At 35.8% G+C, this 72,089-nt stretch overlaps 2 protein-coding genes and 1 pseudogene across 3 annotated transcripts; 1 reads left to right on the top strand and 2 right to left on the bottom strand.

Moving 5' to 3' along the window:
- The first annotated feature begins 40,587 nt into the window (after positions 1-40,587).
- Positions 40,588-42,324, top strand: LOC141719198 (cytochrome P450 CYP736A12-like; annotated as a pseudogene).
- A 147-nt stretch (positions 42,325-42,471) lies between these two features.
- On the bottom strand, positions 42,472-44,996 carry LOC141719199 (triacylglycerol lipase OBL1-like). 2 transcript variants are annotated; one of them, XR_012574043.1, is made up of 5 exons: positions 44,472-44,996; positions 44,115-44,302; positions 43,969-44,002; positions 43,174-43,885; positions 42,472-42,909 (listed from the first exon to the last, which is right to left on the bottom strand). XR_012574043.1 is itself a non-coding variant. In XM_074521581.1 (4 exons), exons 1-4 carry the CDS (start codon positions 44,776-44,778, stop codon positions 43,653-43,655), a joined length of 762 nt encoding a protein of 253 aa, XP_074377682.1. In that variant the 5' UTR covers positions 44,779-44,996; the 3' UTR covers positions 42,922-43,652. The 2 variants fall into 2 exon arrangements, 1 of the variants encoding a protein (XP_074377682.1); XM_074521581.1 differs by lacking the exon at positions 42,472-42,909 and having other exon boundaries at positions 42,922-43,885.
- Positions 42,670-43,323, bottom strand: LOC141718898 (triacylglycerol lipase OBL1-like). The gene is made up of 2 exons (XM_074521272.1): positions 43,132-43,323; positions 42,670-42,909 (listed from the first exon to the last, which is right to left on the bottom strand). Exons 1-2 carry the CDS (start codon positions 43,321-43,323, stop codon positions 42,670-42,672), a joined length of 432 nt encoding a protein of 143 aa, XP_074377373.1.
- Positions 44,997-72,089: the final 27,093 nt, after the last annotated feature.

The raw sequence follows: 72,089 nt of genomic DNA, 5'->3' as shown, positions 1-72,089 counted from the left end.
AAATGTACACACGTAGCCACATAATCACATATCGTATATTAATACCAAATAACATCATATACACCATAATGCCACACTAGGCTTGGATGATCTCGACTTACCACTTAAGTCACTTGGTCGCTAACTAAACAAAGTCTTCAAATTTGGGCTTCCTAACTCAATGTGCCTTTCCTAAATTATCCAAAACCTATTGACCCTCACTTGTGCCTTTTTTTCTACTGACCTTATACTATCTTACAACTATGGTGGTTGACCTAATTCTCACTTCTAAGTGTTCTAAAACTATGTGATAAGTGAAAGTGCTCACTGGTGCAAATTTCAGAATGGTAACTAAGGTTTCTTGAGTGCATTAGACACTCTTAAACTACAAGTTTTTCTTCAAAATTTTTACACAAGACTCTCCTGACCTAAGGGCATCTCACAAGCTTGATGTGGCTCAAAGGCCTGGCTTGGGCCTTCTTGGGCCTAAGCTAAAAGTCCAAGGTTCCCCTGTTTTTCTGGGCAGAAAATGCCCTGACTTGAATTAACTTGTGACACATGGTTCTAGCTCATATCCTATGAACTATGGTTGGAAAAACTTCTCTGACATACCCTCTAACTAAGGCCCAATTGGTCCTAATGAGGGCCTACCCATGACATGGCCAAATCTCCCTATTTCTAAGTTGCAACAAAACTGTCCCCTGCTGGACAGATTTTGTTATTCTACTTGTGCACCTAACCAAATGACATACAAACCTCCAACCAACTCCTAAAACCTATTATATACTCCCCATACTAACTTCTGGTAGCTTGGGCCTCAAAGTGCACATCAATGACATGGTCAAAACTCACTCTAAACCTCAGGGTATTAAACTGATTTTTCTGCAGAAACTATAACTCTCATTTTTCCAAGGTTTTGACTTGACAACTCAACTAACAAAAACTCAATACTTAAACCAAGACTTATACATGGTAATCTACTGAAATAACTCCTTTATTCTCAAAATAACATTGGGTGAGATCATCCATGCCTAAAAACAACAACATGCAACTAAATATATAACATGCAACTCATGGAAAGCACATAACAAGATTTCGGCTAGGCATAAAGTTGTAAATGCTTGCAAAATCGACTTGCACCTAATACTTATCCTTAATAATTATGAAATATAACTCCTTTTAAGTATTAATAAGAAATTCATCATGGAAACAATCTATTTAAGCACATCTATTTCGAATTTTATAGATAACAACATGATTTCGAAAAGAATAGCATGCAAAACATGGTTGATCATCATTTTAATGTCTTAAAACTAGCATGCATGGCTAAACATAAATTTATAATGAGATTTCAGTAGCATGCAAAGGATTTTAAAGCATGATATCTCCATAAAACACTTAGTTAGCACATATACATAATATATCTCATAGAGAGCTCTTGAATTCACAAGAATCAAGAGTTTCTCTTTGGAGATCACACAAAACTACACATGCAACCATGAAACTTCATCTTCCAAATCACAAAACTCTTGGGAAGTATATAAAATAAATGTAGGTGAAATAATTACACTAGGGAAGATGAGAAATGGAATGAAAACTGGAAGGGAGTGGGGGAAATGGGGTTCGGCCGAGAGCAAAAGGGAGGGAGGGGAAGAGAGAAATTTTTGTGGTGTGTTGGAGTGTGAAATGATGAATGCCTTCTCTCCACTTTGATTTGTTTGTTTTATGCTATTTGGTTGACAAGTAATGAGTGGAAGTGAGAACTTACAAAAATGTCCCTTGGCTAAAGTTAGGCCATTTTGCATGCAAGGCTAAGGTAGTAATTTGGTAATAATCAAATGAGTTAGTGGGGTTGGAAAAGTCTTATTTGCCCTTTGAGAGAATAGAAAGAGAGTTTGCATGCAAGGTTATTCATGTAATTTGATAATTATAACAAATAAAATTTGTAAAGATTTATTTTTATAAAATAAAATACAAGTTCAAAAATTATAAAATTTATACCATAAAATAACTTGTATTTTTAGAGACTTTATAAAATCATTTTCAAAATTTGTGATCAAAATGCCTTTTAAAAGAAGATTTTTCCAAAGCTTAGAATATTCCTTATAAATCAAAAATAAAGAAATTAAATAAACTCTTGCTTTGAAAAATCATATACTACCCAAAGCAAATTTATAATGCAGAAATTTTCACTCACACAAACGTACAATCATTGAATATATTTTCATTTGACTTAATATTATACCAAATTCACAAATAATATTACATAAAATGCCGATCGTAACAAGAATAATTCTCAAGAATTTTGTATCAAGGATAACAAGGCACTAAATTTGAATGATCAGAAATAACTTAGGGATTATTAGGGCGATCAAGAGAAATAGGGTATCATTAACAGAGTTATCCAAGATAATTTAAAGGTTTAATATGATTCATGGCATTATAAGAATCTTAAACAGAAAGGCAGATTATCAACGGGTGAAATCGATAGGATTATCAATAACAGGTTATCAAGAACAAAGGGTATTTCAAATCAATATCAGGGTTTCATAAAGCAAGGGTTTTATACTTTGACAGTTCAATACTCGACATGGTATGAACAACATTTCCTTTATAATCATTTACACAAGTAATCAGAGTTACTTGCCTGAAATTGCTTTCCTGAGGGATGAACTACTGCCACCTAGTATACTTTTTCCCTTTCCTAGCTCGAATGCCCTCACGCTCCGAATCTACAATAAAAACCAAAATCTTAATTAGATTCCCAACTCTCGTTCCCGGAACGATCACTCTATACGATAACTCGATTATATTCTTGACTCGAACTATACGAGTATAGCTTATACACATAAGCACATAACACATAACACAATCATTTCTAGTAGTTTTTATATCCTTATATACCTAGCAATCAAAGCGTACTCGCTTGACCTAGGCTATTTCTCAAATCACACTAACACGACTCTTTTACGAGTACTAGACCCTATTTACAACCAAACATTTACGTGCATACTTTCACATATAACAATCGACTTCATTCCCTTTTCTTTTATTCCTTAAATTCGAACCAAAACAACAATCCAATCAAGCAAAATCAAAGATTTTCATATATAACACTCAATCATTCTTTCAATTACCAAAATCAAGTTTTGACCTTTATTTCTTATGGCCTATTCGGCCTTATTGCAAATACCCACCATACAATCAATCAAATACTCACTGTAATTCACATAAACACGTATCTCATTCAATAACCTTTAAAGAACCACTCTCCTTTCTTTTAATCATAAAAATCCGAACCATAATCATGCATATACAATCAAACTTCTCAAAAATCACACCATACAATTTTAGTTCTAGCATGATCCAACATTTAAACTAGCACCATTTTCTTTATTAACAAATTTTGAACATAAACACCACTCAATCATGGTCATGCAATCAAGTTCTCATTAGTCACTAAGATTTTTAGCAAACATCAACTCAATTCTCTTTTTAAGCCTAAGACCCATTCGGGTTTATCAAGAAAACACACATGCAAAGATCAATCTTGACATGCAAAGTCTTATATCATATTTTCAACTTGTTTTTAAGCCTTAAATTAGTCATTTAACTTATTTTCATCAAGATTTCTGAAGCACAAAGCCAAACATCACCTAATGACTCAACCTTAATCAAATTATTCAAACAACATGCATGCATTCACTTAATCACAAATCAATCTCTTCTAAACCCATTTTCCATTCGGCAAAAATTCAAAATTCACAATCCAAGAACCAAACAAGGACATGCACATCTTGATCCTTTTTAAAACTAACATGCAATCACGTTTAAGCCACATAAACTTAGTATTCAACAAGATTAACCCGCAAAAACCGATTCCCTCTTCTTTATTAACAAAAGCCGAAGCAAAAGTCCACAAAACCCGAAGCAAAGATTCACATGCAACCTCAATTTTTGATTTTTCTAAGCACAATCATATGCACACATTCATTTATAATCAAAGGAATCATTTAATCAAACACCCACTCGATTTTTATCAAAGAAGCCAAAAACCCTTTTCCAAATTTTCAAGAAATCTTAACATGCATGCATCATTTCAAGTTTATAAATTTCAACCTTTTTATTAACAACTATCCACTATTAATTTCATGGTCAAAAACCAACTTGATCACTTTAAGAACATAAACCCATTCGGTTATATAGAAAAGCACCACATGCATCTACTAAAATTAAAGTGTATTTTGTGTAGAGTTCAGTTTTCACATCACAACTCACCACCGGTTCACCGGAGTTCATCATCGGTGGCGGTGGCTTCACGGTGGTGCCCTCATTCGAGGGTGTCCAACCACGAAAACCCCCGATTTCGACAATTACGCAAGATAAACTAACATGCACTTCTTTCTAGCATTCATTATGCAGGGAATCAAGCTTAGCAAGATGACATCAATCAACAATCTAGAAGAACCATGGGGTTCTCGGGTGTACAAGCACACCGAACACACACAACACACACACACCGGCATGCAAGCCTAATCACACACATGCACACACTTCTAACCATATATAAGTGCTTAGCAAAAAGAATTAGGGATGATTGGTGTGTTTGATCAAAGGAAAGAGAGGTATACCGAGAGAGATTGAAGAAAGCCAAGAGAGAGAGTGAGAGAGAGTATTCGAGAGAGTGAGAGAGAGTGTTCGAGAGAGAGAGAGAAGAAAAAGAAGAGAGAAAAGAGTGAGTGTTCGGCAAGAAGAAGAAAATGAGGAAGGAAGGGAGTATTTATACTCCACCAAGATTAAGGGCAAAATAGTAATCTAATAACTCCCTTTTTAGTTTGCATTTTCTTTCTCTTTTTACTTAATTGCAACGAAATTCAAAATAAAAATATTTTTCTCTCGGAAAGTCGAAATTTATTGAAAATGACAATCTTAACACGTAGGTCTCGAAATTAGCTTTTTATCCATTACTCATAATAAGAATTTGAGCGAGCGGTTGATTTTATATGAATTTCGCAAACTCGCTTTAATAAATACCTTTTTCACATAAAATTGATTTAAAAATGCAAAGATCAACAATCAAATTCACTTATCATTTTTAAAAAGTCTCTAGGACCTCTACGAAGATAACAGAACAAATCCCATGTTTTTATCCGTCTCAGATGATTTTATAAAAATGCACGAAGGTTAATTAAACCTTTACTTAAATCACATAATTCCTTTAAAATTCACAAAAATTGATACAGATCATACAGTCATGCACACAGGCAAGCAATCACACATATACGATCATATAACGACTTAGGTCTGATCATAAATTTATTCTTCTTTAATCTTTATCCTCTTTTACGCGTACCGGGTCACGTTCATCCCGACGGCCCGACGCTCAGCGTTTCGATTACGCTTCTAATTATCACTATTGACCGACACGTCACTTAGGACAAAACACTTTACTGACACATTCATTTCATTCAATCACACATAATTCCCCTTTTAATATATTCTTTAACTCTTTAATGGGACGGGTTCCGTTCTACCTGACGGCCCGACAACACAGCTTGACTTCTAAGCTGACTCTTTAAATTGGAACGTTTTTATTCACGCTCTTTAACTCTAGTATACAAATAATCACTGCTTAATCACATAATCTCATCACATAACACATACTTTACTTTCTTAATTATGACGCAAAATTCTCGGTCGTTACAATCTACCCTCCTTAAAAGAATTCTGTCCCCAGAATCTAATCTAAGCAAATAGATGGGGATACTTTTCTTTCATTTCGCTTTCTAATTCCCAAGTCGATTCCTCGACTAGTGGATTTCTCCACAACACTCTAACTAGAGGTACAACTTTATTTCTAAGCGTCCTTTCTTTTCGATCCAAAATTCGCACTGGCTGTTCTATATAGGATAAATCTGGTTGGATTTCTACTGGTTCCAACTCCATCACATGGCTCGCGTCGGTATTATACCTTTTCAGGAGAGATACATGAAATACATTGTGCAGATGTTACATTTGCGGCGGCAGCGCCAATTCATACGCCACATTCCCAACTTGTCGCAATACTTCAAATGGTCCAATGTACCTTGGACTTAGCTTTCCTTTCTTTCCAAATCGAGTTAAACCTTTCCAAGGAGATATCTTCAACAAGACCTTGTCTCTAGTTTCGAATTGCACATCTTTCCGCTCTTGATTCGCGTACTTTGCCTGTCGGTCTTGAGCTACAATTAATCTCTTTCGTATCATTTCAACTTTTTCCTTCGTTTGCTGCACTAGCTCGGGGCCAATTAACTTGCGCTCACCAACTTCGTCCCAATAAGTAGGGGATCTACACTTTCTTCCATACAACGCTTCATAAGGCGGCATGCCAATACTTTCGTGATAACTGTTGTTGTAGGAAAACTCAACTAAGGGCAAATGATCGTCCCAATTTCCTTTGAAATCTATTGCGCAGGTTCGCAACATATCCTTAATTGTCTGAATTGTCCTTTCACTTTGTCCGTCTGTCTGCGGATGATATGTTGTACTCATTTTCAATTTCATTCCCAAATGATCATGGAATTGTCGCCAAAATCTCGAATTAAACCTTGGATCTCTATCAGACACGATAGATACAGGAACTCCATGACGCATCACGATTTCATCCAGATACAATTTGACCAGCTTCTCTAATGAAAACCTTTCGTTTATTGGCAAGAAATGTGCTGACTTTGTCAATCGATCAATTACCACCCAAATTACATCATGATTAGACTTGGTTTTTGGTAATCCTACCACGAAATCCATTGCGATATGTTCCCATTTCCATTCAGGTATGTCCAGTGGCTGAAGCAATCCACTTGGCCTTTGATGTTCCGCTTTAACTCTTTGGCACGTGTAACATTTGCTTATCCATTCCGCAATTTCCTTTTTCATGTTTGGCCATCAAAAATTTTCTTTCAAATCCTGGTACATCTTTGTACTTCCAGGGTGAATTGAAAATCTCGAGTTATGCGCTTCTTGCACAATCTCGTGCTTTAGTTCCACAACATCAGGTATCCAAATACGTGAGTTAACACGGTATATCCCTTTTCCAGCCTTTTGTGCTTTAATTTTTTCTCCCGTCAACTTATTCTTTTCGCGATTCATCACTTGCTCTTGACAGCATCTAATCTTTTCCAAAATTTCAGGTTGAAACCGTTTTGCATAAATGGCTTCACCTCCACATTCTGGAGTCTGCACCACTATTTCCATCTTTTCAAAGTCCTTGATTAATTCTTCTGATGACGTTAACATATTCAACTTTTCCTTTCGACTTAAAGCGTCAGCTACCACATTTGCCTTTCCAGGATGATAGTTTATCGCACAATCATAATCTTTGATTAATTCCAACCACCTTCTTTGTCGCATATTCAGTTCTTTCTGAGTAAAGATATATTTTAAGCTCTAATGGTCCGTATAAATCTCGCACTTTTCCCCGTACAAATAATGCCTCCAAATCTTAAGGGCAAATACAATTGCTGCCAATTCCAAATCGTGCGTTGGATACTTTTGCTCATGCGGTTTGAGTTGCCTTGACGCGTATGCTATTACCTTCCCGTGTTGCATTAACACGCATCCAAGTCCTTTATAGGAAGCATCACTGAATATCACAAATTCACCTTTATCATCTGGTAATACCAACACAGGGGCGGTTACCAATCTCTTCTTTAACTCTTGAAAACTTTCCTCACACTTTTCTGTCCAAATGAACTTCTCATTCTTTCTCGTCAATTTTGTCAATGAAACGATAATCTTTGAGAAATCTTGCACAAATCTTCTATAGTATCCGGCTAATCCCAGAAAACTTCTGACTTCCATCGGAGTCTTGGGTCTTTCCCAATTCATTACAGCTTCTATCTTGGCTGGATCCACTTTAATTCCTTCTTTATTAACTACATGACCAAGGAATTGCACTTCCTTTAGCCAAAATTCACACTTTGAAAACTTTGCATACAGCTTCTCTTTTCGCAAAATTTCCAAGGAAATCCTCAAATGCTCCTTATGATCTTCCTCCGTTTTGGAATAAATAAGTATATCGTCAATAAACACAATCACAAACTTGTCCAAATACTGCTTGAACACTCTTTCATAAAATCCATAAATGCAGCTGGCGCATTCGTCAAGCCAAATGCCATCACCAAAAACTCATAATGTCTGTATCTTGTTCGGAAAGCTGTCTTGGGTATATCTTCCGCTTTGATCTTTAGTTGATGATACCCGGATCTTAAATCAATCTTTGAAAAGCACGAAGCTCCTTTTAATTGGTCAAACAAGTCATCGATCCGCGGTAGAGGGTACTTATTCTTGATCGTCAACTTATTCAGTTCACGGTAATCGATACACAATCGCATACTTCCATCCTTCTTCTTTACAAACAACACTGGTGCACCCCACGGGGATACACTCGGTCGGATTACTCCTTTGTCCAACAACTCTTGCAACTGAGGTGCCAATTCTTTCATTTCAACCGGCGCCATGCGATAGGGAGCTTTCGACACTGGTTCCGTACCAGGAGCCAATTCAATCGTAAACTCGATCTCTCTGTCTGGAGGTAGTCCAGGCAATTCATCAGGAAACACGTCCGGAAAATCTCTTACTACCAGAATATCGTCGATCCTTACAGATTCTTTCTCCACGTCCACGACATGAGCCAAATAAACTTCGCATCCTTGACGCATTAATCTTCTCGCCTCAATAACCATTAGAAATTTATTTTCTTGCCTCTTTCCTTTAAATATCACTTCCTCACCATCCTTGGTTTTTAACTTCACTTTCTTACTTTTACACTCTATTTGCGCCTCATAATTTGACAACCAATCCATTCCTAGAATAACCTCAAATTCTCCTAACTTGAAAGGAATTAAGTCAGCAGAAAAGTGCCGACCTTCTATAGACACATCACAGCCAGGACAAAACTTATTAACAACAACTTTCTCTTAATTTGCTACCTCTATAATCAACTTAGGCTCTAGAGGGTACGTAACACAATTTAACTTATCAAGAATGCTTTCAGAAATAAAAGATCTGGTTGCTCCAGAATCCATCAAAACTTTTACTTCTACTGATTTTATAACAAGCATACCTGCTACCACATCCACATCTTGCACCGCATCTTTCATTGACATGTTAAAGGTCCTAGCTCTGGGTTGAGCTGATGGTGCTGGGAGAGACGGCGGTCCAGCAATTCTGAGAACATTAGCCTTCTGCACAGGCTCCTTGCAATTTCTAGCCATATGGCCTACCTTGCCACACTTGAAACAAGCCAAATCAGGCTTCCTTACTTCATTTGAACATTCTGAAGAATAATGCCCCTTCTGGTTACACTTAAAACATGTTATATCCAGCTTATTACACCTCCCCGGGTGTCTCTTTCCACAGTTCCTGCATTCTTGCATCTGGGGTCTGCTTTCCTTTCCCGGTTGTCCAGCTTTCTGGAAACGGTTCTTCTGAGCTCCATTCCCGGGTCTAAACTTCTGAAACTTTTTGTTCTGACCTCCACCATTCTTTCCAAACTTTCCTCTGAACTTTGAACTTCCTTGCTCTTGCTCAGAGCTTTCAAACTTCCTCTTTCTTCCTTCATTTTCTCTTCGAGCAGCTTCCCGCTCACCTTCCACTATCATTGCTTTCTGAACCAAAGCAGCATAGTTCTTGATCTCCAACATCGCTATTTGACTCCTAATCCAAGGCTTAAGTCCCTGCTGGAACCTCTTAGCCTTCTGTGCTTCAGTATTCACGTACTCTGGCACAAACCTTGCCAACTCTGAAAACTTCACCTCATATTCTGCTACCGACATTTCCTCCTGTCTAAGATCCAAAAATTTCATCTCCAACTGATCTTGCATATAACTTGGCAAATATTTTTCCAGAAACATCTCAGTAAACTTCTCCCAAGATAAGTCTTTGCCTTCCAACAGCGCCTTAGAAGACTCCCACCAGAAACTTGCTTCATCCCTCAAATAATAACTTGCGTACTGAGCTTTCCTATCGTCCTTAACTTCGGCTAGCTCAAAGGCTTTTTCCATCTCTCTCAACCACGACTGTGCTTTAATCGGATCTGGCAAACCTAAGAACTCTGGAGGGTGAACAGATTGAAAGTGCTTGAAATTTCTAACTTTTGGGGCCACAGGTTGTTGCAAAAGCTGAGGTGGTTTCTGGGTTTATTTCTGGGTCTTGGGTGGGAATTTCTTCTTCTTGGTGATCTGGTGAGTTGGCCATTTCTTACAAACCTGATTGAGCAATTATTTAGCAATACGATGGCATGGCATATATAACAACAATTTTTATGAAATCTCTTTTGTGGGTTTTAAGTTTTACCCAATTTGCACATGCAATCCTATTACTACACAATCCTCATATCAGTGTTGCTTTATCATGGCACGGAATATGATTTTACGATCTTTAGACATGGTTGTATGAAAATATAGATGTATTTAAAACATGGCATTGAGAACAATTTATAAGATAAACAAGGTGCATAAAGGAAAGCAGGATAATAGATTTATTTAAATCAAGGGTTACATAGGAAATATTCTGTATTTTAAGGTTCTGAAATAAGGTACAATAAATAGCAGGGTTAAACAGAGGAAAAACTGGAAAACATCCCCCTATCTACCCCTAACTTCCAACTACTACTACCACACTGGTCTGAAATACAACAAGATAAATGAAAAAGGGATCCCGACATCTGACCAAGTATCCCAAAGCCTACCGGCGCTGAAAATAACAACAACCATCTACGGGCTCAACCAACAGTGTCGTCTAATCATCTAGGATCTCTCTCAACACAACCAACATCCAGCGAATGATCTTATGCAGCCTCCGAGCCTCAGCATCAGCATCACTAGTGGATGGTCCCTCATCCAATCTCCTCCTGGCAACCTGCTCCATCATCTGAATCCTAGCTCTCCACTCCTCCACCACCACTGAAGTCCTCTGCCTAGAGTCTCGAATCAACCTATCTACCAAAGCTCCCAGCTCAGGAATGCGGGAGTACACAAAGTCTCGGTCCTGGGCTAACTTTCCACCAATACTGACAGGAACAGTCTTAGGCATCTCCGACTCTGGCTCAGGGACAGGGTTCTCTGAATCAGGCCTCAAGGGTGAAATCTGCATGGGGATCTCACTACTCTCAGAAGGGTCCTCCTCTGGGTCTGAACTAACATATACAGGCTCCTCTGGAGAGGGTGGAATAGGGTCCACAGGGGTACCAGTGAATCTAATCTCTGAGTCTGAGTCACTACCACTACTAGGATCCTGAGAGAAAACATAAAATAGCAACCAAGAAACAATGTTAGGGTCAAATAAAGCTTCCAGCTAACTCACACCCTAACTCTAGTTTCTACTTTACCAATTAAACACTTTTCTTAGACTATACCTAATAGTCTAACTCAACTCTACATGAGTCGAACTCTCTCGCGATATAGATATATTCCCAAAATACCCCTTTTAAAACCTAACTTGTCTCAGGGACTAGATCCTGTAGCTCTGATACCAACTTGTGACGACCTCAATCTCGGGGTTAGGAAATGAGGACTCACACACCTTTAATCTACTAATTAAATATGCATAAAACCTGATTAACTACTAACAGGATCAACAGGATAAAGTATGAGACAAGATTACAACTACCCATCACAGAATATAACTTACAAACCCAAAATATTATTAAATAATCAATATCGATTCTGGCTGGGAACCGACAGAAAACCCGTTGTATCTTTAAACACCTCTTACTAGGCGCGAGCTCACTCATAACCTGCACTACCTGCTCTGGCAACTGGAAGCCCTCAACACGGTAGGGACCACCAGGTACGCTCTTACGAGCAGTGCGCCTAAGCCTGGCCATCTTCTTGCTTAACTGCCATGGTTAGATTAAGACAAAACAAGTGAGTAGAAAACTCAGCAAGTAACTATATAGCAGTTCTACAATATCAATTCTCAATATAATTTGAACAAACAAGGGCATTCTACTTTAGCTAATCTAGGTGGCAGATTTCCATATATTTATTTTTCTGTTTTCTTTGAGATAAGGAAAGGGTATCCGAAGAATAGTTGGGCTTTCAAGAAGCAAAGCTCGAAACAGGACGAAAGCCGACATTCATCACAATTCATTATAGGATCAAAATAGATCTTTCGATAGAGGAAAGTAACGGTATTTCAAGATATAGAATCATTCATATGATCAACAATTTCAGGAATCAGGGTTCTGAGCTTTAAGCTCCGCAATAACATAATCAACTCTTTTCAAAACAGTATAAACCATTTTCATTTCCAAAAATCAATTTACTGAATAAAAGTTTCAGTTCCCTTTTTAAATAATCATTTAGAACCCTTGATTGGATCACTTATCTTTCCATTTCATTATATACGGGTGATCAGCCCGTATCGACCTCCATTCCGGTCTTTAAGGTACCATTCGGCATAATTTCAGCCTTAAATTGGACTAGTCCCACTAGCCTCTTACCATGACTGGACTAGTCCCACTAGCCTCTTACGTCTCAATCCAATCCATCAGGAATTCATTCGGAAAACCTTGAGTTGGAAAATAATAGGTTTTCTAAAATTCATTTTATCATTACCAAGCCTTTGAAATCATTCGGACTCTTTCAAGTCGAAACTCATTCTTAATTCAGATTTTAAAGAAACAAAGTTCAGGGAGTGAATCAAAGATACGCAAAGAACAATTCTCAAGAATTCTGTATCAAGGATAACAAGGCACTAAATTTGAAGGATCAGAAATAACTTAGGGATCATTAGGGCGATCAAGAGAAACATGGTATCATTAACAGAGTTATCCAAGATAATTTAAAGGTTCAATATGATTCATGGCATTATAGGCATCTTAAACAGAAAGGCAGATTATCAACGGGTGAAATCGATAGGATTATCAATAATAGGTTATCAAGAACAAAGGGTATTTCAAATCAATATCAGGGTTTCATAAAGCAAGGGTTTTATACTTTGACAGTTCAATACTCTACATGGTATGAACAACATTTCCTTTATAATCATTTACACAAGTAATCAGAGTTACTTCCCTGAAATTGCTTTCCTGAGGGATGAACTACTGCCACCTAGTATACTTTTTCCCTTTCCTAGCTCGAATGCCCTCACGCTCCGAATCTACAATAAAAACCAAAATCTTAATTAGATTCCCAACTCTCGTTCCCGGAACGATCTCTCTATACGATAACTCGATTATATTCTTGACTCGAACTATACGAGTATAGCTTATACACATAAGCACATAACACATAACACAATCATTTCTCGTAGTTTTTATATCCTTATATACCTAGCAATCAAAGCGTACTCACTTGACCTAGGCTATTTCTCAAATCACACTAACACGACTCTTTTACGAGTACTAGACCCTATATACAACCAAACATTTACGTGCATACTATTACATATAACAATCGACTTCAATCCCTTTTCTTTTATTCCTTAAATTCGAACCAAAACAACAATCCAATCGAGCAAAATCAAAGATTTTCATATATAACACTCAATCATTCTTTCAATTACCAAAATCAAGTTTTGACCTTTATTTCTTATGGTCTATTCGGCCTTATTGCAAATACCCACCATACAATCAATCAAATACTCACTGTAATTCACATAAACACGTATCTCATTCAATAACCTTTAAAGAACCACTCTCCTTTCTTTTAATCATAAAAATCTGAACCATAATCATACATATACAATCAAACTTCTCAAAAATCACACCATACAATTTTATTTCTAGCATGATCCAACATTTAAACTAGCACCATTTTCTTTATTAACAAATTTTGAACATAAACACCACTCAATCATGGTCATGCAATCAAGTTCTCATTAGTCACTAAGATTTTTAGCAAACATCAACTCAATTCTCTTTTTAAGCCTAAGACCCATTCGGGTTTATCAAGAAAACACACATGCAAAGATCAATCTTGACATGCAAAGTCTTATATCACATTTTCAACTTGTTTTTAAGCCTTAACTTAGTCATTTAACTTATTTTCATCAAGATTTCCGAAGCACAAAGTCAAGCATCACCTAATGACTCAACCTTAATCAAATTATTCAAACAACATGCATGAATTCACTTAATCACAAATCAATCTCTTCTAAACCCATTTTCCATTCGGCAACAATTCAAAATTCACAATCCAAGAACCAAACAAGGACATGCACATCTTGATCCTTTTTAAAACTAACATGCAATCACGTTTAAGCCACATAAACTTAGTATTCAACAAGATTAACGCGCAAAAACCGATTCCCTCTTCTTTATTAACAAAAGCCGAAGCAAAAGTCCACAAAACCCGAAGCAAAGATTCACATGCAACCTCAATTTTTGATTTTTCTAAGCACAATCATATGCACACATTCATTTACAATCAAAGGAATCATTTAATCAAACACCCACTCGATTTTTATCAAAGAAGCCAAAAACCCTTTTCCAAATTTTCAAGAAATCTTAACATGCATGCATCATTTCAAGTTTATAAATTTCAACCTTTTTATTAACAACTATCCACTATTAATTTCATGGTCAAAAACCAACTTGATCACTTTAAGAACATAAACCCATTCGGTTATATAGAAAAGCACCACATGCATCTACTAAAATTAAAGTGTATTTTGTGTAGAGTTCAGTTTTCACATCACAACTCCACCAAGATTAAGGGCAAAATAGTAATCTAATAACTCCCTTTTTAGTTTGCATTTTCTTTCTTTTTTTACTTAATTGCAACGAAATTCAAAATAAAAATATTTCTCTCTCGGAAAGTCGAAAATTATTGAAAATGAAAATCTTAACACGTAGGTCTCGAAATTAGCTTTTTATCCATTACTCATAATAAGAATTTGAGCGAGCGGTTAATTGTTTATGAATTTCACAAACTCGCTTTAATAAATACCTTTTTCACATAAAATCGATTTACAAATGCAAAAATCAATAATCAAATTCACTTATCATTTTTAAAACGTCTCTCGGACCTCTACGAAGATAACAGAACAAATCCCATGTTTTTATTCGTCTCAGATGATTTTATAAAAATGCACGAAGGTTAATTAAACCTTTACTTAAATCACATAATTCCTTTAAAATTCACAAAAATTGACACAGATCATACAGTCAAGCACACAGGCAAGCAATCACACATATACGATCATATAACGACTTAGGTCTGATCATAAATTTATTCTTCTTTAATCTTTATCCTCTTTTACGCGTACCGGGTCACGTTCATCCCAACGGCCCGACGCTCAGCGTTTCGATTACGCTTCTCATTATCATTATCGACCGACACGTCACTTAGGACAAAACACTTTACTGACACATTCATTTCATTCAATCACACATAATTCCCCTCTTAATATATTCTTTAACTCTTTAATGGGACGGGTTTCGTTCTACCTGACGGCCCGACAACACAGCTTGACTTCTAAGCTGACTCTTTAAATTGGAACATTTTTATTCACGCTCTTTAACTCTAGTATACAAATAATCACTGCTTAATCACATAATCTCATCACATAACACATACTTTACTTTCTTAATTACGACGCAAAATTCTCGGTCGTTACAGGAATCATTTAAATCCACCAGAAAGTTTTTAAAAACTCCTGTTTTTAATTACTTGTGATTTGATTCATTTAAGTTTTTATTCCGCATTGTGCTAATCAATTCACACACACATATATATATATTTGAGTTAGAACAGTTTTATTTTAAGAAAAAGTTTCAAGAATTCCATTCAACCCCCCTTTTGTAATTCTTGTTATATTGTTAAGGGACTAACAATTGGTATCAGAGCAAGCTCTTAACTTACAAAGAGTTTAAAGATCAAAACAATACAGCAAGATGAACAAGAAGGATGTTGGAGTCAAGATCCCTTTTCTGGATAAAGATAATTACCATCATTGGAAGGTAAAGATGCATCTTCATTTGCTTTCTCAAGATGAGGCCTATGTTGACTGCATAGAAAGAGGCCCTCGTGTTCCAATGAGAGCTGTAACAGGAAACGAGCCATCAGTCCCCAAGCCAAGGCAAGAATGGTCTGATCCTGACATTGAACAAGTCAAGAAGGATAAAAAGGCCATGAACATCCTGTTTAATGGAGTTGATGGAGACATGTTTGACAATATTATCAACTGGAAAACTGCCAAGGATGTTTGTGATACAATACAGATCATCTGTGATGGCACTGAGCAAGTTAGAGAAAACAAGATGCAGCTCTTGATTCAGCAATATGAGCATTTTCATAATGAAGAAAGTGAGTCTCTCACTGACATTTTTAGTAGGTTTCAAAAACTACTAAATGCTTTAAAGTTGCATGGAAGGATCTATCAGACAAAAGACTCAAATCTGAAATTCCGTAGATCTCTTCCAAAGGAATAGAAACCAATGACAGTCTCATTAAGAAACTCACAAGATTATAAGGAGTTTACTTTGGAGAGACTGTATCGCATCCTGAAAACATATGAGCTTGAAATAGAGCAAGATGAGAGGATGGAGAGAGGAAAGAAGAAAGGAGGATCCATTGCACTAGTTGCTGAGCTGGAGAAAGTGAAGGAAGTGAAGATGGAAGCTGTTGAATCAACTTCACGGGTCTGTGAGAACAAGGGCAAGGGGCTTGTAGTAGAAAGTGAAGATTCTTTGAGCCAAGATGACATGGAGGACATTGATGAGCACCTAGCATTTCTTTCTAGGAGATTTTCCAAGCTCAAGTTCAAGAAGAACTTTGGAGCAGCCAAGCCAAATAGAAACATGGTGGATAAATCAAAATTCAAATGTTTTAAATGTGGCTTGGCAGGGCATTTTGCCAGTGAGTGTAGAAAGCCAGATTCCGGCAAGAAACAGTTTGAGCCTGTGGATTATAAGCAAAAATACTTTGAACTGCTCAAACAAAAGGAAAGGGCTTTCATAACACAAGAAAATGACTGGGCAGCAGATGGTCTGGATGAAGATGAAGATGTCAGCTATGTTAATCTAGCCCTAATGGCCAAGTCTGATGAAACAGAGACAAGTTCTTTAAGTAATCAGGTAATTACTACAAACCTTGCACATTTACCTAAAGTTGAGTGTAATGATGCCATAAATGACATGTCTACATAGTTATATCATTTGCGTGTTACACTTAAGTCTCTTACTAAAGAAAATGCTAAAATCAAAGAAAATAATTTATTTTTGAGTGAGAGAAATAATGTGTTTGAGTCTCAGTTCATTGATTTTGAAAAGTAAAGAATTGAGTGTAAAATTGCCAAGGAAGAATTAACTGAGTCCTTGAAAAAAGAAGAAATTTTAAAGAAGCAGCTCGAGCGTGAACAAGAGGTGATTAAGGCATGGAAAACATCCAGGGATGTCCATGCTCAAATCACCAAAGTTTAAGGAATTGAGTATTTCTGTGATGCATCCTGGAAAAAGAACAAAAAGAAACTAGAACAAAATTTGGTAGATGGAGTGCTAACAGATGTAGACTCGACGGATGATGAGGATCATCCGTCGGATAACAAAAAGGGTTATCCGTCGAGTAATGAAAATCCTCATCCGTCAGCTGTGAGCAAGCCTATCAGTAAAGCCAAACTTGTTAAGCTGAATGAGAAGTATGGGTCTGTTTCTAAGAACTTTATTTCAGGAGAATCGAGTCAGGTTAAGAAAGGGAAAAAGGCTAATGTTGGTCACATGACTGTCAAACAGTTAAGTGACAGAGTTGAAAAGATTGAGCTGAAAACAAAGACTAAAAAGAAAAACAATAGAAATGGTAAAGAAGGGATTAACAAACACAATAACTACACACCTGATAAATAAGCTTCTAGAAAAATCTGTGTCAAGTGTGGTAGTGTAAATCATTTGTCTGTTAATTACAAATCTACCATGCCTACTTCCATGTCTGTGCCACCTCAATTTCCTAACATGAATGCCATGCCTCCCATGCCTATGAATGCTATGTTTACATAGAATATGTATGCGCAGTTTGATAACATGCCATTTGCACCTAATCCTTATTATGCTGCATTTAGTATGCCACAAATGCCATTTAGCATGCCATACTGGAATAACATGTTTACTAATAGCATGCCATTCCCTGTTAATAATAATATGCATGATAATTCTGTTGCAATGAATGGTTTCAAAGGCCAAACTCAAATGACCAAGGATGAATCTGATATCCCTAAGTCAAATGAGATAAAGCCTAAGAAACAGAAAAAGAAAGCTAACAAGGCAGGACCCAAGGAAACTTGGGTACCAAATTCAACTTGATTTGATTTTGATGTGTGCAGGGAAACAGAAAGAATCTTTGGTACTTGAATAATGGTTGTTCAAGACACATGACTGGTGATTCTACCCTGCTCACAGAGTTCAAGGAGAGAGCTGGCCCAAGTATTACTTTGGGAGATGACATCAAGGGTTATACTGTGGGATATGGCTTGATTTCAAAGGACAATGTCATCATTGAGGAGGTTGCCTTAGTGGATGGTCTCAAACACAATTTGTTGAGTATTAGCCAGCTTTATGATAAAGGCAACTCAGTAACCTTCAACTCAGAAGCTTGTGTTGTGACTAACAAAAGAAGCAACAAAGTGGTTCTCACCGGTATGACAAAAGGAAATGTGTACCTAGCTGATTTCAACTCATCTAATGTAGAATCTGTTACTTGTCTTCTCAGTAAAGTAAGTCAAGATGAAAGTTGGCTATGGCACAAGAAGCTATCCCATTTAAACTTCAAGACAATGAATGAGCTAGTAAAGAAAGAACTGGTTAGAGGCATTCCTCTAGTGGAGTTTTCTAAGGATGGACTGTGTGATGCCCTCCAAAAAGAGAAGCAGATTAAAGCATCATTGAGGAAGAAACTTGATTCAATAATTAAAGAGCCTTTGCAACTGCTTCACATGGATTTGTTTGGACCAGTCAATATGTTGTCCATTTCAAGGAAAAGATTTTGCCTAGTGATTGTAGATGATTTCTCAAAGTTTTCTTGTACATATTTCCTAAAGTCTAAAGATGAGGCTAGTGAAATCATCATCAATCACATAAGGCAAGTCAATAATCATCCTGATTTCAAGGTTAGAAGAATCAGGAGTGACAATGGAACTGAGTTCAAGAATTCTGTCATGAGAACATTTTGTGAGGAAAATGGGATTTTGCATGAATTTTCAGCATCAAGGACTCCACAACAGAATGGAGTAGTGGAAAGGAAGAACAGATCACTTATTGAAGCTGCAAGGACAATGCTTGAAGAATCTAAACTGCCAACCTATTTCTGGGCTGAAGCTGTAAATACTGCATGCTACACTCAGAATATTTCTCTGGTTAATCAAGCAAGATGCATGACTCCCTATCAATTGTTCAAGAACAAGAAGCCAACTTTAAATTTTCTTCATGTCTTTGGCTGCAAATGCTATATTCTGAGAAATCAAACTGATCAAAATGGGAAATTTGATGCTAAAGTAGATGAAGGAATTTTTGTTGGATATACTGTTGGTAAAGCATATTGAGTCTACAATCTAAGAACCAACATTGTTATGGAATCAATACATGTTGTGTTTGATGATAAAAAGATTGAAGGATTGAAAGATGGAGATTACCATGAGAGCCTCAAATTCGATAATATGGAGATGGTTAGTGATGACAGTGATGATGAAAGTGATCAAGAAACAGTGTCTAAGGATAATGCAGATAAATCTACTACCAATGAAGCACAAAACTCAACATCTGTCGAGTTGCATAATGCTTCATCCGTCGGGAGGCAATCTGCGTTATCCGTCGGGAGACAACCAGCTTCATCCATCGATACTCAAAATTCACCATCCGTTGGGTTATCAAAAGGAGCAAGAAATCAAGATAGATCACCTACAGAAAGTTCCCCTTTCTCAAATCAAAGATCCACAAACTCAGGGGGAGTTTCTAACAATCAAAACTCAATCACACATCAAGACAACACTGAGGTTTCTTCATCTAGAGCTAATCTACCTCAATAAAGAAAATGGACAAAAGATCACCCCTTTGAGCTCATTATTGGTGATGTTTCTTCTAGAGTTCAAACAAGGAGAGCAACTCAAGAAAAATGTCTATACAGTAGCTTTCTTTCCAAGGAAGAGCCAAAGAAGGTAGAAGAAGCTTTGTTGGATCCTGATTGGATTTTAGCTATGCAGGAGGAGCTAAACTAATTTGAAAGGAATGATGTATGGAAGCTGGTGTCCATGCCTAAAGGAAAGAATTCAATAGACACCAAGTGGGTATTTAGAAATAAGATGGATGAAAATGGCATAGTTGTCAGGAACAAAGCTAGATTGGTTGCTAAAGGCTACTGTCAACAAGAAGGAATAGATTTTGATGAAACATTTGCTCATGTTGCAAGACTTGAAGCCATCAGAATCTTTTTAGCCTATGCAGCCCATGCCAATTTCAAAGTCTATCAAATGGATGTCAAAAGTGCCTTTCTGAGTGGAGATTTGGAGGAAGAAGTCTATGCCAGTCAACCTCCTGGTTTTGAAGATCCAAATTTTCCAGATCATGTCTATTATCTTTTGAAAGCACTTTATGGACTGAAGCAAGCACCTAGAGCCTGGTTTGACACTTTATCAAAGTTCCTTTTGGAAAATCACTTCACAAGAGGTACTGTAGATAAAACTTTATTTTTCAGAAATGTTAATAGCTCTAGTATACTTGTTCAAATTTATGTAGATGATATTATTTTTGGCTCTACAGATGAGAAACTTTGCAAAAAGTTTGCCAAACTGATGCAAAGTAAGTATGAAATGAGCATGATGGGAGAACTAACTTACTTTCTTGGTTTACAAGTTAAGCAAGTTAATGATGGAATATTCATTAGTCAAACTAAATATATTTTTTATCTTTTAAAGAAGTTTTATCTAGTGGATTGCACATCTGCAAAAACTCCCATGGCCACTACAACTAAGCTTGAATTAAACACTACTGAAAAGTCTGTGGATATTTCAAGTTATAGAGGCATGGTTGGCTCACTTCTGTACTTGACAGCTAGTAGGCCAGATATAATATTTGCTACATGTTTATGTGCTAGATTTCAGGCTGATCCTAGAGAGTCTCACTTAATAGCTATTAAGAGAATTTTCAGATTTCTCAAGGGAACACCAAAACTTGGCATTTGGTACCATAGAGATTCTGGTTTTGATCTAACTGGTTATTCATATGCAGATTATGCAGGTTGTAGAATTGATAGAAAAAGTACAACAGGAACCTGTCAATTTCTAGGAAACAAGCTGGTGTCCTGGTTCAGTAAAAAGCAAAATTAAGTTTCTACTTCTACAGCTGAAGCTGAATATAGTGCTGCTGGTAGTTGCTGTGCACAGATATTATGGATGAAAAATCAATTGCTAAACTATGGTTTGCAAGTTGAGAGGAATCCTATTTTCTGTGATAACACAAGTGCAATTAACATCACTGAAAATCCAGTACAACATTCAAGGACAAAGCACATTGATATCAAGTACCACTTCATAAGGGAACATGTAATGAATGGTACTGTAAAATTACATTTTGTTCCAAGTGAGAAGCAGCTTGCAGATATCTTTACCAAGCCACCGGATGAATCCACCTTTTCAAGATTGGTAAGTGAGTTAGGTATGCTTAATTACTCTTAAATCCATATGAGTTAATTTGCAAGTTGAAAAGTAGCCAGAAATTTAATTGATTTTTCAGTCATAGATGAAATTTTGGCTAAATCAAAATTTACATCTCGACGGATGATCTTTATCCATCGAGTTTGATCATCCGTCGGTATATTATTTGCTAATAAAAATCAATTATTTTGTGGAATATTTTATGTCTCGACGGATAACAGTTTATCCTCATCCGTCGAAGTGTCTTAATCTCAGCCGTTAATTCCTTGTACATTATCCATCGAGTATACTTATAGTTTGTAAGCATAACACGACGAATAATGGGTGGAATTTTTACAGTTTATTTTTAAACGGCTATTTTAGGCAATTTCTATTGGTTACTTTATTTTACTTTATTATTTTTATCAGTTATTTTTGAGATAGTATAAAAGCTTATTTCATTTCAATCGCTTTTCTTTTATCATTCTCAATTCAACTGCTCTAATTTCATTCTCTCTAAAAGCACTTACTCTCTTTCTCTTCAAGCTCTTATTCTCTAACAATGGCACATGTTGTAAAGATTATGTCTCAAACTGGGTTCATTTATGAGAAGATCAATTTCACTGCACTAGTGAACAAGGGTATTCAACATTCTGGTGATTATCACAAGATGATGGACTTTGTGAAGAATTGCAAGCTCAATTACGACATGATGGAATCACCCACAATCTTCTGTGAAGTTGTTGAAGAGATGTGGAACACTACTACCTACAACTCTACAGATAAGACCATCACACTCACCATTAAAGGTAAAGAATTCTGTATCAGTAGTGATGTGATAAAAGCATGTTTCAAAATTCCTGATGACAATGTGACCTCACCACACACCGACACTGATATAATCAATATGCTTAATTCCATGAACTATGCACTTCCTACGTCTAAACTGAGTGACATTAGGAGAATGGGTCTTAGGAAAGAATGGAGTTTCGTGTGTGATGTAGTTACAAAGGTTTTCTCAGGAAAGATCAGTAATTTTGATTCAGTGAATATTTCTATGCTTAACATGCTCTACATGCTAGTTACAGATAAGTATTTTAATTTTAGTGACCTTGTCTTATTTGAGTTAGGTTTTAAATTAGGAGAGTTAAATAAAAGAGGTAAGAATGTGTATTATGCTAGATTTCTTATGATGTTAGCTAATCACCTTTGTGAAGAGATTGTGCTTGAGAACCCTAACAACAAATTAGATTGTTGGGTTTAAGAGAGAAGGCTCATTGCAGATTTGAACATGGCCAATCATCACAAGGATGTGCCATTGTTCTACTTGCATGTAATGCAAGCACCCCAGGTAAGTTAGGTAAGTTCACCTGTCCCTACAACTATTCCAACTCAACAATTTCTTTGAGTTCAAATGTGGTTGTGGCAACTGTGTCAATGACCAAACAGTTGCCTACCCAAGCTACAAAACCTACAATTATTTCAAAATCCAAATCAAAGAAAGCTCCCTCTGGTATCTCCCAAAAGATGCCAGTTGAAAAATCCACTAAAGCCAAATAGGGGAGTGTGAAGGAGGGTAAGTTAGGTGAGGGAAGGGGTGAACATAAAAGAAACCCCAAGAATAAGGTTGTAGAGTTGAGTGAATCCCAGCCTAGCCACACTGCAGTTTCCCAACAAACTATAGTGCTTAAAAAGGACAAAAGCTCATTTCTAGCTGCATCCTCCCAAAAGGATGTACCTATTGAACAAAGCTCTCAACCAAGAGCACAGGCCAAGAGGGTTAGGGAGACAAGCTCACCCCAAACTTATGCCAGAAAGAAGAAATCAAAAACCATTGGGAATGCACAGGGCACACACACTGTGCCAACTGGTGCTAAAGACACAGTCACTACACCTTCACAAATTCAGTTTGATGTGGCTCCAATAAATGTGGAGTCACAGCCAAAATCTCTAGTTATAGAAGCACCTCAAACACCCAACTCACCAATAAATTCTCTGGATGTGGATATGATAAACACATCAATTCCTGATTCCCCTTCTTTAACTCTATTGGGGAAGCCAAAATCTAGTGCAAGTGAGCATCGTCTTTTAGATGATTTGTTGGCTCGCTTGCCAATTCTTTCAGGAACTGTTGTGTCATCTGTGCCCAAAATATCTTCAATCAGCACAGAGTCAACAATAGTCTCTATTCCCAGCTCATTTATTTCTACTTTCTCGACGAATATTGCTCATCCGTCGAATAGTGATTATATCCCGACAGATAAGCTTGACAGCAATTATCCGTCGGATAGCAAATCCACTCACTCGATAGATATCACTCATCCGTCGAGTATCTCTGCACAGCTTCAAACTTCACTTATTTCTAGTGCAGAAGATTTAGTGGTTGTACAATCACTATTAGGATTGAGAGAGAAGAGTGTTTTGAGTGAGAATCTGGGTTGCTCCCAGGAAAAAGGAGAGGAGATGAGTGACAATATGCAATCTATTTCTTCAGGATTGGCAAAAGAGAGTGAGAGGAGTCCCACCTTAGTAGGTGAAGGTGAGGGTGTGAGGGTGGGGAGCCAGGGTGAGACCCTGATGCAACAAAAGAGAGAAAACGAGAGAAATGCAGGTACTGGAGCAATAAGGATGGATGTCATTGCTAGTGAGTCAATGAATATCCCGGATGCAGACAGGGAAGGACTATCTCAGCATCCTAAAGTTGTTATAGATTCCACTTCCCTTGATGCTGAGGCATTTACTCACCCTGTTCCAGCTTATCAACTTCTAGATGAACAGGGCAATGACAATGCAGAAAGGATGCTGAATTTGGTGCATACCACACAGTCTATGATGAGAGCTAAGGATGCCATCACAGCTTTGCCTTCTACAGCTGGTGATGTGGATCATGAGACTGGTGGTTCAGCTGATTTCTTTGGAGATGGGAGTGGGGATAGTGAAGATGAAGCAATGGACATAGGGGGAGAAGTAGGTTCAAGTTCATGATCAGGTATGCCATCATGGGCCTTCTCAAAGCACTGTGATGAGCATTACTTCAACCAGTTAATCAATCAGACAAATACTGCTCTTCAAACCACTACCAATGCCAGCACCAAGAAACTCCTTCAGGCACATCTTGCCTCTCTACAACTTCAACAAATCCAGGGCTTCCAGCATGCTAGGGATGTAAACACCATGAAGGGTGATATTGAGGAGATGAAGAAGGCCATTTCAGACAATATAGATTCTAAACTTCCAGAAGCTACAATGCTTGACATCAAGAGGAAATTAAGGAAAAATTTTGATCTTTCAACCAAGATAGATGCCTTGGACACAAGAATGTCAGCCATGGAAGCATCTTTAACTGCCATTCATCTTCATCAAGCTCAAAAGACAAATTTACTACAAAAACTGGTGGCTGCTCAAACTCCCTCCTCACCTCAACTTGATGATAACAAAAAGGGGGAGAAAGGACCAAGTGAGGGGGAGAGGCTTGAAATTCAAATCAGCAAAGTAATTGTGCCTTCAATTACTATCTCAAAGCCATCAGTTACAGATAGTATAGATCTGATCAATGCAGCAGCAGCCAACATAAGAGCAGCTGATAAGGAGAAGTTGAGTATATTCAATTGGGAGAAGATTGATGAGGAAATACAGAAGAAGTTTGAACTTGTCAAGGAGCCAGTTAAGTCAGCCATCCATCACTCTCAAGTCAAGCAAATAGTGTGAATGAGATGAGCATGAACTATCTGGAAAGAGGATAGCCTTCCTGCATCAAATCTCCAAAGGATGAAACAATTCTGAAACCAAGGGTAAATTATTCAAAATCATCATTTAAGAACCCTTTGGATACTGTGTATAAGACACCTAAGCCTGATAAGAAGAAACTTCTGTCAAGATCAATTGTTTTCTACAAAGATCCAGCTGATTCAGCTTCAAAAAGAAGAATTGCTAAAATTTTCAGGAATGGGAAAGAAATTTGTGTGGTGGCTGGACATCCTCAATTTGCTCAAGCAAAGAGAGAAGAAAAGGCTAGATTGAAGCAGGAAAAGAAGCAAGTTGCTCTGGATGCTAAAAAGACTAAACAGAAGAAAGAGCAAATTGCTATATTGGCCAAGCTACATGCTGTAAATTCATCACAACAAATTCCTTCTCAGCCATCTGAAATTACTGAATCAAAGAAGCAAATTGAACAATAGAAGAAATCTACAAGAATCAAGGTATTGGCTAAAAGAACTAAAAGGAAACTGGATATTGTTGACAAGGAATTGGAGGATCAATTTCCTAAGGAATCCACACCATCCACAACTCAAGCATCAAAGCCCTCTGTGGTTTTTGAAGATATCAGGGTAGTGGATCCCTACAGGAATATTCATGATGAACCTATTGTGCCCAAGGATGAGCCAATAGAATGGGAGAACATACCAATTCCTAACTTCAATCTACCAATCTTTAGCAAACCAAGAAGAACAAAGTCAAGAGCAGTCAAGAAAGTGAAGCTGTCACCTTTTAAATCCAAATCTCTAGTCAAAGCTCAATCTAAAGTCAGTAAGGGAGATTACATGTGTTTGTGTGACATCAAAGAATTTTCTGATCTAAACCTCTATCTGGATGAACTAGATGAAGTGAGAGGAATTGATGCATACAGAAACCTACCTGAAAGGTTAGTGTTCAAGTACAAAGGGGGAAAGGAGATTCAGTGGTCACTTCACAGGATCCTTCAAGAAAGCCAAGCTGTACTGATTAAAGTTTATTCATCCTTCAAGAAGAATTTTGGGTTCAACATTACTGCAAGAAGATTGGTACTGAAGAAGATTGAAGAACTTAGGAGTGTTAGAGCTAAAGATGCACTTCCATAGACTCTAATTATCCCTTACACAGGGAGAAGAGTGCATGTAAGGCCCTACTGACTGATGGAGTTCATGGATGACAAAGGTGTGAGAAGATTCTTCAGATTAGAAGACCAATTGAGCATCTCTAGCAATGAGACTCTTTTGGAAATGCAAGAAAAGCTAAATCTCTCAGAATCTGATGAACTGGAATTCCACAGGTAGCTCCAAAATCAGATTGAAGAAAACAACAGAAAACTTGGAAAGAGATCCAGACCTTCAAGGAACTAGATAAATCTGCTCAGGCTAGAGGAGCATCTTGAAAATGACTGTGATTAAAACTTTGTACATTTTGTTAATTGAAGCACTTTTCAGTAATATCTACTTTTTTTTAAAGTTATATTTTAGGGTGTTTTATTATCATCAAGTATCTCTTAATTTATGGCTACAATTCCAGTAGACATAAATTGGGGGACATTGTTGTGTATATGTTGTGTACTTGATAATTTCATGAACAAAACACCTTGGTAGATTTTACTTAGTGAAATTATGTAGCACTCGACGGATAAGATTTATAGTCTCGACGGATGACTCATTATAGTCCCGACGGATGATGACTTATTATCCATCGAGTGAGTAGCTTATGTATCAATAAGTCTGTAGCACATTTCTGCATACACCATTATATAGATTCTGTAAGTAGTATTCAAGTCATGTTGACTTTAACTAGATATGTAGAATAGGTTGATTAATTGTACATAGATGATGTCTTGTGATTTTGCATAAGTGAAATGAAGTCAAATGCCCGATTGCTACCTGACGGATAAACTACAATGAAGTCGACGGATGATCAACTAGACAACCCGACGGATGATCAATAACTCGACGGATAATCATGAACCGACGGATAAAGAATTCAAATATCTGTTGACAGTGACAACACAGTCACATGCGTCGAGTGGATGCAAATGGAATGTGGTAGCCTATTCAACTGGGTTTTCGAGAACAAAGAATTATTGCTATTTCCATGCTATTATGAAGATATTCAAAGATGCTGGAATAGAGTAATAAAGTAGCATTGTAATAGACTAGATAGTTTTGTTTTATTATCCTGTCTCATTACTTTGTAATCTTGGTGATATATAAACCAAGAAGTAGCAACTAAGAAACTATCGATCTAAGCAACATAGCAGAGAAACATTTGTAAGCAGAATTCTTAGCATTTCTCTGTAGCCTTAGTAGTTCAATTGTTATAAGCAGCTGTGAGCATTTTGCACACAGGGTTCTCTCGATATATATTATATATCACTGGTGGAATCATTCAAATCCACCAGAAATTTTTTAAAGAATCCTGTTTTTAATTACTTGTGATTTGATTCATTTAAGTTTTTATTCCGCATTGTGCTAATCAATTCACACATATATATATATGAGTTAGAACAGTTTTATTTCAAGAAAAAGTTTCAAGAATTTCATTCAACCCCCTTCTGTAATTCTTGTTATATTGTTAAGGGACTAACAGAGGCTGAGTTGATCTCAGACAAAAGGAGAGGAAATGAGTGAAACTCTGCAAGCTATTTCTTCCAGCTTGGAAACAGTGAGTGAGTGGTGTCCCATCTTACTAGGTGAAGGTAAGGGTGTGAGGGTGGGAAGGCAAGGGGAGCCCTTGATGCAAGAAAAGAGAGAACATGAGAGAAAAGCAGGCACAGGAGAGATAAAGGTGGAAACCATTGTTAGTGAGTCAATGAATGTCAGTGATGCAGAAAAAGAAAAACTGTTTCAGCAAGAATATTAAGCTGTGATAGATTCTATCTCTTTCGATGCTGAGACATTTACTCATCCTATTCCAGCATATCAAATTCTAGCTGGACATGGCAATGAGGAGGCTGCGAAGCTACTAAACTTGGTGCAAACTACTATTTCTATGCAAAGGGCTAAGGATGCCATCACAGCCATGCCACCCACAGCTAGTGATGATGTTGATTATAGAACTGGTGGTTCTGAGGATATTTTTGGGGATGAAGATAATGATGAAGGAGAATTCATGGATATAGGGGGGAAGCATGCCCTAGTTCAAGATCAAACATGCCATCTTGGGTGTTTTCCAAAACATGCGATGAGCACCATTTCAAATCCACTATGTCTCACATCATTCAACAAACTCAAAAAGCTCTTCAAACTACTATAAATGCCAACACCAAGAGACTTCTACAAGCACACCTAAACTTTCTCCAACTACATCAAATTCAATCTCTCAAACAAAATTTGGATGTCACTGAGCGGAAGACAGAAATTGATCAAGTCAAGAAGGATGTTATTAAGAGACAAGATGCTAAGTTTCCTAGCACAACCATGCTTGACATCAACAGACAACTTAGGAAAAATTCTGATTTAGTCAACAAGGTGGTCTCCTTGGACAAAAGACTCAAAACCCTGGTGTTGTGGAATAAAAACCTGAATGCTTTAGTATTTAATACTAGGGTTGGTGAGCTTCGAGTTAATGGCTGCTCTTGCGTTTGGGACTATGGATCCTTGCAAGATGCCGATGTATCTCTGTGTTGTAGAGAATCAAGCCAAAAAACCTAGTTCTAGGTTGAGCGGTAGAGCCCCTTTATATAGAGGTAAGTCTAGGGTTAGACTTCTATTGGGAGACTTGGTGGAAAAGTCTCCAACTTAGATGGTGATTAGGAGTCCTATTGAGGAAGGAGCTCCAGAACCTTCTATGTAGGACTTTGAGTCCGTTTAGAACACATGTATCTGCTCTTCTAGCCGTATTGGGTCTAGTCTATGATCAGCTCGTGTTCTTGGACTTGGACGACCTCTGCTGGTGGGCCTTGGTTGTTTGGGCCGTCATGGGCCTGTTACGAAGCTTGGACCAGACAGGCCTGCTATGAAGCATGGACCAGACAGGTCTGTGTTGGACTTTTCGGACAAGAAGCCCAAGTGTAACTAATGCGATATTTAATGCATCTTTAGGATGTATTTTCTATCCATATCATTTTCCCCCCAACTTCCGTGAATACTGCTCGAGTTTTCGTGGAAGTTATAATGGTCTAATCATTACTCGGGGTACTTTCGGCTCTTCTCGGGTATTCTCCCTTCATGGGTATCGGCACTTCGTGGGTGTTGGCCCTTCATGGGTATCGACCCTTTATGGGTATCTCCGCGTTATCGAAAGTGTGGAGCGACCTACACGTTTACAACGCCTTACTAGTGTGAGTATACACACTTAAAGCCCCCGTAGAGGCTATTTGGATGGTGTTCAACACTAAACGGTCTTAATCGAGACTATAAAGTGAGCGTTTATCACCCCCTTAACCTTCATCAAGGTAAATTATAGAGTGAAAGCTGCTAATTAGCCTTAATCGGGGCTAATCGACCCTAATCGGGGCTAATTTTCATGTACAAGTTGCTAATTAGGCTTAAAAGAGTCTAACTTTAAGCTACAATGCACTAATTGGCCTTAATCAAGGCTAATTTACCCTAATCGGGTCTAATTAAGACTAATCAGTATGCACAAGACACTAATTATCCTTAATTCATACTAATTATAAGAGCGAATGGGTTAAACGGCCCTAATCTAGGCTAATTTCATCATACAAATCACTAATTATCCCTAATTTGGGTTAATTACGCCTAATATACATTAATCAGCCCTAATCAGGGCTTAATTTCACTAATCGGCCCTAATCTGGGCTTAATCTTAAAATCCTGAAAATTCAAAAAAAATCAAATTTTTTTTGAATTTTTTCCATTTTTTTCGAATTTTTTCAAAATTTTCGAAGGGGGGTCGTCGGGGTCGAGCAGAACCTCCTGGGGCAGGACGCTCTGCTCGGCCTCATGCCCCCAATTGTGGGCTGCTCGGCCAGTTTGGAGGAGACCCTCTTGGTCGGCCACCTCATGGTCGGTCACTTCTTGGTTGGCTTGGAGGTGGTTGCCCAGGGGTTCCTGCCCCTCACTTTTTTTAGCTTCTCACTAGGATTTCGAGGTTTCTACATACCTTTTTATGTCCTTGTTGCTCTTGGTTGTCCATGGAATTAATCTCATGGTTGCCTTTGATTTCTCAGGGCTCTGCTATGGCTGTTTCAACGAACGTTCTGTACTCATCCCGGTGGGCGTTCTGTACTCGTTCTTGCTGAACACTCTGTGTTCTACTGAACTTTCCCTTATGGAAAGTCTTATACATCATTAAACTAGTCCAAACTTCCCTTGTTGGATGTTATACACTTCAATCAACTCGTTCTCGTAAACGTTCTAGTCTTCACGATACTAGGTTCTGCTGAGAGTTATCGTTTTTGAGAAATTTCCTAAGAACCTCTCAAGAGGGTCTCCGAAATAACTTTTGAAGGCCTCCTAGCTCTCCTACAGGAGTTTCTGATAGGCTGAAAGGCCTCAATTTGTTGGCTGGTAGGCCAAGGCCACTACAGAGGCAAGTTGTGGTTGTCATGGCTCTGCTACGGACGCTCCTGGTAGGTCAAAAGGCCCCAACTTGTGGGCTGGTCGGCCGGGGCTTCCCCGCATGGAAGTTGTGGCTGTCATGGCTCTGACACGGGGGCTCCTGGTAGGCTAAAAGGCCTCAACTTGTTGCCTGATCGGCCGAAGCTTCCCCGCATGGAAGTTGTGGCCGTCATGGCTCTGATAATGAGGAGAACGTTTTGTCCTCGTAATCGTGAGTTCAACTGAAGAACTAATCTTGTCTTAATCTTCACTAATTTTGCTAATCATGATGATTAATATAATCGTCCTATAGTTAAGACTAATGACTTTTATTTGGTTTCAGCCAGGCTTTTTTCGGAAGACTGATACGATAAGCGGTGTCTTGCATCGCTTTTCTCGTTTATTATGTCATCTTTTATTTCCTTTTGATCATTTTTCCTCACCATTTCCTGTGTTCTTTCAACGAGGTACCTACTAGCGTGAACTAGGAAGACTTACGCCCTGATGTAACAGGTGACCTTTTTCCTATAAAAGAAGATGAGAAGTGCTTATTTTCATTCACACCTTCATTTTTCAACTTCTCAAATCCTCAAATTCTCTCAAGCTCTCAAATTTCTTCAAGTTCTCTAAGAATGTCAGGCGGACAAGGCCCTGTTAAGTCCTCTTTCTCCGAGAAGGAAGCTATGCATAAGAGGGCTACTCTTCGCTCACTCCAAGGTATAGCTCTTATCTCACCCTTCTCAATTAATCGTTGTTCGAACAGTTTGAAGAGTATATTGGATGAGAGGGCGGACGAGTACCCTAGTATACCGTCCATTTCGATGCATTCCATCACTGAAGTATGCTTCGTGAGAAGGACGTTGAGATGATTAAGTCGACTTACCCCTGGCCCGACTGTTTGAGGGTTTGTAGAGCTATGCCAAGTGAGAGGGCATGTAACCTCTGCCACCAGAGGTTGTTTGTGTTCAAGGCGGCCCTTAATTCCGGGCTAAGGTTCCCAAATAAAACCATAAATTATTACCTAAATCGAACTAAAATTACCTAAATGGAAGATGTGTTCATTTGGATCGAAGATGCACCAAACTCAAAGCCCCATACTGAATCGAAGATGCTCTAAACTGAATCGAAGGTGCCCCAAACTGAATCGAAGATTCCACAAACTGAATCGAACATGACCCAAACTAAATAGAAGATGTCCCAAACTAAATTGAAGATTATATGAACTCTGAGATTATAATCGAATTTTGAGTGTGAGTGAATTTTGAGAGTGAGCTTAGTTAGAGGAAATGTTCGAGAGTGAATTTAGTGAATGACGTCTGAATGTCCGAGATGGAATGTCTAATTTTCGTTTAGTGGGAAGAATAGCCGCCCATATTTTCACCTCGTGACTAGTGCATCTCAGATTTAATTTTAATTAATATATGATTTTGAAATATTAAGGTATTATAAAATATATTTAAAATACAAAAAATAATATAACTTTGAATATGTTACATATCGAAATTCAAAGTGAAAATAAATAACATTTACATGACATTTACACATATTTTGAATATTTAAATTTACGTTAATTTAAATTACACTTTTGACTAGATAATTTTTTTTTAAAAAAAGTTCATATCACTAAAATCATTAATAATTAAAATCTAAAAATTAGTGGATCATAAAAAATATATTAATAAAATTAAAATCAAAGTTTGAACTTTTAGTACATAGTAACTAGTAAATGCAACCCTACAAGGTCAAATGCAACAGAAAACAGTCAAATGCAACTCTTTTGTGCCACGTCAGCAGACACGTCATGTGGGTCCCCGCCGCGTTAGCTGCCACGTCAGCAGCGTGGGACCCCATACGGGTCCAACTTTTCCATGTTAGCTGTCACGTCAGCAGTGCGGGACCCACATATGGGACCCACTTCTGCCACGTCAGCTACCACGTCAGCGGTGTGGGACCCGCATGGCGATAAATTACTTTGGCAGATGGCTAATGCAAAACCACAATCTCTAGTGTTGCAAGCTGTGCAACACCGTTATTTATACGCAACGCTAGCTGAAATTTAATGCAACACTATTTTCTTATGATTGCAGATAAACCAAAATCTTATAATTATTACAACGCTTTTCTTGCAACACTCAAAAAAAATATTGCATATGAGCATTAATGGCGTAGTGTTGCATGGAAAGTTGCATGGGTTTGATACGTTTATTTATTCACTTAAGTATTCGCTTGGTCGCTTATTCGTTATTGTGATAAATCCTCGTAAGCGATTCGCGGGGTATATCCTTTTCTTATAAATCCTTTATATTTTGTAATCTTATACTTGGGTTTTATTCGTAGGATTTTAAATTCGTGATCGTGACGCGATTCTCGTATTCCTTGGTAGTTCGTAAGATAAGGTCGTTTTACAAAGTTGGTTTTCTTCGAAAATTAATGACGTTTACATATACTCATTTGGTTCGTATAATCACAATACTGACTCCGAAATTAAAATTTTCATGCATAATATAGTGTGGGCTGAAATGTTTTCTTGATCGTCAGAGTTACTATTCATCGAATGTTTTATAAAGTCCCAAAAATTCGGGTTATTACAACCACTATGTGGATGTGAACAATGCTAGCACAAACAAAAAATGATATTTAGAGCAAGTAATGAAAACAAATGTAATTTAACAAAAATAAATTAAAACAAAGGGAAAAAATGACATATATAATTGGTTATTTAAAAAAAATGATAAATATAAAGAGAACTAACATACACGAGTCAAAAATCTAATTTATGGAGGATTCAAGTCCTAAATCTCCATATTATGCATATTTAGTTTTAATTTTACCCTTTTCATTTGGATAGAAAGTTAGGTTGGTTTTTTAACTAACCATTTGTATGATTGGTAAAACTCTTCTTGCCAACTTTATATGGTCATAAATAAAATACGGGATGATACGGGTTTCCCTTCCATTCCACTTGTTCCCCTACTAGTTTGTTAATAAACTTTTATTTCACATATGTGTTTGTTAAATTTGTTATCAATTTACGATATATTCTTTTTTAGCAAATGTGTCGAGTAATAAAAATGCATTTTATTTTTAGTAAAGTTTTTGAGCTAATTACAAAATATTTATATTTTAATCATGAATATAATTTAATAATTTTTAGATTTTGATTTATAGTTGTCAATTAATTTATTTTTATAATTACCATATTTTTCTAGAATTTTTTTATTAATTTGTATTTTAATATTTAGTTATTTTTGTATTTCACTATATTATGTTCTTAAACCTTGTCTTTTATTGATTATATTTTCATGTATTCAATTATTATATTAAAAAATCGTTTTTAATTTATAAGTTAAAATTTACCAAATACATCAATAAATAATAATTTATAAATAAAATTATCCAAACCTAAATAGCTTATAATTAATAATTTTCATATAACGTGACCTTTAAAGTCATAATAATAATGAAGGATGGCGACGGGTCGGATCAAATCGGGTTTCGTAAGATCCAAATCCGATTCGTTATGTTCGTTTCAGATCGGGATCGGGTTGGGATCCGGATATTAAAAATAAAGATACAAATCCAATCCATCATGTTTTTTCGGGGTTCGGGTCGGTTTCCAGTTTAATTCTGATATTTAAAAAAAATAAAAAATAAATAAATTTATATTATTATACAAATATGTTTTTTGAATGTTAAAAATACAAAAATAGTATTTTATATATTGTCAATAAAAAGTTGGTACAGTAGTCGAGGTCTTGTTTTACTAAATGTAGGTTAAAAGTTCGACTCACTCAATCATGCTTGTGCGTTTATTTAACAAAAAAAAAGTCGTACGCTACATAGATAGATAATTCAGTATTAACGTCAAATATAATAAATTTAATTATCCATAATTATCCAACATCCCGATTATAAACCTTAAATTTAAATATTTGATATGTTTAAATCATGTATTATTATTATAAAATTATGTAAGATAAGAATATGCTATCGGATTTTTTTCGGATTTCGGGTTCGGATCAGGTTTGGAACGGATTACGGGTATCTGTTCGGTATACCTAAGATTCAAATCCAGTTCCAAACTTTTTCGGGTCTAAAATCAAGATTCCGATTCGGATTCAAATCCAAAAAATAGGTCGGGTATCCATCGGGTCGGGTAATATTGCCATAAGTACGTCATAAATTACTAAGAAACTCCAACAAGCTTTTAATCACAATTAATTCTTCTATCACTTTTCACCTTTGCATATATGGCTTGTCTGTGTATCGCCTTGTTTGGAAACAAACATTTCATTTTAAATGAAAGATTTCAAATGACATTATTTGAATTGTCATTTCAAATTCATATATTTACACTTAAATTTGATTGCCTAGGATTTCAAATGAAATCCAAATTCAAATTCTTTAGCTTATCCAAACATGTTATTTGATGAAATCTAGAATTTTAAATGAAATTCAAGTTATCAAACGGACACTTAAATGGTTAGACTGATTTTATTATACTAATATTGTAATTCAACAGCCTCCTTGAAGTCTAACTAATCTGGAAGGGGTACGAGAACTGAGAAGCATAGACGCAGGTTCATGAACTCTTTACAGTCTTTAAACATTTAAAAAATAGATAACAAGGACTGAAATAATTAAATATATATGCTGAACATGTGGGTGTGGTTGAGGTCGCTGTTGGAAATATATATTAACAGGAAAAACAAGAAGATTAAGATGACATATTAAAGAAAAAATGAAACCCGCAGAAGCTTTCCTAGACAATGAATTATATTTATTTTAAATGTTTTTTGGCATGTGCAACAAAATCAACTGAAATGCCCTTGTCGTTTAGGGTGATTCATTTTTGGCTGCTCATTTTCTCTAGCTATAAAAACCAACTCCTAACATAATTACTAAACAGCACACAACAAGCAACTACTACTGTTGGGCTTTGCTGGGCTTAGTAATCTAAACGTAGTCCAAGTCCACTTCATGTAATGAATAAGCAGCGTGTATATCGCTCAGAAGAATAAGTCATCAAGAGGTGGCGAGTTGTTGGAGTCTAGTGGAGGAAAAGTAGCAGTGTAGTTCCTAGTTTGTAGGAGTCTTGGATAGCTGTTAGTTTTTGATTATATGTAATCTGTATGCACTTCTAATTCAAGTAGTTTTTCCAGTTTATCCATTTCAGTAAATCAAGTGTGTGTCTGTTATTTACTATTACGTATATTGTCTTCATTTGGTATCAGAGCTTTGAGTCTTCAACATCCAACACAGCAGATCGATCATGGAACCCAGCAAATCTAAAGAGGCATCCTCCTCATTCGGGCTGAGCTACCCAATGCTCTCAAAAACCAACTATACTGCTTGGGCGCTGAAAATGACTGTGTTCATGCAAGCGCATGGAGTATGGGAAGCCATTGAACCAAAGGATCCCAAAGCTGCCATTGAAGAAAAGATGGACAAGAGAGCTTTGGCCATAATTTATCAGGGTATACCTGAAGATCTTCTGTTGTCTCTGGCCACAAAGAAGACCTCCAAAGAAGCATGGGAGGCCATTAAGACTTTATGTTTGGGAGCTGACAAGGTCAAGAAGGCACGAGCTCAGACGCTTAAAGCAGAATTTGAGTCAATTATGATGAAAGAAACAGACCGATTGGATGATTTCTGTATGAGGTTGAACAGCCTGGTGACGAATATTCGTGCATTGGGCGAGACGGTGGAGGAAACGTATGTAGTCAAAAAATTATTGAGAGCTGTACCGGCTAAGTTTCTGCAAATCGCTTCAGCGATAGAGCATTTTGGTGATCTGGAATCCATGTCAGTTGAGGAGATCGTGGGATCGCTCAAAGCACATGAAGAACGAATCAAGGGACAAGATGACAACAACAATAACCAACAGCTCCTGTTAACCGAGGATGAATGGGTTAAACGGGAAGGGACTGAGAAAAAACTGCTACTTACTAGAGATGAATGGTTGAAAAGAACGAATAAGAGTGGAGTCTATGAAAACCGCAGCAAAGATGGTCGAAACACTCGTGACAGGAGCAGAGTTCGATGTTACAATTCTCTCAACCTTGGGCACTACGCTGCAGAATGCAGGAAGCCTAAACGAGATCGAGAACAAAAAGGAGAGGCCAACTTGGCACAGATAAATGATGAAGAGCCAGCCTTACTAGTAGCAGAGATTGAGCAGAACACAAGGGAAACGGTGATGCTGCATGTTGGTGACTCACGAGCCGTGACTGACGTGGGTAAAGAAATTGAGGCTAAGATCGAAGCAAACATGTGGTATTTAGACAACGGTGCAAGTAATCATATGACTGGGCACCGCGAAAAGTTTGCTGAGTTAGACGAGGGAGTGACTGGCCAAGTCAAATTCGGAGACGGTTCCACGGTGCACATAAAGGGGGTTGGATCGATAAAGATACACTGCAAAAATGGTGAAGAGAAGGAACTTAAAAATGTGTACTTCATTCCCAATCTTCGAAGCAACATAATTAGCCTGGGGCAGCTATCTGAGGAGGGCAACAAGGTAGTTATTGATGGTGATCAGCTGCGAGTCCATGACACAAAGTATAGACTGTTAATGAGAGTTCAACGCTCCTCGAACAGACTATATAAAATATATATATCAGAAGTAAAGGAAAAGGCGTGCCTACTTACGAAGACAGAAGATAGTACAAGACTATGGCATCTACGTTTTGGTCATGTAAATTACCAGGCAATGACGGACATGTCAAAAGCTGGAATGGTGAATGGACTACCGGTGCTGAAAATACCAAATGAATTGTGCAATGGATGTCTTCTCTCAAAACAAACACGTAAGCCTTTCCCTTCTGAATCAAATTTCTCTGCACAAGTTCCCTTAGCACTAGTACATGGAGATATTTGTGGTCCCATTTCCCCTCCTACCCCAGCTGGAAATAGATATTTCCTATTGCTTGTAGATGACTTTACTCGCATGATGTGGGTTTATATGATCAAAACCAAAGATGAGGCACTTACAGTGTTCAAGAAATTCAAGGCCTTAGTTGAAAAAACCACATTCCCAGGGATCAAAGTGCTGCGTACTGACCGAGGAGGAGAATTTTGCTCAAGTGCTTTTACTAAATTCTGTGAAGAAGCTGGGATTACACGTCATTATATCGCACCATACTCTCCTCAACAAAATGGAGTTGTTGAGAGACGCAACAGAACTGTGGTTGCTATGGCTCGAAGTATGTTGAAAGAAATGAATGTTCCTTCAATCATGTGGGGAGAGGCTGTGCGACACGCGGTATATGTATTGAACAGACTTCCCACTAGAAGCTTGACAAGAAAGACACCATATGAGGCCTGGTTTCAGAAAAAGCCATTTGTCGACTACCTACGAGTTTTTGGCTGTGTTGCCCACGTGAAAGTGCCCAGCGTACAAGTTGCCAAGTTAGATGATCGGAGCAAACAAATGGTGCATTTGGGGAGAGAACCCGGCACAAAGGCATATCGCCTTTACGACCCTTCTACAGGAAAAATAAATGTAAGTCGGGACGTAGTGTTTGATGAAAAACAGGAGTGGCCATGGAATGACTCGACAACAGAGAGTGCTGCACATAACACTGGTGCTTTCACATTGGTAGACACAGAGCTAATTGACGAAGAATCTGGCAGTAATGAAATCACTCGAAACTCCAGCCACACTTCATTCGATAATAATACACCAGAGTCTCCAAACTCGAGTCTTTCAGATAAAACAACAACACCTACCTCAGAAAGTACAGGCTCGAGTTTTAGCAACGTAAATTCTGCCACCAGTACTGAAAGTACTGCACCCCTGAGATACAGATCATTACACGATGTATATGATAATACTGAAATAGTGGAACTAGCAGATGAGCTGCTACTGTTGAGAGTTAATGACCCGGTCACGTATGATCAAGCAGTTAAAGAAAAATCGTGGCGAGATGCAATGCAAAGTGAGATTGAAGCCATTGAAAAGAACGACACCTGGGTGCTAACAGACCTACCACAAGGCCACAACGCCATTGATTTGAAATGGGTCTATAAGCTCAAGAAGGATACAAATGGAGAGGTAATCAAACATAAAGCCCGTTTGGTTGCAAAGGGCTACGTTCAAAAATACGGTATTGATTATGAAGAAGTATTCGCCCCAGTAACAAGAATGGAGACTGTGCGATTACTTCTTGCTTTAGCAGCCAAATGCAACTGGGAAGTCCACCACCTCGATGTCAAGTCTGCTTTCTTGAATGGGGAACTGCAGGAGGAAGTATATGTCTCACAACCTCGAGGCTTCGTGAAAGCCGGGCAAGAAAACAAAGTGTATCGACTACTCAAAGCATTGTATGGGCTTCGCCAAGCTCCTCGAGCATGGTATGCACAGCTGAATAAATGTTTGCAACGTCTAGGTTTTGTCAAATGTCCTTTCGAACACGTTGTATATACTCGAAAGGAAGGGAGAGATTCATTGATCATTGGAGTCTACGTAGATGATATCCTCATTACCGGTACCACTGTTACAAACATCGTGCGATTCAAGGACCAAATGAGCAAGGAGTTTGATATGACAGACTTGGGCAAGCTTTCATATTATCTCGGGTTGGAAGTCGAACAGGGACAAGGCTTTATTCAGATTAAGCAAACTGCGTATGCTAAGAAGTTGCTCGAGAAATCTGGTATGCGAGATTGTAATGCAGTGAAGTACCCGATGGAATTCAAGCTACAGCTGACTAAAGATGAACATGGCGAACCAGTAAACCCAACAGAATTCAAGTCTATTGTTGGGGGTCTACGTTATTTAGTGCACACCCGTCCTGATTTAGCTTATTCAGTTGGCGTAATTAGCAGGTTCATGGAACGTCCAACAGTGACACATCTAAATGCAGCAAAGAGGATCTTGCGATATGTGAAGGGAACCTTGAATTTTGGTTTAACATACACTCAAGGCCAGGGTAATTATCTGTTATCAGGATTCTCCGACAGTGATCTAGCCGGGAATGTTGATGACCGAAAAAGTACGGGTGGAGTGGCGTTTTATTTAGATGAAAGTCTTATCACATGGATCTCTCAGAAGCAACGCTGTGTCGCCCTATCCTCTTGTGAGGCAGAATTTATGGCTGCAACGGCTGCAGCATGCCAGGGAATATGGTTGCAGAGGGTTCTCAATCAAATTTGTAATGTGAAGATTGGTCCTGTGACTCTGTACATTGACAATAGATCAGCTATCGACTTGGCGAAAAACCCAGTGTTCCATGGAAGAAGCAAACACATAGATATTCGATATCACTTTATAAGAGAATGCGTGGAGCAAGGATTGATAATCGTTAAGCATGTTAAAACTGATGAGCAACGTGCAGACATTCTCACAAAGGCGTTATCAGTGGGGAAGTTTTAGAAAATGAGGAAGTTACTCGGTGTCAAAGATACTGCAGGAGCTGGGCTTTACAGATCGTCCAGGAATGCGTTTAGATTAAGGGAGAGTATGTTGGGCTTTGCTGGGCTTAGTAATCTAAACGTAGTCCAAGTCCACTTCATGTAATGAATAAGCAGCGTGTATATCGCTCAGAAGAATAAGTCATCAAGAGGTGGCGAGTTGTTGGAGTCTAGTGGAGGAAAAGTAGCAGTGTAGTTCCTAGTTTGTAGGAGTCTTGGATAGCTGTTAGTTTTTGATTATATGTAATCTGTATGCACTTCTAATTCAAGTAGTTTTTCCAGTTTATCCATTTCAGTAAATCAAGTGTGTGTCTGTTATTTACTATTACGTATATTGTCTTCAACTACTACACTTGAATTACTAATCAAGAGCTCCAATCTTTAAAAACCATTATATTTCTTCAACCAACGATGATCCTTTCCTTGGCCTTTTCATTTCTGTTCCTCTTCCTTGGAGCTGCATTCTGGTGGATACTCGACGCCAAGCAGCGTAAGCTACTGCCACCAGGCCCGAGAGGATTACCGATTGTTGGTAGCCTTTTAAATTTGGGTAGCCTTCCCCACCGTACCTTCCATGAGTTGTCCAAGAAGTATGGTCCTATAATGTCTTTACGCATGGGTTTCGTGCCGTCTATAGTTGTCTCGTCTCCTGAGGCTGCTCAACTTTTCCTAAAAACTCATGACAGTGCTTTTGCAGCACGACCACAAATGGAGGCTGTTGCACATATGTCATATGGTAACAATGGCATTAGCTTCACCAATGGTACATACTGGAGGCATGTGAGAAAATTTGTTGTGCAAGAGCTTTTAGCTCCCGCAAAAGTTAATTCTTTCTGAGGGATGAGAAGGGATGAGGTTGGCTTAGTCGTGGAGGAGATCAAGAAAGCTGCGGTCGCTGGTGAGGTGGTGAATGTTAGTGATAAGGTAGGGGGTTTAATTGAAAACATGACTTTTAGGTTCCTTTTAGGACGAAGCAAAGATGATCGATTTGATCTCAAGGGTATCATGACGGAAGCCTTTACTTTGGCTGGACAGTTTAATCTTGCTGACTTTGTGCCCTCCCTAAAGCCACTTGACCTTCAGGGATTGACACGAAAATACAAGAAAACAGGCAAGAAACTTGATGCAATGTTGGAGCTAATTATTGAGGAGCATGAGCAAAATTTGAATACTGGCACTCGTACGAATAATCGTGACATTGTCGATGAAATGATATCTTTGTCTAAAAATGACTCTTCTGTCAACCATCAAGAGCTAACCAAACTGATTGACAGATCCAGTATCAAGTCTATCATGATCGATATCATTACAGCAGCAATTGACACCTCATTTACATCAATCGAATGGATACTGACAGAGCTAATGAGACATCCAAGGGCAATAAAAAAGTGTCAAGAGGAGCTTACTTGCGTTGTTGGACTTGATAGATTGGTGGAGGAGACGGATTTGCCCAAACTAGAATATTTGTACATGGTTATAAAAGAAGGTATGAGACTACACCCTATAGTACCGTTACTTGGTCCCCACGAAGCTAAGGAGGATATTGTAGTAAATGGATATCATATCCCTCAGAAGTCACGAATAATCGTAAATGCTTGGGCTATAGGACGAGATTCTAAGGTGTGGGGTAACAATGCTCTAGAATTTATTCCAGAGAGGTTTTCTGAGAGTAAAATAGACCTCCGAGGACGTGATTTTGAGCTCTTACCATTTGGTAGTGGTAGAAGAGGGTGTCCTGGTATGCAACTAGGGTTGTTGAGTGTTCAGCTAGTGTTGGCTCAGTTGTTACATTGTTTTGACTGGGAGTTGCCGCATGGGAAATCAGCTGAAGACATGGATATGACTGAGCAGTTTGGGCTAACAATTCCCCGAATCGAGCACTTGCTCTTGGTGCCTAAGCTTCGTATTTAAGCATGGTGACCTCAGAAATTAACTAAAGGCTTATCATTATTTATTTATTTATTTATTCGTTCATTCATTCTGGTATAAAAAGGGTCTCTTGATTCATTGTAATATTCTTACATTCTTTAATTTGTTCATGAGATTGACATGTATTCCTATACAATCGCATCAATGACGTAAATTTTATGGTAATCAGTTATGACCAAATGTATGAAAGATTATATTACAGTTATTTTGTGGTTTTAATTGAAATTTTTTACCTAGAGAGATGAGGTGTCTGTCAAGTGTTTGATTGAATAATTAAGACTTCAATCTTTGTGTATCAAAAGCAGATGAATTTATTTTTTGTTCGGAACTGGAAGAGAAGAAGTTATCCATTCTCCAATCCTCCATTGACTCATACTGCATATAATATTGACTCATACTGTTTATCTGAAACTACAAAGTTATCCATTCTCCAATCCTCCATTTTAGTCCATTCATTTATGTACGTGGTGATTATGACATAAAATTGTTGTAGTTGTCTGTATTAGTCCGCCTTATCGAGCTGCTTGCGCCCCAATCTTACTGCATTAATGTAATCTTGAGGATTATGATCAACAGCCCACCAGAGCCAGATTCCCCAGTACCTAAGATACAGCAGATGCAAACTTTCTCTGTTCTGGCTTATCAAACTTCTCCACACCTTCCCAATAGCATCCATTGACCTTTTCATGAGTGCCAATGGCGATATCGTAAAGTAATGCTCATACAATTCTCCTGTAGTTTCCTGCATGTGTATTAATTAAAATAGTTATTAGTTCGAGGTAGTTTAGCTATGAACATGAATTTTGGAAGAAAATTTAACTTGAAATTAATTATAAATACACGAAAAAAGGAGGAGGAACTAAGAGAGCCCAAAATGAAGATTGCTAATAAATCAGGATAAGTAATAGCAATCAGATGACAGACAGAGTAATATGACAGACAGAGTAATATGACAGACATGTACCTTAAGCCCATAAGCATGCATGTTAAAAATTTTGGTTCTCACCTTGTAAACATAATGGCTGTCGTAAAGGAAGCAATTACCAAAGTGCCTGAACATCAAAACAGAGTTATCAAAAGGCACCCTGGGCACTACATCATTATTATAAACATATCGGTTGTACGTGATATTGAACTCCTTAAATTTCTTCTTCATGTACCGCCCAAAACTTGCATTACCAACCCGGGGTTGTCCAAAAGTGTATACAGCTTTTAACTTCTCCAATATAGAATTTTCATTGTGTAATGCCAACACTGCTAGCTGGAAAAAGAATTGCCAATGCACCACCAAGACTGTGACCTGTTACTATAAATTTGGTTTTGCTATTCTTGGTTAGCACAGTTCTTAGCACTTTCCTTATGGTATAGTATGCATACAATTTTTGGTCTTCCTTGTCATTACTATTTTCTGGAAAGTACTTGTCCTTACCAAAGCATAAACTTGATAACTTTTCTTTTATGGACTCGTGACACTGTGGATTGTCATCATTGTCGATTATGTTTTGGCCAGGTTTCGTTCTTCTGCAAGCCCATAGCTTTCATGAATCCACTGTGGACTTTTCCCATATCTGGGAAACTAATCCAGGAGATATCAAAGTCTGTACACCATGCATCTGCATCAAAGGGTTCAGTGCCTCTAAAAGCCACTATTATCATGTCCTGGTTGGCATGCTTGTCATGAAATACCATGGCTTGGGTAGTGTTTTTCTTATGATCTTCTGCAAATATCAAAAAACAAAGATTTATTCTATTATACCTTCTTATTCAGCTGATAAAGTAATTTCATATAGTTGGATCTTACCATTATAAAAATCATACGAGCCTATTAGCTCCATCTACATAAACCAGAAAAGTTTAATTACAATGTAATTATTTATTCCTTTTAATTTTATACTTATCACGGACAAGTGAAATAATTAGAATCAAGTTTATTATAGGTATATCTACCTTCCATTGACCTTTTATAGCTGCCTCGACAAATTTTTTGTTCTCGTAAACTACCTTAGAGGCCATTGCTGACAGCACCGGAAAATATCTGATATCAACAGGTTTGATGTCTAAATCAACTCGTTTATCAAGACATCCAATAGCAGACACATAGGTTTCTGATTCTTTATCAAGCATTGGCAATTTTCCTAAACATATATTAAAAGGATTCAGGCATCTGTTAGAGAAATATTTGAAATTAAAAAAAGAAAAAGAAAAGAAAAAAGAAGGAACAGCAGACACACACACACAAACACACACATAGATAATCTGATACATGGCACAAACAAGAGAGACATATGTAGAGACAGGACTAACCTTGTAATTTATTTATCAATATCTGGGTAAATATGTTTTCATTGAACAGAATGTTGACCAACTCTTCAAATTTGTATCCAAGGGCTAAGAGTTTTGCATGGAGTTTTAATAACTTCTGCACCAGCACCGAAGCAAAAAGGATCGATGTACGCTCTAGGATCTTCTCATTGACATCGGGGTGTAGTTCTATATATTCTTTGCTACCTTTAATTTTGGTGGAAAAATAAATTCCCAAGAGATCACGAAATCTTGCTGCTTCTGCGTTCACTTTGAGAAATTTTACTTTAGTTTCACTCTTTGGCTCCATCTTTTATATAGAAAAAGAATAGTATTAATAGTAAGGCAATAAAGCGATGAATGACAAAATGCAGTGCTATCTTGTGTATTTATAAACCATATAAATGTAGGAATATATTTTGAGATTTGGATTGTTTATTCAAATCGGCAAACTACATTTTTAAGCGCATGGGAATCTTTTCTGTCAAGCAAAAACAATGGAGACAAGAAAAGTATTTACAATGCTAATCTGGCCAGATTGTTTAAGGTTCTGATAATTTAGAAGAATTACTGAGATTTGTTTTATCAGTTCTGGTGTACCATTTAGCACTGTACAACCATGCATAGTGCACTAGATATGGAAATAATATTGAGTTGATCCTGGAAAGTGAATATTAACTTTTAATTTGAGTTATTCTTACTGTATACATATAGCAATCTTCTTAATAATTTTGTTAATGTAATTGCAGGAAGCTGATGATATATATATATTAGTCTTACTAAAGATATTCTCCAGTGATAGCTAAAGCAACCGGAGGTTCCTTTATTCCAACAAAGAAGTCTCTTGTGCCTTCATTGTATTATATAATTTATATTCTTTTACAAACTGTGTTCCTCGTGCATGTCAACTTGCATATATACTGTATTATTTAGACAACAGAAATGAGAGTGTAGAATTTTATTGCATATTCTCTGCAATACATAAATGATATCTTTTATCTATTTTAAGTTAGGAGATGATTGGATATACTCTTAAATTATTCTTCTATCTAATCTACTAGAGAGTGTCGGAGTTATTTTTATTACCAGGACCTTTTCTTTTACTTCTATGTTAATTTATTAAAAACTCACGCGTTAAATTAACTACCATAAACCAAAATATTTTTGGTTAACGAAGAAATAGAGAAATTTAAATTTAAATATTTCTACGAGCCCAAATGATAAGATACATTTTTTTTTATAATTAATCACACACGCACATCAAAGAGTCGAACCTGTGATCTTGGGCAAGAGGAACACTGTGTTGGGTTAAACCCAATAAGTAATATCAGTTTGGTGATAGATAGTTATTAGAATTGATAATAATTGTATGGTAGACAATAATTGTCATGATGAGATTGGATAAAATATATGGGTTGACAATTATTATTATAATCAGATTATTTTTGTCTTGTTGGCTAAATTTGTGATGGATATATATAATTATTATTTTGATGTATGTTTAAAAGATGTAGTCGTCTTACGTATCGTGTGGGAGATGCTTGAGCATTAGTTGACTCAAGTATCAGTTTGGGACACCATTGAGGTGTTATGTATTGATGTATTATTGATAATTATTTTGATTAATAATACAAGTTGGGACATAGATTTTAAACGTCAAATATATTGTTGTGTGTACTCCGTATTGGTAGAATTGAATCTTGAATATGTGTGTGTGTTTCCTCCTAACAAGTGGTATCAGAGTCAGGTTCGAAGTTCGTGATGAATTGGGTTGGAGGAACTTTCGAGTTTCAATTGGTATGGTGGAGTAAATTGATGGATTTGCTGACAAAGTTACGTGTGGTATGCCGGTTGACTTGCATTGTGGATCAGTTTGTTCGTACTCGAGGTGGAAGATGAACGGGATCATTGCAATAGTTTCAATGGTTTGATGGTTCATCAACCAGGTGAAGAATTTGGGTAATGCTCGTGATGTTCTTTAAATAGGCCGAATGATTGTGAAAGTAAGGATCGGGTGACTCAATGCTGAAAGGAGGCACTCGTGGTTGATGTACGTGATTTTGTAGGTTGATATACAGTTATGATGAATAACGGTAGTTGAAGTTATTGAAGGTCACTATATGGGTTTTAGTGACTCTCAAAAGTTGGAAGAACGAGATAAAGAGATTCTTGTTCGACGGGAGGCATCAGCGAACGAATGTTGATGTTTTGATGGTTACCGTTCAATCTGATATGGAGTACTGGGTTGAAGGGGAGGATTGTTGGGGTCAAACCCAATAAGTAATATGAGTTTGGTGATAAACAATTATTATCATAATAGGAATTGATAATAATTGTATGGTAGACAATAATTGTCATAATCAGATTGGATAATAATTTTATTGGTTGATAATTATTATTATTATCAGATTAGGTTTGTCTTGTTGGCTAAGTTTGCGATGGCTATATATACATAGTCATGTTTTTTTTATGTACGCTTAAGAGATGTAGTCGTCTTAGGTATCGTGTGGGAGATGCTTGAGTATAGTGGGCTCAAATGTAACAATCCAAATCCGGGGTCAAGATTTGGTGTCACCAAACAATCTTTACATAAAATAAAATAATATGTAGATAACCCCCTTGAATCCGGATCGTTTACAGGTTATGGTATGAAACAAGAATCTAACCTTCCAAAATTCACAATATCTACAATATAAGTTTAAATACCTTTATGCTAATGCCTTTGACTTATTTTTCTAACATCTTCGTCCACTCGCAGCGGAGATCTCTCTAACTCATGTTGTTTAACGGAAGCTATTCACTTTTATCCTTATCTGCTTCTGAAAGAAATAAGAATTTACAAAGTAAGAGTGAGCCAAAAATGCCCAGCAAGTATATAATTGAGTTTCAAGCATTAATATCAAAGGAAAGTTTCCGGATGAAATCTTTAAACAATTTTAAACAATTCTATCTACTTGGGGCCGTTGAGCGAATGAATATTAGATGTTACCAGCTTTTAATTATAAATCCAAAAGTGACAAGCGACTCCCAGATTCTTTTCCAGAATCAGGGTTTTGTCCGGTTTTGGAATCACAAAACTTTTCAAGAGAGAATGTCGTTAATGGCGATCAACAATAAATTAGACTCGATACTAGTTCACACTCATACCCTGCTGATCAGTCAGGATATAGTGTAGATCTATACCCAACCGTATAGATTCATTCGGGTACCCAGGCTCCATCGCCCAAGGGTCCGGTCCATCCCCGGCCCATAGGATCCAGCTCATCACTAGCCCTCACAGTAGCCATCCAGCCCATAGAGTATTTTGATGTCAAATTATTTTGATTTCAAAACATCCCAATTCAGGGTTCACAAATAACCCGAAAGAATGGGTATTTGCTCAAGAGAACAATTGATAATATAGGAACAATAATGAAAGGAACTTGCATAATTAAGAGTAATTGCATCGAAATATAGAACAGTTAACTATTCTAAACCTAGAATAGGAATGAAGAGATATTTGCAGTATTTTACGTGAAAATTAGGAATACTTGCCTCGACAAGCTTTAACCACTATTATCGGTTGACGTTTGGATTGCCTTGAACGTTTGTCTTTATCGTCAAACCATTATCCTATTTTGGCTACGATCTCAACACTCAGGTCCTTCGATTGGAACCTCGCTGAGCTCGATGACTAACCACTAGATCATTCTTAGTCTGATGTCAATCCTCGGGTCTTCCGACTAGGACCTACAGGGTTGAAATACCCTAATTCAGATAATGGTTCAGGCTTAACACATCCTTATTATCAAATCTATCCATTCGATATGCAGTCCCGACTCGTATTTATATATATTATTGAAATACATATAGCAATTATGGTTCACATTTTCGAAACTCTGTTCAGTATTCATTTTCAGAAAATATGTATACTCGTTGTTTTGAAAATAGTAGGGTAATTGATCGTTTATAAAATATCATGTCTCAACATGCAATTATGTTTCATAAAATTCAATTACATATCCTTTTTCGACGTCTCCGATAATTATAGGTTACGTTCCCGTATTTTCGGAATTAATTTCCCAAAAGTCGAGGAGCGTTTCCTTTATTTATCAGACTAACCCGTCGAAATCAAATCGACGTCAATCAAAACAACAAACAATCCATATTCCGCGAAAATCCCATCCACCGGCACAAATTTCATTATTAATAATTATTTATTATTATTCATTTTTGTTTCAAAATTTATTTTACAAACTAATTTTATTTATTTATAATTTAGGACTCAGAATTAATCATCATTGTCCACCGTCGGCTCACCGAGGCTCATCGCCGACGGCGGTAAATTTCACGGGTTTCCGTTTATCGGACATCCAACGTGAATTTGACCGATTGGTTATTAATAATTTCCCTTTCAAATAATTATTTTTATTTCACAAGAAAATCAATCAATTATGTTTAGCAAAATCACAGAACCATTAATCAATATAACACAATCGGAAACAAACACAGGGCCAAGGGGAAATAAACCGGAAAAATAATCAGAACCAAGAACACAGACGAACACACACAGAGACACGCGCAAGGCACGCGGCCCACGTGCCGGTCACCTCGCCGGAAAGGAACCGGCAGTAACCGGAAAACACAACATCGCCACATCGCAACATAACAACCCAACTGTACATACATATGGGTGTATATACACGCGCATATACACACAAATCGGAAAGAAAGAGATAGGACGCAACTAATACCGGAAAAAGAGAAGACAGCGGCGGCAATGGCCGAAGGAACATGCGGTAGCGGAACAGGGGAGAAGTGCCGGCGAGAAGTAGAGAAAGAAGAGAGAAGAAAAGAAAAAAAAGAAAAAAAAAGAGAAAGAGACGAGAGAGAGATTGATTGAAAGAGAGACATGAGAGGTAGAAGAGATGCAAGAGAGGAGAGAACAAAGTCGGCTGGGAGAGAAATAAGACAAGAATTAAATTGAGGATATTTATCGGATTGTGTACACCGGAAATCTGAATTTGCATCGAAACTTTAATATTTTAACGAATAATTTACGAGTAAAAATAACCCAAAAATTCATTAAAACAGATTTAAAATTCTCGAGATAATTTAAAATTAATAATATATTTTTTTAAGATTTTTAAATTATTTTTGGAACGCACATCAGTCCCATATTTTACAATTTAACAAATAAATGTGTGGGTGAATAAAAGTCAGAAAATTGCCGAAATAATTTTAAAACTCTCGAAATATATAAAAGTTAATAAAATTTTCATGATTTTTGAAGCAATATGGAATTAAATATTGATTTTACAATTAAATGAGATCAGAAAATCATTTAAAATTAAATAATCAATAAAATATTGATTTCTAAATTTTATAAACTCCTAAAAATAATAAATAAAATTATAAAACAAAAAAATAATTTTAGAAATAATTTTAGCATTTATGAGAATAAATATTCAATAAAATCATTTTAAAAACAAAATAATGCCATATAGTTCAATAATTAATTATACAAATAAGGTTCGTATCCAACAAGTATCCAAAATTAACAATAAGGTAACACAAAGCTAACAAACTCATCACATAATTTATTTATTTAATAATTCGATAATTATATTTACATATCGGATCCGAAAATAGGTTACTTAGCCGCTAAGTAACTATATAATGATATGGTTTTAAGACCAGACTGGGATAATTATCAAAACAAATCTTCCTATAAAATACTTGATACGAATATAAGGTGATAATATCTCGCCTTTTGAGAATACGAATTTTTTATCGATCTATAAAATGATGAACGTATAGAAAGATTCACGTAGGGACTCATAAGGTCAAACCGTATCCCGGATCGAAAAAGTCAAAACACGGAAAGTGTTCAGAATTATCAGATTAGGTTAGGAAGGAGTTTTCGGAAGAGTTTCGGGTTGTAAAAATGCAAAAACGGTTGAAGTGGGACGATTTCTGATCTAAAAAGTAATTTTATAATTACATAAAAATAATCATTATTAATTCTATAAATCCTTAAAATTTTTTATAATAATCCTAAAATTACCAAAAAAAATATCAAAATTAACTATATTTTATTCTGGACAATTAAAAATTAAAAAATCCTAATTTTATCAGATATCAACACCCAAATATTAATATCAATCATCAAATAATTCACCAAAATTCACATAATAATCACATAATAATTATTTATTGATAAAAATAATTACGTAATATTTCTCGGACGTTACATCCTTCCCCCCTTAAAAGGATTCTGCCATCAAAATCATGCTAAGGAACAAACCATGATATTTTTCGAGTATCTCACTTAAAATTTCTCAGAACTCGTCATTTTAACTACTACTCAACGGTTTCCTATCGAGATCAAATCTATCAGTTGTCCATGCAACTTGACTTAAACCTCCATTTTATACATATGGAGCTAAATTACTCTTCCTAGTTATATATATATATATATATATATATATATATATATATATATAAACGTCTAATGAACTCGTTATAGTTATGACAACAAGGCCAACTCATTCGCAATTGTTCTATCTATCTCCTTGTCTCAAAGGACTAACCCAATTTACACTAATTTTCTTTTCTTTCTATTTCTAATAATTCGTACTCATGAACGCCTCCCATTTTAATTGGTTGTTCACCTTTACTTTCCATGTCTCTTTCTGTTCGGTTAGCCTGACCTATGATCGTTTTCATTCATAATCGGGAGCCTATAGCTGGTCTCCTATACTTTTCATTCATCTTCGCATAATATACTAAGTTCATGGCGTCTTCGGTCTCTAAATGTTCTAAGTCTATTCTAAAATTTAAAATTAAAGAGAAAATTTCGACAATTGCGTTCAGCTCACCACTTAATCACTATTTAAAATTTTACTGATGTGTTTTTCTCTGAAGTTCCATCATATATAACGTTGCTTCCTTTATTCATGCCACATTACTCGAAAGTCATCTTCTATTTTTATGTCTCGTATCATATCCTCGGAGTAACCTACATTTCCCGGGATGCCACGATTTAACCAACCTTTTTCAGAACAGAACTCTTGATACTAATACTCATTTTGTTGTCTTATCAAATTAGATATTAGTACGAATTTGATGCTCACACATCCCATGTTATAGTCAACATCAATCATCTATACTAATACCACCTTTGATATTTAACAACAAAGTAAGTACCAACATAAATTAGGAACTGGATCAAACCTGACCTTTAATTTCTAACTTTTCCAATTCCTTTAATAATTACATAAAAATAATCATTATTAATTCTATAAATCCTTATAAAATCCTATAATAATCCCAAAATTACCAGAAAAAATATCAAAATTATCTATATTTTATTTTGGATAATTAAAAATTAAAATATCCTACTTTTATCAGATATCAACACCCAAATAATAATATCAATCATCAAATAATTCACCAAAATTCACATAATAATCACATAATAATTATTTATTGATAAAAATAATTACATAATATTTCTCAGACGTTACATCCTTCCCCCCTTAAAAGGATTCTGCCATCAAAATCATGCTAAGGAACAAACCATGATATTTTTCGAGTATCTCACTTAAAATTTCTCAGAACTCGTCATTTTAACTACTACTCAACGGTTTCCTATCGATATCAAATCTATCAGTTGTCCATGTAACTTGACTCAAACCTCTATTTTATACATATGGAGCTAAATTACTCTTCCTAGTTATATATATATAAACGTCTTATGAACTCGTTATAGTTATGACAACAAGGCCAACTCATTCGCAATTGTTCTATCTATCTCATTGTCTCAAAGGACTAACCCAATTTATACTAATCTTCTTTTCTTTCTAATTCTAATAATTCGTACTCATGAACGCCTCCCATTTTAATTGGTTGTTCACCTTTACTTTTCATGTCTCTTTCTGTTCGGTTAGCCGGGCCTATAATTATTTTCAATCATATTCGGGAACCTTTAGCTGGTAACCTATACTTTTCATTCATGTTCACATAATATACTAAGTTCATGGCGTCTTCGGTCTCTAAATGTTCTAAGTCTATTCTAAAATTTAAAATTAAAGAGAAAATTTCGACAATTGCGTTCAGCTCACCACTTAATCACTATTTAAAATTTTACTGAAGTGTTTTTCTCTGACGTTCCGTCATATATAACGTTCCTTCCTTTATTCATGCCACATTACTCGAAAGTCATCTTCTATTTTTATGTCTCGTATCATATCCTCGGAGTAACCTACATTTCCCGGGATGCCACGATTTAACCAACCTCTTTCAGAACAGAACTCTTGATACTAATACTCATTTTGTTGTCATATCAAATTAGATATTAGTACGAATTTGATGCTCACACATCCCATGTTATAGTCAACATCAATCATCTATACTAATACCACCTTTGATATTTAACAACAAAGTAAGTACCAGCATAAATTAGGAACTGAATCAAAACCTGACCTTTAATTTCTAACTTTTCCAATTCCTTTACCCACTCCCCAGTAATTTCAATGATAGTCACTCTTTCTTTTCTACTCAAGACATCTGTCCCTAAATGGACCTTACCTGGTTGGTAGCTAACCAAACCTCCATAGCTCATAATCAATTATGACCTGAATTCATACCTTTGAAGCTTAGAATGTAGTTGCTACTTCTCAACCCTCCGCAGATATATCTTCAAACATTCAACTTAGTCTTCTTTAGTCCTTGAATGGGCGAGGATGTTATCAATAAATATAATTACGCTATTCAAACATTCCTTATACACTATGTTCATTCAATCCTCACACTTGCAACTTCTGATAATCAACGTGTAACTTCATACCTTCATTCTTTTTTTTCCATGACCACTTTTGTGCATAAAGCGAAACACTCCTTATCTCATTATTCCTTCATTCCATATTCCTAAAGTTTCCTTAACTCATTACTTCATCTCTACTGGTGTGGCGCCCTCCAAACCCGGGTCAGAAGTTTGGGGTCCACAACACATACACAATATATATAAACATGTATATGAGATATTATTTACAATGACCCTGCTTTACATAACTATGGATCACAACAGGTTAAAGTATGAAAACAAGCCACAACCTTAACTTTTATTACAACGTACCAAATCCCAACTAATTTAACTTACAACTGATAATGAGCTTATTCTTACAATCTTACTATCTCACTACCGAGATATCTATTTAGTGATTCGAGGGAATAAGCTCCTGCTAGCTCGATCCAACTCAATCTGGAATCCTAGCTCGTACATTGAACTGGGAAACCTGGTTATCAACCGTGTTCTTCTTAACTGTAGAATACATAAAAAGATTCGCAATAGTGAGCTAACTAGCTCAACAAGTCACAATAACAATAACTGAGGTTAATCAATGATCAAACGGGATGATTCAGAGGAATCAAGTTGCTTGTTAAATAATCAATAGAATTGGATGTTCAGTTTAAGTTTTAAAACCAATGTTAGGCTGCTGATCAGTCACACACTAACCCCGAGCAAGGCACACAACTCTGCTCTACGAACTGGATCCAAGGCACACATTGGCCTAATTTGACCATGAATCTGGTCTGACCACGAATCTGGTCCACATAAAGAAAACTATCCAATTCTAAAGCAGTTCAATATGATAAACAATATAATTCAATAAAACTGGATCATAATCAACAACAATAAAACATTTGCATAAGAACATGGAGAAAATTCATAGGTACCACAAGGGAATGTCAAAGTATATAAAAGAAATAGCATCCAGCCTGTAGGAGAATCGGGTATTTGATGAACAATGTTTTTACAATGTTTTAGTTCTTTGATGTCACAAGGTATGGTTGAATATAAAAGTTTCTGTATGTTTAAACAATTTTGCTCCAGTGTTTGGTATACGATGGGTATATATTCGTGGAATAGTATCGTATTTATGTGGTTTAGTATCCGGTAAATCAACAAGAAATGGTTCACAATGAATAAGGTTTAAGGCTTAAAGATCAAATGATGTGGCTCAGGTTCAAGGCTGAAGGATTCAAAGTATTTACAATATAAAACAGAGCTATTTCGAGTACTTAACAATATGTACAAGAAAATTTAGAAATAGTTGCATTATATCTCAAAAAAGGTTTAGAAGTACTTGCCTTATCACAATCGATTCCCAATTTCACTTGTACTCGTCGAATGACTCTCTTCAACAACCACTCGTTTACTTTTCCTATGCCTTGATTCTATTTTCTGATCACTTGCTGTAATTTCTACATGTCGATTCCATTTTCCGATCACCTGCTTCCCTTTCCTACGCCTTTCTTACTCTGCTAGGCATCATAAGTATTTATCATTATTCATTTCACCTTATCTAATTGTCACATAGACGTCATAAGGTTTTATCTACCCTTCTTTTCACCAAAATCCGATTTACGGATTAAAAGTTATGGCCAAAACAGCCCAAATAATAAACATATAGGCATATAAGACCTTAATCAGATAGCACGTAGCACATAACACGCAAGAAATTTGATTAAAATAATTTTTCAAAGAAGATTCGAGGTCAAACTGATTTTCCAGGTATTTATTACGAATTTTTGAACATTTATCGAAATTAAAACGGGACTCGGAATCAATTTATAATTAAATAATAGGGTTCGAACACCCAAATATGACTTTAAAATAATTTTATAATAATTATCGAGCCTTGAAAATAATTTAAAAAGATATTTTAAAGCTCAAAACTATTTTTCAGAATTTTTAAATCAAAATAAACAATTAAATCCAATTAAATAATCAATTAAAATTAATTAATAACTAATTAAATTAATTAATCAATTAATATTTAAATTAATCGACTAATTAAATAATTAATTATTAACTAAAAGTAATTAATTAAATAATTCAATTTATTTTTGAATTTATAAATGATTAAAAATACATTTCAGAATTAAAAATGAATTCTAAGTTTTCATCTCTGTAAAAATGGTTCAAAGGGTGGCAGGGGAGGGGCGGTGACCGGAGTTCCGATGAACTCCGCCAAAAACTGGGAACAAGCCCAGAAACCGGCGAGTCGCCCGGATTCCGGCGTCACTCCGGTGGCTTCAAAACATAGCCAAAACTAATCTATCACGATTAGTTTTTTCACCGAATTCATTCGAAAACATTCTAGCAACACAACCATCTGAAAAACACCTAATAACGCCAAATCGAAATGTAATTCTGATCAAAACAACCAAGAACTCGACCGTTTTCCGGCGAGAATTCAATTTTCCAAAATACTCAACCAAATTCAACGTATTATATGCAAAAACGAAGCTTAAATCATACCCATACTATTCATATAATCCAGAGTAGCAGCCATAGCTTAGATAATTGGGAAAATCGAACACCAAAAATGATAACAACAACGAACTCGGCTTAACTATTCTGGGAACTCCATATATCAATTATATACACGAATCGATCATAAACAACGTTATAAAACTATACAAATCATCAAAATAAGTAAACAATCAATATATTGAAAACCCCTAAATTTGTATAAGAACCCTATAATTTCGAAATGAGAATTACCCATTCTCGGGATGATTTGCTGGTGAATACGGATAGAACAGATCGAATCCTTCGAGTTGGTGACTTATGCTTGTGAATTGGACAACAAAATCATCTTCAAATGTTGGTTTGATTGTGAAGAACGTGAAGAACACGAAGAACACGGCTCGCTTTTCTGAATAATCATGAACTTTACTGCATTATTATATTTATCTGTACCAAATTACAATACTGTATTGTCTATTTATATGTACGGAATATTGGTACCCTGGATCATATCAGATGTAAAATATAATGTTTATTTGTGAAAACAAACCCAAAACGGTACCAGTTTTAGGATAATTATCCAAATCTGTACAATTTGTACTGCGGTCTTGGTCTCAGCGCCTGGTTACATGTATTACGAGGTGATAATTATAATACTTTAATAAAAATATCCGGTTTATTAAAAATACGGGGTTTATCAATTTACTGAAACAAATTTTGTATCGAAAATATTGCGTCGGGACCCGCACAAGACAAACCGTACGTGGGATCAAAAAAGTCAAAACATGGAAAATGCTCGGAATATTGCAATTAGGTTAGGAAGGAGTTCTCGGAAGAGTTTCGGATTATAAAAACGTAAAAATGGTTGACGTCGGCTGGTTCCCGATTGTATAAAATAGTTTATAAATACTCAGAAAAATAATTTATTGAATCCATAAATCATTTATAAAATCATAAATTATCATAAAAATTGATAGAAAAATATCATAATTATCTATACTTTATTTTGGACTTATAAAAATTATAATACTCAAATTATATCATATTTACATATCCAAAAACATATACCACTTCACAGATAATTCACCAAAATTCATATAATAATCACATAATATTTACTTATTAACAAGAATAGTTACACGTCGTATCCCGGATATTACATCCTTCCCCCTTAAAAAGATTATGTCCTCAGAATCACTTAGGCAAATAACTCAGGGCAATATTTCGCTTATATCACTTTCTGAACCTTGGGCTATCCTTTCAACCCTTTGATTTTCACAATAGTCTTACTAACTTTATAACTTTCTTTCTTAATACTTTCTCTTTCTTTTCTACAGTCTCTATTGGATTCTCACATAGGACAATTCTGCCTGAAGTTCTATCGGCTCATATCCTATCGCATGTCTAAAATTCTATACCATACTCTTCTAACTTTGTCGCATAGAACATTATGAATATGCTACCCATGCTGGATAACGCTAATTCATATGCTATTTTACCGATACATTTCAAAATTTCAAAAGGTCTAACGTATCTCGGACTCAACTTTCTTTTCTCTTCCGATTCTGGATGATCCCTTTTTACAGTAACACTGCTAACAATATTAAATCTTCTTCTTCTTTAATTTTTGTACTCTTTTTAGCTTGATTTACACATTTCCTTTAGCAATCCTGCGTGGTTTTTATCCTTTTCTCAATAATTTTAGTAGCTTCCTTTATTGATTGTAGCAACTCTAGTCCAAATATTTCATGTTTGCCAATTTCATCTCAATACACTGGTAATCGACATTTACGTTCATAAAGAGTCTCGTATGGCGGCCTCCCAGTACTGGCACGATAGTTATTGTTGTAAGCAAATTCTACTAAGGCAAATGCTCGCCTCAATTTCTTTTGAAATCAAAGACATAACTCCGTAACATGGCTTCAATTTTCTGGATCATCTTCTTGCTCTTGGCCGTCAGTATGCGGACGATAAGTTGTGCTCATATTTGACTTGGTGCCTAACATTCTGGAAAACCTTTGCAAAATCCTGAATTGAATCGTGGATCCTGACTTTATACAATAGACGGAGGGACCCCATGACGATTATTATTTCCTTCAAATACATGTGAACCAACTTATCTAGTGAGTATCTTTTATTAATGGGCAAGAAATGAGCTGATTTAGCCAATTCGCTCACCCTAACTTAATTAGCATCGTGGTTTGCTTCCGTTCTTGGTAATCTGGCTATAAAAGCCAGAGTGATACACTGTTATTTCAATCCGTATTTCTAATGGTTACAATAATCCACTAGGCCTCTAACACCTGCCTTACTTATTTAATATGTCTGAAACCTCCTGGTCCATTGAGGAATTTCCTTTTCGTACTCGGCTATCAATATTCTTCTTTAAACTTTTGGATATTTTGGTATTTCTTGATCGGATTAAATACTTAGGATTGTAAATTTCCTTTAGGATTTCATTCCTTAATTCTGCCACTTGTAGCATCCAAGTTCTGAAATAAATCTGAGGATACCGTGTTCATTCTTTTAAGTGCATAAATTTCCTCTCATTAAACTGTTGATATCGTGATCTATTATCTTCTCTTGCTAACTGTTAACATCCTGATCCATCATCTTCTTTTGATATCTTTTTATCTTCTCTTAACAACTTCAACTGAAAGAAAGGTCATACTATCCATTCTTACTCCTTTTGGATCATGAACCCTAACTTCCAATTCCATCTTCTAAAATTCCATAGATATTCCTTCTAGTGCAGTCTCCATGTTCGTTCTCTCCTTTTTGCTTATCGCTTGCCACGACATTTGCTCTTCCTCGTGAATACACACTTCAAACTCTAATGGTCTGTATGTATCTCACATCGTTCTCCATACATATAATGTTTCCCAATCTTTCAAAGTGAATATTATTGTTGCTGCTAATTCCCAATTATGAGTAGGGTACTTCTACTCATAAGGTTTCGGTTGTCTGGATGCATATGCAATAACTTTATTATGCGGCATCAACACACATCCTATTCCCCTATGAGAAGTATCACTACAACCTACCAAATCTCTTTGATACTTTCAAAATGATAAAACAGGTGTTGTGACCATTCTCTCCTTTAACTCCGCAAAACTTTCTTCACACTTTACCATTTTATATAAACTTTTCGCTATTCCTAGTAAAATTCATCAAAGGTGTTGTAATCTTCAAGAATCCTTGAACAAATTTCCGATAATAACCGGCCAATAATAAAACTTCTTACTTTTGTTGATGCTTTTGGTCTTTCTTTATTCAAAATAACTTTAATTTCGGCTGGATTCCCTTTTTGTCTCATTCTCATTGACTATTTATGCTAAGAATTATACTCCCTGTCATTAGAGCTTTCACCTTGTAAACTTTTCATACAACTTCTTTCTTCTTTGACTTCCCAGCTATCATTAAATAATTTGTATGGTTCTCCTTTGACCTTAAGTAACACAAATACATCTTATCCAGATCCTCCTTCAAGAATCTTCTCATCAAATTTAAATATTACTGGGATATCAGTTCATCCAAATAACATTACTAGAATTTTATAGCAACAGTACTTAGTTCTGAAAATTATCTTTGATATGTCCATAGGTTCAATCTTCAATTGGTAATATACCCAGTCTTAAATCAACCTTATAAAAATACTTTGCTTCATTCATTTGATCAAACAAATCATTGGTTCAAGGTATCAGATATTTGCTCTTGAGAGTAAACTTGTTGAGCTTCCGCAAGTCGACACCTAATCTCATACTTCCATCTTTCTTATTAACAAATCATACCGGTGCATTTTAGGGGGTACGCTAGGTACAGTTGCTTTCTCTTCTAATCATCTCTTGTGTTTGCTCTGGTAACTCCTTTATTTTATCTGGTGCCATTCTGTGCGGGGCTTTGGACACTGGTTTCATTTCTGGTGCTAAGTCAATCATCAACTCACTTTCTCTATCTAAAGGAAATATTGGTAACTCATTTGGAAACGTATGTTGAGACTATAAAATATTCAAGTTTTGTTTGCTCCTGACCTTTATTTATAATCGCCATAGCACTTACATTTTGGTCACTGTAATCTTAAATCATTGTTAACAAGTTCCTTACCTTCCTTCGTCCTTTATACTTCTTCATATTCTAATTTGACGTCTTCAGAACTATCTTCCATCACGATGGTCTATCTGGGCATCACGCTTAAATAATTAATCCATTCCTTAGAATAATGTCCAATCTTCTTATCTCAAATAATATCAATTCCTCACAACTTATTGCCAGAAATCTCAATTCCACCCTTGTTACTTACTTATTTAATAATTGCACGTTCTTAACTTACTAGTTCTTTAGTCATAATCTTATCAATTCAACAGGGTAATTCATCTTATCAATAAAACCTTGAGAGATAAATGATCAAGTTTCTCCCACGTCTTTCAATACTTTAACGCATAAGGTATCCACAATAATCATTCATGTTATCACATCTGTATTCTAAATAACATATTTTACAGGAAAATCGCAAATTCTCGTTCTCGGTGACATATTCCTTATTGAAGTAGATTCCCTTGACTCTGAGTGTATCCCTGGCTAGGGCTAGTGATTTTTAATCCTCGCCATATGCCCTTGTTTCCTTTTCATGCATGAAAGGTAGATGGAACTTTGCCCGCTTGGTTCATACTATGTTGACTTTTATTTGAAAAATCCTTGCAAAGAACGACTGTACGATGAAACAACTAGAAGGATTCATAATTTGAATAAACTTGGAGTTGAAAAGAATGAAGAAGTGATGATTTGAATATGAATGAGACAATCACATTGATACTTAAGATGGCCAATCTTTCGTACCATATGGAATACATTATATGATTAGGTGGCGTCCCACCCGACTCTTCGTCATTCCGACAAAGCGTCTCACCATAACACTGTTTGTCCCAATCAGGGAGCAAAACTTGAGGGGAACAATTTAACTTGGAAGGAATGCAATATCCTCCTTTTTGATATCATCAGAAAGAATTTATTAAGAAAAGAAGTTCATACACTTATAGGATTTAAAAAAGGATATACATTGTATTATTGAGGACCAGAATGATACTATTGGTTACCATCCACATTTCACTTGTATTCATCTTTTGAGCTTGTTCGATCATATCCCAATTGCGTCATATAACAACTTTAGAAGGTACGTTGAAATGTCTTCACAAACTAAGTATTATGGTAAATTCTTACTTGTTAAGTCTTGCGTCTGTAACATCATATCTACACGTATAATACTTTAACAATTCGATTATAATGGTGTTCTCATCAGATAACCTCGAGTTTCCTCTTTTTAATTTAGAATACCCATGAATCATTCAACATAACGATCCTTTTGTTAATAATATTCTTTTCTTAGAAAAGTCTGGAAATCTTCCCAATCTTCTTCGGTCATGCTCAGGCTTCCGTTAAATCAATGAATTCCTTGAACTCTGATAGTCCCAGTAATTGAATGAATAGTTACTCCGTACGCTAATTCTGTTATTAATCTTATCAAACAAATCTTGCACCTTACTGTTAGGAATAATCAATTTCTTCATAATCGCGGGTTACTTCATTCTCTGAATTAGCAATACTAGGTCTGAAACAGTATCCTTCCAGATAATCTGGGTCTTTTAACAAACAACAAACTCAAGTAGTAACTTGACAACCAATGTTTAAAACTTATTTTATTCCAAAAAGGCTTTTAGAAAATTCTGTAAGGGAAAATCTTTTTCGAAAACTTGTTTTTTTTTTAAATGTTGAAAATCACACATCTGGTTGTCCTTACTATATGAGTTGGTTGTTGTCCTTCTTATAACTAGATACCATGTTAAAGAAATGATCACACGAAGGTCCATTCACTTCCATTTATCTCCTTTCCTTCAATTGGTCTATTATCTTCCTTAATCAATGAAAACTTCAGCTGTCGTTGCATATTATCTTATTTGTAGCTTCATTTTAAAGCTTCCATACTAGTAGTACTCCCATCATCATCTTTGCAGTCATTGAGTGGAACAGGTTTATCCAACATCCAACAAGTTTATCACGTCACCTCACTACTCTATATATCACATTTATCATAGCACCATCATCTAATTCTACAAAAATTCCAGATCTATACTTTTCTCTCTAACTCTTTCAAAATTCCTCTAGTCCATCTCACAAGCTAATCACGGTTGGTTTATTCACAAGTGGCTCCATTTAATCTGGTAACAACTATCCTCCGAAACACGTGAATCTTCTTTCTAAACTCCTTATCACCTTTATTAATATCTCATGTACTTACCATTTACTGTAGCTATCGCATCCCTTATCGTAAATACTGTTATTCCATAAGATAGGTTTTTAAACCGAGGGTATAAAACATGGTGTAGAGTAAACTGAAAAGATACATTCATAGTTGAATATACAGAAGAACAAGAATAAGCAAATTAAGGTTCTTGAATAGGTAGTCTCATATCAAGAGGAGATTGAATAACGTAGAATAACTTGGAGAGGCGCAACTGTCATAACAGAAGGTAATACCATTAATACCGATGGACGAACAAAATGTAAATCAAATCTGGAAAAAGATGACGATCCTCAAACGGAAGGCTCTAAACGATAAGATAATACAGGGAAATCAGGATCTGCCATTGTCGTTGTTTGGAAATCACGTCACAAGCTAAGAATCCCGAATCGCAATACGAACCGTGCCGGAAACCTACTATACAGTCGCACTCAACCTCACGATGACTATCTTTCTACTTCCTATTCATAGTCCTAACCTTCTACCCAATCCTGACAATCTAGGCTTGTTTCAGTGACTTATAACCTGTAGCTCTGATACCAACTTGTGGCGCCCTCCAAACCCGGGTCAGAAGTTTGAGGTCCACAAAACATACACAATATATATAAACTTGTATATGAGATATTATTTGCAATGATCCTGTTTTACATAACTATGGATCGCAACAGGTTAAAGTATGAAAAGAGGCCACAACCTTAACTTTTATTACAACGTACCAAATCCCAACTAATTTAACTTACAACTGATAATGAGCTTATTCTTACAATCTTACTATCTCACTACCGTAATAAGCTCCTGCTAGCTCGATCCAACTTAATCTGGAATCCTAGCTCATACATTGAACTGGGAAACCTTGCTATCAATCGTGTCTTTCTTAACTGTAGAATACATAAATAGATTCACAAGAGTGAGCTAACTAGCTCAGCAAGTCACAATAACAATAACTGAGGTTAATCAATGATCAAACGGGATGATTCAGAGGAATCAAGTTGCTTGTTAAACAATCAATAAAATTGGATGTTCATTTTAAGTTTTAAAACAAAGGTTAGGCTGCTGATCAGTCACGCACTAACCCCGAGCAAGGCGCTCTTCTCTACGAACTGGATCCAAGGCACACATTCGCCTAATTTGACCAGGAATCTGGCCTGACCACGAATCTGGTCCACATAAAGAAAACTATCCAATTCTAAAGCAGTTCAATATGATAAACAATATAATTCAATAAAACTGGATCATAATCAACAACAATAATATATTTGCATAACAACATGGTGAAAATTCATGGGTACCACAAGGGAATGTCAAAGTATATAAAACAAATAGCATCCAGCCTGGAGGAGAATCGGGTATTTGATGAACAATGTTTTTACAAGGTTTTAGTTCTTTGATGTCACAAGGTATGGTTGAATATAAAAGTTTCTGTATGTTTATCACAATCGATTCCTAATTTCACTTGTACTCATCAAATGACTCTTCAACAACCACTCGTTTACTTTTCCTATGCCTCGATTCTATTTTCTGATCACTTACTATAATTTCTACATGTCGATTCCATTTTCCGATCACCTACTTCCCTTTCCTACGCCTTTCTTACTCTACTAGGCATCATAAGTATTTATCATTATTCATCTCACCTTATCTAATTGTCACTAGACGTCATAAGGTTTTATCTACCCTTCGTTTCACCAAAATCCGATTTACGGATTAAAAGTTATGGCCAAAACAGCCCAAATAAAAAACACATAGGCATATAAGACCTTAATCAGATAGCACGTAGCACATAACACGCAAGATATTCGATTAAAATAAATTTTCAAAGAAGATTCGGGGTCAAACTGATTTTTCAAGTATTTATTACGAATTTTTGAACATTTATCGGAATTAAAACGGGACTCTGAATCAATTTATAATTAAATAATAGGGTTCGAACACCCAAATATGACTTTAAAATAATTTTATAATAATTATCGAGCCTTGAAAATAATTTAAAAAGATATTTTAAAGCTCAAAACTATTTTTCAGAATTTTTAAATCAAAATAAACAATTAAATCCAATTAAATAATCAATTAAAATTAATTAATAACTAATTAAATTAATTAATCAATTAATATTTAAATTAATCGACTAATTAAATAATTAATTATTAACTAAAAGTAATTAATTAAATAATTCAATTTATTTTTGAATTTATAAATGATTAAAAATACATTTCAGAATTAAAAATGAATTCTAAGTTTTCATCTCTGTAAAAACGGTTCAAAGGGTGGCAGGGGAGGGGCGGTGACCGGAGTTCCGACGAACTCGGCCGAAAACTGGGAACAAGCCCAGAAACCGGCGAGTCGCCCGGATTCCGGCGTCGCTCCGGTGGCTTCAAAACATAGCCAAAACTAATCTATCACGATTAGTTTTTTCACCGAATTCATTCGAAAACATTCCAGCAACACAACCATCTGAAAAACAACTAATAACACCAAATAGAAATGTAATTCCGATCAAAACAACCAAGAACTCGACTGTTTTTCCAGCGAGAATTCAATTTTCCAAAATACTCAACCAAATTTGACGTATTATATGCAAAAACGAAGCTTAAATCATACCCATACTATTCATATAATCCAGAGTAGCAGCCATAGCTTAGATAATTGGGAAAATCGAACACCAAAAATGATAACAACAATGAACTCGGCTTAACTATTCTGGGAACTCCATACATCAATTGTATACACGAATCAATCATAAACAACGTAATAAAACTATACAAATCATCAAAATAAGTAAACAATCAATATATTGAAAACCCCTAAATTTGTATAAGAACCCTATAATTTCGAAATGAGAATTACCCATTCTCGGGATGATTTGCTGGTGAATATGGATAGAACAGATCGAATCCTTCGAGTTGGTGACTTATGCTTGTGATTTGGACAACATAATCATCTTCAAATGTTGGTTTGATTGTGAAGAACGCGAAGAACACGAAGAACACGGCTCACTTTTTCTGAATAATCATGAACTTTACTGCATTATTATGTTTATCTATACCAAATTACAATACTATATTGGCTATTTATATTTACGGAATTTTGGTACCCCGTTGGATCATATCGGATGTAAAATATAACGTTTATTTGTGAAAACAGATCCAAAACGGTACCGGTTTTAGGATAATTATCCAAATTTGTACAATTTGTACTGCGGTCTTGGTCTCATCGCTTGGTTACACGTATTACGAGGTGATAATTATAATAGTTTAATAAAAAGATCCCGTTTATCAAAAATACGGGTTTTATCAATTTACCGAAATAAATTTTATATCGAAAATATTGCGTCGGGACCCGCACAAGACAGACCGTACGTCGAATTGAAAAAGTCAAAACATGGAAAATGCTCGGAATATTGCAATTAGGTTTGGAAGGAGTTCTCGGAAGAGTTTCGGGTTATAAAAACGTAAAACGGTTGACTTCGGCTGGTTCCCGATTGTATAAAATAGTTTATAAATACTCGGAAAAATACTTTATTGAATCCATAAATCATTTATAAAATCATAAATTATCATAAAAATTGATAGAAAAATATCACAATTATCTATACTTTATTTTGCTCTTATAAAAATTATAATACTCAAATTATATCATATTTACATATCCAAACACAGATACCACTTCACAGATAAATTACCAAAATTCATATAATAATCACATAATATTTACTTATTAACAAGAATAGCTACACGTCCTATCCCGGATATTACAACTGGACCATACGATACTGGGCTTTTGACACCAGCTCCACTCTGTGTAGTAACCAATGAGAAATTTCACCGTATGTTTCGAGGTAACCTTGGTAAATCCTCCGTTAAAACCTTCCGGACTTCATTTTAATTATGGAGAATTCCGATATAAGATTCACTGTAACATTCTTCTCGGACAATTTGCCACTAATACCTTTGTTTAATCTTCCTTGTTTATACACATTCTTTGAATGAAATTCCTATCTTCAATTATCGGCGTTTCACTTCATTCTCCTATCAGTTCTGGCACAACTGACGTTCACAACTTGCATATATCCTGGACTATTTTATAAAATTTCTTTACCATCCTTTTGATTCCACTTCTTTTCTTAATTAGTTCTCCCTTCTCATTATTCATTATCTCTTTTAACATAAGGAATGTCTTTTTCTTGATAATACTTATATGTTCATTATTAGATAAGCCATTTCTGAAGTTAACAGTGGAATAAAGACTTTTATTTATAATATTTAAATTCTTACTAACAGAATTATTAAAATTCATCGGTAGCTATTTTCTTAGCCTCGCTTAATTGAATACTAGCTTTACCCCAATTGATTAACATTTCTTTTTCATGAATTCACATGCGGACTTCGTCAGTCTTCGTCTTATATCGGATATTGGATTTGCGAGCTTTCCGCTATTTTTCAGCAGCTTCCATTCAATCGCCATTCGACAAGAGTATACATTCAAGTCCTTCCTGGAATGTCATTACGGATGATAAAATCTCTTTGTTTTGTCTTACACCTTCAGTTCTTGAAAACGCTCTTCTTGTTTATTGTAAAGGCCTATTCATTTAGATAAAACTTCGCACATGTCTGTAGTAACATCACGCTAATTTTACTAAACTTTCAATTTTTTCTATTGCCATTACTTCCTCCAAATTGCTAATCGCTTTGATTTTGGTTCTGAAAATCATATCAGAATTTGACTTAATCTAATTGGGATCGATTTCCATTTAACTGATAATTAGTTGGTAAAGTTAATCAATTAGCTCTTTTAATTGATCAATTAAACCAAGTGATGTCTAGCTAACGGGAATCAAAGACCAATTATATAAAGTCGATTTGATCATAACAATCTTTTTCGAGAACTGAGATCGCAATCATTTGGAGTACTGATGAGAACGAAAATATACTTTTTTATCCTTAAATGTAGGGTAATTTCTGGAAATTTGGGCAGCACTTCTCCTATACCATCGATTACCAGTCGGACTCAAGCCGACACCATCAATCAACCAAATTATCCGCAATCATATCCACCTACTTCCATCAACCAAATCATCGATTCAACATATTTCAGAATACATCATGTTGATAATCATATATATTACTGACATAACATATATCTTTTAATTGGAATAGGGTCTTAAACCAACAATGATTAATATAACCATACTTTTTCTCAGTTCTTTTAGAATATTACAGAATATTATTAATGGACTTAAAATTATCCTGTTATTTTTTAAGGACTTTATTTCGCGATTCTCTTTAACTTATTTCTTACCATTACTAATTGTGTAGAGTTACTTTTAAGAATGATGCTGCATCCTTCAACTAATCACCATTCTTTCATCTCCACTTATGTTCCCGCAATGAAGTTTCGTCGACTAATAAATGCAAACGGAATCCAAGGAAAAATAGAAGATGTACCAAAGTGGAAAGACCCTTATATGGGCATTCATTTAATTAGATATTTACTTAGTGAATCATAAAAATAGCAAGTAACTTATATAGTAATGATGACCAATTATTTGACTCTCAAAATTTTAAAATGAGATTTCGAAAAAGATTTTCTTAATCAACTTTTAGAAGTTTTTTGCATAAAATGAGTTTCACAATTTGGTTGTCAAATTACTACTTAAGTTCTTGTTATTATAAATAGAAAATGACCTAAAAAGAAGAATGGATTTAGACTCAGTATTGTTAATTTGGAGGACCAAGTAGACCCACTAGTAAGAAGAAAGTTTAAAGTTTTCCGTGAAAGACGAACATAAATTTTGTTTAATAATATCAATAATTGAATCAACATGTTAAAACATTATTTACCCAATTCATTAAATTATTAAAATTTAACGAGATTCGTGATTCGAATGGACAGATGATGATTAAAGAAAATGAAAGACTCTTCCAAATGATTGGAGAAAAATAATGTTCCTATCGACAAAGTTGAGACGTTGCGTGATCGATGGTTATTCTACGCGGCATAGATAAAACTGGAAGCAGTGATTATAAATTTTGTAAGGACGTGATATGATCGGATTATTAAAGCATTGAATGTGGAGGCATTTTCAGACGACATTCTGAAGTTATATAATGTGACCTAAACTGTGAATCTCTCATTCGAATGATTCTTGAAGGCATACGTAAGTGAAGCGTGGACGGCAATCAACACTGGCATTCTTTCCTCTAATACAATATCATATGTTCTTCTTGATTCTTGAATACTTATAAGTTTCTTTTATTGATAACACATAGGAGGCGGAAATGAAAGAAAATTTATTGTATTCCTTCTGAATTATTTCTCTTCTCAAAATATTGATTCATGATTGAGACAAACAGTGTTGTGATGTGAAGCTTTGTCGAAATGACGAAGAGTCTGGTGGGCCACCACCTAGTCATGTACTGTATGCCATATAGTATGAAAGACTAGCCATCTTGAATACAAATATGGTTGTCTCATTCCTCACTCATTCTTCTTCCTTCAATTTACTGACTTACAGATTCTCCCAATCGTTTGTTGCATTGTCATTCCTCATCCAGTTCTTCAATCAAAATCATATTCACAAACTTCTCTCGCGTAGAATCTGTTCTTTGATGATTACAAAAGAAATGGAATAGTCCCGTGTAACAGGTAGAATTATATGTCGAATATAGATATGATTGCAAGCAAATGAATAGTAGACCTCTCCGGGCAAGGGAGAAGGAATTCACCAATAGCATGGACGTGGCGAAGACATCAAGTCATACAGTTATTCTTGTTAAGAGAATCTCATCAGTACGGTAGATTACGTTCACGTGATGCCCTTCAAATCAGGAGATTTTGACGAGAAATAAATCGTTAGTGAACCGTAACAAATAAATTAGTTATGAAAAAAGGAAGTAAAGCGGTGTGCATCAGAAAAAGCAAACGGATGTCGGGACGACAATCGAAGATCAAAGGAATTATGAACAATGACTTAGACAGGCAATTAATACGTGAAGCATCCCTTCATTACGGGAAGATCTGTGTCGTGAAGATTCAAGATAGAAGAAATCTTAATTGCAACCAAATTTTGAACGTGTTCTTCAAGAGATTGTGAAGTGCTCTAATCTGAGTAAATAAGTTATGATAACCAACTTGTAACAACCCAAATCCGGGGTCAAGATTTGGTGTCACTAAACAATCTTTACATAAAATAAAATAATATGTAGATAACCCCCTTGAATTCGGATCGTTTACAGGTTATGGTATGAAACAAGAATCTAACCTTCCACAATTCACAATATCTACAATACAAGTTTAAATACCTTTATGCTAATGCCTTTGACTTATTTCTCTAACATCTTCGTCCACTCGCAGCGGAGATCTCTCTAAATCCTGTTGTCTAACGGAAGCTATTCACTTTTATCCTTATCTGCTTCTGAAATAAATAAGAATTTATAAAGTAAGAGTGAGCCAAAAATGCCCAGCAAGTATATAATTGAGTTTCAAGCATTAATATCAAAGGAAAGTTTCCGAACAAAATCTTTAAACAATTTTAAACAAGTCTATCTACTTGAGGGCGTTAAGCGAATGAACATTGGATGTTACCAGCCTTTAATTATAAATCCAAAAGTGACAAGCGACTCCTAGATTCTTTTCCAGAATCAGGGTTTTGTCCGGTTTTGGAATCACAAAACTTTTCGAAAGAGAATGCCGTTAATGGCGATCAACAATAAATTAGACTGAACACTAGTTCACACTCATACCCTGCTGATCAGTCAAGATATAGTGTAGATCTATACCTAACCGTATAGATTCATTCGGGTACCCAGGCTCTATCGCCTAAGGGTCCGGTCCATCGCCGACCCATAAGATCCAGCTCATCACTGGCCCTCACAGTTACCATCCAGCCCGTAAAGTATTTTGATGTCAAATCATTTTGATTTCAAAACATCCCAATTCAGGGTTCCCAAATAACCAGAAAGAATGGGAGAAAGAGATGAGAGAGATCGATTGAAAGAGAGACAGGAGAGGTAGAAGAGATGCAAGAGAGGAGAGGACAAAGTCGGCTGGGAGAGAAATAAGACAAGAATTAAATTGAGGATATTTATCGGATTGTGTACACCGGAAATCTGAATTTGCACCGAAACTTTAATATTTTACTGAACAATTTGCGGGTAAAAATAACCCGAAAATTCATTAGAACAGATTTAAAATTCTAGAGATAATTTAAAATTAATAATAATAAAATTTGTCAGATTTGTAAATTATTTTTGGAATGAATATCAGTCCCATATTTTATAATTTAACGAATAAATGTATGGGTGAATAAAAGCCAGAAAATTGCCGAAATAATTTTAGAACTCTCGAAATATTTAAAAGTTAATAAAATAGAAATTTCATGATTTTTGAAGTAATCTGGAATTAAATACTGATTTTACAATTAAATAAGATCAGAAAATCATTTAAAATTAAATTATCAAATAAAATATTAATTTCTAAATTTCATAAACTCCTAAAAATAATAAATAAAATTCTAAAATAACAAAAATAATATTAGAAACAATTTTAGCATTTATGAGAATAAATAGTCAATAAAATTATTTTAAAAACAAAATAATGCCATATAGTTCAATAATTAATTATACAAATAAGGTTCGTATCCAACAATTATCTAAAATTAACAATAAGGTAACACACAGCTAACAAACCCATCACATATTTTATTTATTTAATAATTCGATAATTACATTTACATATCAGATCCGAAAATAGGTTACTTAGCTGCTAAGTAACTATATAACGATACGGTTTTAATACCAGACTTGGATAATTATCAAAACAAAGCTTCATATAAAACACTTTATACAAAAATAAGGTGATAATATCTCTCTTTTTGAGAATACGGATTTTTTACTGATCTATAAAATGATTAACGTATCGAAAATTTCAACTCGGGACTCGTACAGATCAAACCGTATCCCGGATCGAAAAAGTCAAAACACAGAAAGTGTTCAGAATTATCAGATTAGGTTAGGAAGGAGTTTTCGGAAGAGTTTCGAGTTGTAAAAATGCAAAAATGATTGAAGTGGGACGATTTATGGTTCCAAAAATTAATTTTATAATTACGGAAAAATAATCGTTATTAATTCTATAAATCATTATAAAATCCTATAATAATCCCAAAATTACCAGAAAAATAACAAAATTATCTATATTTTATTCTGGACAATTAAAAATTAAAATATCCTAATTTTATCAGATATCAACACCCAAATATTAATATCAATCATTAAGTAATTCACCAAAATTCACATAATAATCACATAATAATTATTTATTGATAAAAATAATTACATAATATTTTCCGGACGTTACATCAAATATCAGTTTGGGACACCATTGAGCTGTTATGTATTGATGTATTATTGATAATTGTTTTGATTAATAATATACTTTGGGACATGGATTTTACATGTCAAATATATTGTTGTATGTGTGTACTCCGCTTGGTAGAATTGAATCTCGAATATGTGTGTGTTTCCTCCTAACAACACGTGCACAACCACTGCATCAATATTTTGTTCGCATGATAAGATACATCTATTATATATACTAGGTTAAATCCCGTGATTGCCCGGGTTCCCATTAATATTTAAAAATTTTATTTATTCTGTCATATTATAATTTTAAAATATTTATATAAATATATAATAATTATAAATTTATAATTAAAATTTGAGGATAGCATGTGGTCGTAGGTTAGTAGAATAAGTAGATTATATCTAGTAGTTTAACAATTTAGTGGTTTACCGGATATATAACACTATTTATTTATTTTTTTAATAATGGGATAAATTGGGGTCGTCGTTTAGTGGAATGAGTAGACTATATCTAGTAGTTAATAATTTATTAGTTTAAGGAATATATATTACTATTTATTTATTATTTTAATAACCAAAATTAAGGGATAACTGTTGAACCAAATTATACCCTATTCCGGTTATTATAGTATAGTATAGATAGTATAGATAATAAAGCAAATAGGGGGTTG

Source organism: Apium graveolens, chromosome 4 (genome assembly GCF_009905375.1).
Source record: "Apium graveolens cultivar Ventura chromosome 4, ASM990537v1, whole genome shotgun sequence".
Taxonomy (NCBI): domain Eukaryota; kingdom Viridiplantae; phylum Streptophyta; class Magnoliopsida; order Apiales; family Apiaceae; genus Apium; species Apium graveolens.
Note: the sequence above shows the minus strand (reverse complement) of the source record. Positions and strands in the feature narration are given on the sequence as shown.

Coding starts and splice junctions, on each gene's coding strand:
- LOC141718898 (XM_074521272.1), bottom strand. CDS start 43,323: ATGAAGAAGAAATTTAAGGAGTTCAATATCACGTACAACCGATATGTT. Junction 42,910..43,131: donor TGCATGCTTATGGGCTTAAG/GTACATGTCTGT, acceptor ATACACATGCAG/GAAACTACAGGAGAATTGTA.
- LOC141719199 (XM_074521581.1), bottom strand. CDS start 44,778: ATGGAGCCAAAGAGTGAAACTAAAGTAAAATTTCTCAAAGTGAACGCA. Junction 44,303..44,471: donor ATTGATAAATAAATTACAAG/GTTAGTCCTGTC, acceptor ATATATGTTTAG/GAAAATTGCCAATGCTTGAT. Junction 44,003..44,114: donor CTATAAAAGGTCAATGGAAG/GTAGATATACCT, acceptor TGGTTTATGTAG/ATGGAGCTAATAGGCTCGTA.